The sequence below is a fragment of the Dermochelys coriacea genome, chromosome 7 (assembly GCF_009764565.3).
Source record: "Dermochelys coriacea isolate rDerCor1 chromosome 7, rDerCor1.pri.v4, whole genome shotgun sequence".
Lineage (NCBI taxonomy): Eukaryota > Metazoa > Chordata > Testudines > Dermochelyidae > Dermochelys > Dermochelys coriacea.
This window is the reverse complement of record NC_050074.1, coordinates 48,620,689-48,676,285: the sequence shown is the minus strand read 5'-3', so window position 1 is coordinate 48,676,285 and position 55,597 is coordinate 48,620,689. Positions and strand designations below refer to the sequence as shown.

At 54.4% G+C, this 55,597-nt stretch overlaps 2 protein-coding genes across 3 annotated transcripts; both read left to right on the top strand.

Moving 5' to 3' along the window:
• Positions 1–6,237: 6,237 nt before the first annotated feature.
• On the top strand, positions 6,238–33,022 carry LOC119858476. The gene is made up of 13 exons (XM_043518724.1): positions 6,238–6,447; positions 8,222–8,516; positions 8,740–8,915; positions 10,493–10,725; positions 11,627–11,771; positions 13,422–13,899; positions 14,793–14,923; positions 25,760–25,969; positions 27,743–28,037; positions 28,260–28,435; positions 30,013–30,245; positions 31,147–31,291; positions 31,881–33,022. Exons 1-13 carry the CDS (start codon positions 6,283–6,285, stop codon positions 32,364–32,366), a joined length of 3,168 nt encoding a protein of 1,055 aa, XP_043374659.1. The 5' UTR covers positions 6,238–6,282; the 3' UTR covers positions 32,367–33,022.
• A 4,593-nt stretch (positions 33,023–37,615) lies between these two features.
• On the top strand, positions 37,616–55,105 carry IFRD2 (interferon related developmental regulator 2). 2 transcript variants are annotated; one of them, XM_038410512.2, is made up of 12 exons: positions 37,616–37,768; positions 45,937–46,053; positions 46,508–46,592; positions 47,405–47,529; positions 48,192–48,349; positions 49,933–49,983; positions 51,132–51,313; positions 51,737–51,842; positions 52,362–52,499; positions 53,233–53,361; positions 53,577–53,672; positions 54,517–55,105. In XM_038410512.2, exons 1-12 carry the CDS (start codon positions 37,723–37,725, stop codon positions 54,595–54,597), a joined length of 1,314 nt encoding a protein of 437 aa, XP_038266440.1. In that variant the 5' UTR covers positions 37,616–37,722; the 3' UTR covers positions 54,598–55,105. The 2 variants fall into 2 exon arrangements, with proteins under 2 accessions (XP_038266440.1, XP_038266439.1); XM_038410511.2 differs by lacking the exon at positions 37,616–37,768 and adding an exon at positions 45,367–45,581.
• The last annotated feature ends 492 nt before the right edge of the window (positions 55,106–55,597 follow it).

Below are 55,597 nucleotides of genomic sequence, written 5' to 3'. Positions count from 1 at the left end.
GTGGTACCCACGAGTGGCTGGTCCCAGTGGCTCTAGCAGGCGCCGCTTTGACTGGTGATCCTCTCTAGATGTCTCCTCACAGGATAGGGTCATTGGAGTATGTGGTATGACGGGTCCCTCTCCAGGGCTGGGATCGCACCAGAGGAAAGGAGGGGGTCACCAGCTCCTCTGCCCATCAGCCTGGAGGGCTTTGGGGAGGCTGGAGGCACCCCTCATAGCTGCCCCATCTCATCCACCACATCCCTGTGGGGCTTCGCACGGTACCCCTCACAGCTGCCCCGTCTCCCTCCAATGCCCCTCACAGCTACCCTGTCTCCCCCCCACACCCCTCAGAGTCACCCCATCTCCCCCCAATACCCTTCATAGCTGCCCCGTCTCCCTCCCACATCCCTGTGGGGCTCCCACAGTACCCCTCACAGCTGCCCCATCTCTGGCCATTCCCCTCACAGTTGCTCTCTCTTGCTGTACCCCCACCTTCCCCCTACTGCCCCATCTCCTCCCCTCGCCCCTAGTCCAGTGCAGGTCCCCTAGCAGCACCCTGTCCATTTAGCCCCTCGCCCCAGCCTTTGCTGCCTGACCCTAATCTGGCCTGGGCTATTACCCACACAAAATTCTGTTACTTACACACTCAAGGGCACCCACCTTTACCCAGTTCCTAGGGCTCAAGGCATAACTCTTTTATTTTAGGCACCCCCACCCTTTCCGAGTTCATAGGGCTCCAGGCGAAAAGCACCTAACTTTACCCCTCTGTGGGCTCTGGGCAAATGCCCTTTCCCTGTGGAGTCAGGGCTTAATCTTTTGAGGGTTTACAGGGTCTTTTTACCAGTGAAAGAGCCTTACGCAGTAATATACTAACATAACCTACATTAACAATCACCAAAACCAGAATGCACACGCTACACATAGAGTGCTCACCACTCCTAATAAGACAGATGAACTTTTCTTGATGGCCAGTCAGGATCAGGTCCATCTGGGGGACTCCAGTTTCTGCACGGTGTCATTGGTAGAGTGTTGAGGTCTGGCAGCTCTGATCTTTGGGGCTGTGTCCTGGAGTTGGTTTCCAAAGAACTTCCTTTTGGACCCCAGTTTGTATAGTGAAATTTAAGTTCTGTTTAGCTGTACCTTAACCAATCATTTTACTGAAATCTATCTAACCAATCCTAACATATTGTAACAAAATTTTCTCACCAATTACATCCCACCACCTTAATTAATTTACACCTAGCAAAAATTAATTATGTAACAGACAGAAACAATTAAAGAACCAGACAGAGACCAGACAGGTTAAGAATAGGGAAGTGGGGACCATAATGACAAAACAATAAAGAAATGAGGCTTTCACAAACACAACTATTGAAAAGTGATTTCTTGACAGACAGGATACTATTAAAGTAAGTTTTCTTTAGCCATCTTAAAATCTGTTTCTTTATCTGGTGACAGTGGGTGCCATTAGGACGGGGTCTCCTTCTTAACAGCCCAATATCACATTGTTTTAATGTAATTTAGCTGGAATGTGAGGATGTGACTTCCTGCTTCTCAGCTAATGGCTGCTGCTGGGCTGCTCTTTTAATCTGGCTGCAGAGGAAGGTCTTGTCCTTACAGGGCCGGGTGCCTGCGTGGGGACCTTTGGGCAGAGGGTGGGGTGGTGACTCACAGGGCAGGGCACAGGCCCAGCCCGGCCCAGCCCAGGGCTGCACCTTGGGCTCTGTTCAGTTCCCCATTTGCCCAGGCAGGGCTGGGATGGCTGCGTGGCCTCAGCTCCCTCCCAGCAGGACTTGGGCAGGATTTGGGCGCCCACCCCCAGCTCACCTGGGGCACTGAGCGCTCTCCCCCGCCACCCCACCACCTGCTATCTGGGCCCTAGGATGCTACATGTCTGGCTGCTCCCCTGCTCCCTGGCTGTGAGACCTGGCAGCACCAAGGTCACCAGCTCCCAGCCACTAGAAGAGGGAGGAGCTGCCTATGGCACTCACTGGCCAGTGCTGAGCTCTGTGGCTGGAAGGCAGCCCAGGCCCCCTACCCTTCATAGAATCTCAGGGTTGGAAGGGACCTCAGGAGGTCATCTAGTCCAACTCCCTGCTCAAAGCAGGACCAATCCCCAACTAAATCATCCCAGCCAGGGCTTTGTCAAGCCTGACCTTAAAAACTTCTAAGGAAGGAGATTCCACCACCTCCCTAGGTAACGCATTCCTGTGTTTCACCACCCTCCTAGTGAAATAGTGTTTCCTAATATCCAACCTAGGCCTCCCCCACTGCAACTTGAGATCAGTGCTCCTTGTTCTGTCATCTGCCACTACTGAGAACAGCCAAGCTCCATCCTCTTTGGAACCCCCCTTCAGATAGTTGAAGGCTGCTATCAAATCCCCCCTCATTCTTCTCTTCCGCAGACTAAATAAGCCCAGTTCCCTCAGCCTCTCCTCATCAGTCATGTGTTCCAGTCCCCTAATCATTTGTGTTGCCCTCTGCTGGACACTTTCCAATTTTTCCACATCCTTGTAGTGTGGGTCCCAAAACTGGACACAGTACTCCAGATGAGGCCTCACTAATGCCGAATAGAGGGGAATGATCACATCCCTCGATCTGCTGGCAAAGCTCCTACTTATAGAGCCCAAAATGCTGTTAGCTTTATTGGCAACAAGGGCACACTGCTGACTCATATCCAGCTTCTCATCCACTGTAATTCCTAGGTCCTTTTCTGGAGCAGCCAGAGCTGTCGCACGCATGGGAGGGAACTGGGGTCAGGAGACACAAGGATTGAGTCTCCTTTGCACTACAGCCCTTTTCGGCCCCTCTGGCAGGACTAGGGGCTGTTATTGCTCACCCCCTACCAGGGCTCCCTGAGCTACTGGCACCTCCTAGCCCTGGGGCAAGCAGCTCGAACTGGCAGGGGGACAGGTCCTCAAATGGCCCCAGATGGAGGACAGTGCAATGGTGCTGTGAAGCCAGCTCCCCTCAGTCCTGTGTGCAGGGACTCAGAAGATGGGCCTGGGGGACTGGGGCCGGAACGGGAGTCTGAGCAGGGGATAGGAACCCAAGGGTCAAAGGGAAGCCCAAGGGCCCGTTGCAGGGGCAACACCTGGGAGCAGCAACCGGCCTGGGCTCGTGCTGCCTGGCGCCACCCAAGGCCTGACCGTCCGTGATGGCTTCCCATGCACTGATCTCCACGTGTCTATGTGCCAGGCCAGGGGCGATGCCAGTGCAGGTACATCAGTCCCGAGCAGCGCCCTGCACATTGTGGGGGGATTGTGGGAGCTCCATCACTGGCCAGTCTTACACTCAGATCAGTTGGTTTTCTACAAGCTCTGCCCTGAACGTCAGAGGGGGGCAGGGCTCTGGCCTGTGACAGGGGCTGGGGGTCAGACTAGCTGATAGCAATGGCTCCTTCTAGCCTTGCAGTTTTTGACTTGCCCCTCTAGGGCCCCCTGGGACATTGCGGGGGTGTGGAATCACCAAGGGGCAGGTTTGCCCCAATCTTCCCCCTCCCAACTTTTTCGCCCTGAGTGTTCGGAGCAGCTGTTGAATGAAACCACACAGGAGTGAGGGCATAGGCGCCGACTCAGTGGGTGTTCTGGGGCTCAAGTGAAAAAAATAGGGGGTGCTCAACACCCTCAGGGCCTGATTAATCTTTTGCAGGCCCTCGTGCTAGGACTGTGGCCCCGCCCACTGCTCCACCCCAAGGCCCCGCTCCCTGCTCGGCCTCTTCCCCCCCACCCCAAGGCCCGGCCACCGGCTTGGCCTCTTCTCCCCCAAGCCCCCTCATGAGAGGGGGAGGAGGCGGAGAGGAGCACCCACCAGCAAAACAAAAGTCAGCGCATGTGAGTGAAGGGGTTGGTGTGTGGATAGGGATGTGGTGCTAGGAACACTCCAGCTGTTCCCAGCCCAGAGAGAGATAAGCAGTGGAGGGGGAGATATGAGGATGTGGCGGGTGAAGGAGGGATGTGGGGGCCATGGGGGACATTCGTACACCCCTCTCCATGCCCCCCTTGATGCCCACTCAAAGGGTTAATTATATGGGAGAAATATCTCTGTCCAGCCTGGCTCCCAACACTTAGCAGAGAGGATGAGCACCCAGGATCAGCCAGCCGGGGGAGCCAAAGGGCAGCATCCAGCTTCCCTCCCGTGCCCGACTGCACACAGCAGCACTGTCTGCAGCAAGGGGGGTGGGGGCTCACTCTGCGATGTGGCCCCTCATGGAGCACGGCATGCTGGGATCTGCAGCCTCCCTGGGCCTGAGGAAGGGGAGGGCAGCAGTGAAGAAACTTATTTTCATTTGAAAAAAGAAAGCCGACGGTCTTTCGTAGTCATCTGCCTCCAGGAGCTGGGATTTAAGAAAAATACCAAATATCTCATGAGCCTCGCGCTAAAATCACAAGAACTGACAACACTGTCTATGGATAGCATCAGGAGGAAGGCTCCTAAGCTCTGATCCATTAAATTGAGAGATTTCAGAGCGGTGGCCGTGTTAGTCTGTGTCAGCAAAAACAACGAGGAGTCCTTGTGGCACTTTGGAGACTAACAAATGTATTTTTTTGGGCATAAGCGTTTGTGGGCTAAACCCACTTCATCAGATGCATGGAGTGGAAATTACAGTAAGCAGAATATACATTATAGCACATATTCTGGCCTGCTGTCTTTGACTTGCCCCTCTAGGGCCCCCCGGGACATTGCGGGGGGTGGGGAATCACCGAGGGGCAGGTTTGCCCAATCTTCCCCTCCCAACTCTTTGGCCCTTCACGCCCAATCGGCATCAGGCTGGTAAAGGTAGCCCCCTCCCCCCTCACGCGCTGGGGTGCTGAAAAGGGCCTTCGGCAGTGATGGCTGAGGCCGGGTATTTCTGACCCACTCTACATGCACATGAAATCCTCCAGGTTCGGCTTGGGCTCAGTGTCACCCGTTCTCCGGTGGGCAGCACTGCTGGGAGCTTTCTGCTGCTCCTTGCAGCTAGTAACGTAATCTGCACTGCTCAGTGTCCACTTCCAGCCAAAGCAGGCTGCTTCCTTGTCACCTGCTGGCACTAGCTTCGCTCCCCCACACTGCCCCAGGCCAGGCAGGCATGGGAACTTCCCATGCAGGGAAGAGATGGAAACCGAATCTCATGCCCCTGTCCCAGTGCCAAGGAGTAATTCCCAGCTTCCAGCAGTGGCCCACACGGCCCCTCCCTTGTCACCCAGCTGGGGCTTTGCAGTTTCCTTTCTCTAGCAAATGGAAAATGAAACTTAGCAGATCAAAACCTGGGAAACCCTTAGCTCCGCTGCTGCCAGTTAAGGTGGCCTTAGGGAGCAGCTCGAAAGTGCTCGCCCAGGTGCTCCTCTGCCCTGGCTCCCACACTGGGATGCGCTGCAGGTGCCCCCCTCCCCCAAATCCTGCTGTTCTTCCTTCAGCCAGGATTGAAAGTGCCCCTCAGCCAGGGGGCCGGTAGTCACTGTCCGGGACAGGGGGAACTCAGCACCACTTAACCAGCCCTTTCGTAAAGGAAGGGGCCGGCCTGGCAGGCTTGCTGCTGGAGACGAAGCGCAGCGGTGGGGAGGCTGCCGTGAGGTTTCAGGCAGCCGGCTCCAGGACCCTCCTGCCGCTCAGGCGTGTCCAGATAGCAGGTGGCAGAGTGACATTAACAAGACTCTGGGCTGGGGGCTCATGTCCCCCCCACTGCCCTTCACTTGCGTCTCGTTGATTCCTAGATTCCAGGGCCAGAATGGACTCTGCCCTCCTGTCCAGCACAGGCCAGCGACCCTGCCCCAAACTAACCCCGGGTGCAGCTCTGCCAGCAAAGCATCAGGTCTTGCTTTAAAAATGGCCAGGGATGGAGGACCCACCAGCTCCCTTGATAAGTTGTTCCAATGGTTAATTACTCTCCCTGGGGCAGTTACCAGAGAGTCCCTGTGTCCCAGGCTCGGAGCATGACACTGACACGGGATGAGGTCCGTGTCAGTCTCAGGCGGTGTCAGGGAGATAGACACTCGGGTTAGGGGCGGGCATGAAGGACAGCGCCCCCAAGCAGGGCCTAGGGGCAGCTCCCTCCCAGGAATCCCAGCCGCTGGGGATGGGGGAAGTGTGTTGGGCTGCCCCTGGAACTGGGGATGAGGACCAGCCCCCAGGCTTCTCTCCGGGCCCACGCCCAGCAGCTGTCTGGTGGACAGTTCAAGTCCTGTAGCCCAGGCCACCTTAACAAGCTCAGTCTGACGCCATCCACGGGGGAGGAGATCAGCAGGGTTGGGCTGTGCCCAAGATGCTTAAAAGCAGCAGCAGCAGAGAAAGGCAGGGACAGGGAGCAAAGCAGCAGAGATGGAGCTGTACCAGGTGCCCGCCGGCTCGCTGGATGCCTGGATCGCAGAACATCTCCAGCCCAGCGAGGAATTCCGGCTACAGGTGAAAGACACTGTCCGGAGGATCTGTGATTTCCTGAAGGAGACGTGCTTTGACGACATCAAGGTGTTCAAGACGGTGAAGGTGAGTGAGTCTGTTCTGGACCAGCTGCCGGTGTAAAAGAGCATGTCCGGGCCCCTTTGGTGCAGGCGAAAGTCTGGGTGCCTATGCTGTGATCAGGGCAAGCCAAAACCACCAGCCAAGGGATGCCCAACAGGGCTCCCACTTACCGCTGGCAGCAGGGGGCATTGTCCCAAATCCGCCCTGGCCTCCCAGTTGCCGGTGGGGTCAGCTAGGAACATAGGAGCTGCATTGTCAGGTCAGAGTAATTTTAGCCCAGTATCCTGTCTCTGACAGTGACTGACACCAGCTGCTTCAGAGGAAGGCACAAGAGCCCACCTCGTGGACAGATATAGAATTATTTGCCTATAGGGGAAGTTTCTTCCTGACCACAGGCTGTTAGTGGTCAGTTTATGCTCTGAAGCATGAGGGTTTGTCTCCCTTGGACATTTCCCTGCCTGCCGAAAACAAGTAAGGAAGTTCTAGTTCTCCTTCGACTGTCTAATCCTGCGGAGAGGGCTGAGAAGCTCATGGCCTCTTTGAGCGAGTTCCACAGGTTAACTATATGCTTTGTCACAAAAAATACCTTTGAGCTATTTTAAATGTGTTGCCTTTTAATCTAGCATTTTTAGACATCCAATTTACCTTCTCTGAATCAATGGCTCTTAACCTTTCCCCTGTTGGGTCACTTTCTTGTAATCAGCACTCCCTTTACCAAAAACAGGACAGGAAGTTTGCAAAACCTCTCCCCAGTCCCATTTATTACGTCCACAAAAATTACACTAAAGGAGAGTTATTGAGATTGCAACTCAAACATTAGGAAAAGCCGGAGGTAAGGTGGCCTGTTTAACCTTAATTCGTCCCCATTGTGCATAGTATTACAATACAGGCTTTAATTACATGATCACATATTATTTTTTCCATGGGACCCTGCCTCATTCAGTGCACAGGGTGGACTTGCTCTACGGGTGAATCAGGGCCAGGTAGTGATGGAGAAGTGTTGTCTGTAGAACCCCTACAGACTTTGCAACACATGGAAGATGTGCAATGAATGGGGCAGGGGGTTGCAGAAAGAGAAAGGAAGGTCTCCTGGGTAAGACAGTTGAACGCTTCCCTGGAGAACTGGATTCTCTCCCTGCCTCTGCTACTGCATTCCTGTGTGATGCTGGGCAAGTCACTTAACCCAAACTGTTCCCAAAGTGTGCATTCTTCATTTTTGGGGTGCCCAACTCAAGGCCCGGGCTCTGATTTGCAGAAGTGCTGAGTGCTCACAGCGGTGACTGAAGCCAACGGGAGCTGGGCTTTGACCGTACAATGTGCTGTATAAATGCTACGTTATCTGTGGGGTTGGCCAAACTCTGACACATCTGTACTGCACATGTGCAAAGGGAGATATTTCAAAGGTTCTTAGCTTGGGCAAAGTTGGGTGGATTTTCATGGGCATGGTGAAAGGCGAAAGGCAAAAGGCTTATCCCTGAGACGCAGGCCACCCTGCTGCCAAATGTCAAGTCTCTGCCCCAAAGCATAAGTGGGGGGCGTTAGACCATCTTCGGTGATCAGAATGGGATGCGGGGGGAGGGCGCCTCAGCAGTGTACACTACAACACTGGATTCATCTCAGGAATATTTTCTATCCCATCCTAACACTTTGGGTTTGTTTCTGGCTGCCCAGCAGGGGGCGCTGTGCCTGAGGGGTGACCTGGCTGAGTGGGTGCAGGGACGCGGGCCCCCGTGCGGCTCAGCACCCTGGGGTTGTTGAGAGGGCAGCGCAGTGAGTAAATGCTTCTGTTCCATGGCAGGGCGGCTCCGCGGGGAAGGGGACAGCCCTGAAGAACAATTCGGATGCAGATCTGGTCCTTTTCCTCAGCTGCTTCTGCAGCTACCGGGACCAGCTGGAGAACCGGGCGTCTGTGCTCGACACCATCAGGCAGAAGCTGAACCGGTGCCGACAGACCATCGCCTTCAGCATTGACGTGGAGGTTTCCCAGCCGAAGGAGAAGGGCACCTGCCCGCGCTCGCTCTCCATCATCATCCAGTCGAAGAGGAGGCGGGAATCCATCGAGGTGGACGTGCTCCCGGCCTATGATGCCTTAGGTAAGGACTGTATCCCTAGCCCCTCAGCTCGGCCTCCAGGGATCCAGCAGGTTTGGGGGTACCCACTCCCCTCCATGTCCTCACGGGCCCCAGGGCTTATCCTGACCGAGCTCATGGGAATGAAGGTGCAGCCTGTGTAGGGGACATGGGAATAGCCCAAGGCCCATTGGGACAGGACTCCCCTCAGATCTGTGTGGTGACCCTCCCTCCCCTCTCTCCACAGGGCAGGTGACTCCTGGCATCAAACCTTCCCCCCAGGTCTACGAGGATCTGATTCGGACCAGAGCCAAGCCCGGTGAGTTCTGCACCTCCTTCACCGAGCTGCAGAGGGACTTCGTGAAGCGTCGCCCGGCCAAGCTCAAGAACCTGCTGCGGCTGGTCAAGCACTGGTACAAAGAGGTGAGGTGCCCTGCCCTGCCCCAGTCAGTGATACCCCCCTTGCTCCTTCTCACGCACCAACAGCCCTGGGGGTTACCATTGTTAATGTTAATGTTAATGTTAATGCAGGTTCAGCTGGAGAGCTCTCCCAGCTGACAAAAAACCTCCCCCACCTTAAAAACCCCTGGAATAAAGCTACTCACAGGAGCCCCTCCACCTGCCAGGGCTGCTCAAGTCTTTCCAGAAGATCACTTTGCTTCCCAGCATTTTGCTCCCTGGAGATGATGGTCGTCTCGGCTTAGGCTGGTCTTTCTTAGCTCGCTGCTCTCCTGGATGCTCTTGGGTTGGGCTGTAGCAGCTGGGTTCAGTCACCCAGTCAAAGGGCCCCAGGTGTCGCTGGAGGCAGATGGGACACTGGACTAAATGGATCTTGCCTCTGATCCAGCCTCGCAAGTTTGCTGAGTCCCTCTCTAGCAGTCCCAGAATATCTGTCCAGATCACTGGTCCCCAAACTGTGGGGTACACCCCACTCGGGGTACACAGAGGAACATTCACTGGGGACATGGCAGGGCCTGGGACAGCCTCCACAGAGGGCATGGAGGGGGCGCCACCCAGCCCCGCTCTGCCTCCAGCTCTGCCCCCAACTCCATGGCCACGCTCCTGGCCGCAGCGCCAGCCACAGCTCCGGCCATGGGCTTGGCCCCTGGCTCCCAGTTCCCATATGCGTGCAGACAGATTACGTTACGGTTAAGCGGGGAGCGACATGAAAAGTTTGGGGAGCACTGGTTTCGATGGCTTAGGTCACTTTCAGGCAAGCGCTCACAAGATCTTCTGATCATGAACTGGACCAGAGGTTAAACTACAGAATCGTTGACCATCTTGAACAGGCTGACTGGGAAACAGATTCCATGAAAAATAATTCAAAAACAAAATGACAATTAATAGATAGATATAGATAGATATAAATTCCTCAGTGGAACTAAATTGTGTAGCTTCATAACAAACACACACTCAAACATCCAATCTCACATCTCTCGTCCTCTAATCTCAGGGCAAGCAACTGCACAAAGAGCAAATTTCAGATAATGATTTCACGACCTATTTGCTGCTCACTTGAGTGGAAATTACACTAGCCTGTCAAATGACACTTTACGGGGTCGGGGGAGAAGGATTTTCTTTATCCTAATAAACACCTGAAATGATTCAGTGCCTGATGCCACAGCCTGTGGGGACTTCACACCGGCAGTGGGAATAAAATGTGGAGCCTTCTGTTTCAGAAGCACGGACCTCTGCCACCTGAGCTAAAGGAGAATCCCCACTAGATGTTAGCAATATAGGGCCTTAACACAACAAAGCAGGTCTGACTACACACTCTCTCTCTCTAACTCTCTCTCTCTCTCTCTAGCTAGTCCATTACACCCCGGCTCCCCTTCTCTGGCCACTGCTAAGTAGTTGAGTGTTGTGGTGAGCACAGGATGTGGGCAGGGGAGAGGTCGCGGGAAGTCACCCACCTGACCATGCAGCAAGAGGGATTTGAGGGCCCTGTACCCCCACCCCAATCCGTGTCTCAGGCTGGCTTCCCCCCATCTCCTTAACAGCTTTCCAAGACGATGTCGGGCTTGCCCACCAAGTACGCCCTGGAGCTGCTGACCATCTATGCCTGGGAGAGCGGCACCAAGGGGGCGGAGAACTTCAGCACGGCCGAGGGGTTCCGCACGGTGATGGAGCTGCTGTGCCGGTACCAAGAGCTCTGCGTCTACTGGACCGAGTTCTACGATCTCCAGTCCTCAGTGATAGGGCCCCATGTCAAACGGCTGCTGCAGGAGCCACGGTGAGACCCCTGCATCTGCTCCTCTCATCTCTGCGCGGCTCGCTCACGTCCAGCTGCAGCTCGGCCTTTCTTCCTGCATGAGAGGGAGGCTCTGTCATACCCTGGGACACCCGTGCTGAGAACTGGCAGCTCTGCTCAGCATCTCTCAGCCCTGCCACCCCAGAGGCCCCTGCGGTTACACTCAGCACCAGCCAAGCAACATGGCCAGCCCAGCACGCGCTGTGCCACGTGCAGCCAGGTTGCCTCTGGGGGTGTTCACCCAAGGGGAGCCCTGGCCCCATGGAGCTCACTGGCCAAACTCCATTAACTGAAGGGGGCAGGATTCCACCCGGCAGCACCAGTATGAGCAAGAAAGGGTGGGGGGCTCACAGCCTGGCACAGGTCTGTCCCCACTCCTCCACTGTTACCCTGTGCCTCAGTTTCCCCCAGGGGCATGGTGGGGATGACGACATTGACAGGGTGAGGGCTCGCGAATGAGTGTGTGTGGTACCCAGCAACACCCCTGGTTCGGCATTAGAGTGCAATAGTACCACAGGGACCAGGGCAGCAGCTGTCTTCAGCCCCTCAGCTGCCTCGACACTGACTCTTCCAGGGTGAGTGATCCCGGACCATACTCACCCTCCACCATTGCCCCATCCCCGAGCCCCTGGGACTCCAGCTCCAGCCAGCCAAGCCTGAGACTCCCTCCTCCAGCTCCCCTCTGCACCCCAGTGTCCTGCCTGAGCCGGGGCAGGCACCGTGAGCAGCAGGCAGCTGGGACGTGTCAGCAGCCTGGACGCAGAGCAGGGCCTGGCTCACGGGGGAGAGGGAGCGGGCTGGGGCAGACAGCAGAGTCACTGGCCACATGGGCACGTGGCTCAGCCCAAGAGCCATCGACAGAGAGAATCCGTTGTGTTCACAGCCCCGTGATCCTGGATCCAGCCGACCCGACGGGAACCTTGGGGCAGGGAAAAAGCTGGGACCTGCTGGCGAGAGAAGCCGCCATCTGCCGGGACCAGCTGTGCTGTAGGAACGGCCTCGGCCCCATCCGCTGCTGGGACGTGCAGGTACTGACGCCTCTCGGGGTCCCTTCCCACCCCCGCCTGTGATGAGCTCGTCACTGCTCAGAGCCTCCCGAGCATGGAGTAGCCGGGTAGCTCCCCTCATGGCCCCTGCACCTGCCCCACTCCCTACAGCTCCCCCTGCTGGGAGGGGCTGGGGCTGGCCTAACTGGGAGCTCCCCGCAACAGCCAGCGCCCCCCTCCACTCCCCACAGCGCCCCCTGCTGGGAGATCTAATCCTTTTCCTGACACAGCCAGCACTCCTGCCCCCTCCCAGGATTGTCGGGTTCAACGGGTAGTGATCAATGGCTCCTTGTCTAGTTGGCAGCCGGTGTCAAGTGGAGTGCCCCAGGGGTCGGTCCTGGGGCCCGTTTTGTTCAATATCTTCATAAATGATCTGGAGGATGGTGTGGATTGCACTCTCAGCAAATTTGCGGATGATACTAAACTGGGAGGAGTGCTAGATACGCTGGAGGGGAGGGATAGGATACAGAAGGACCTAGACAAATTGGAAGATTGGGCCAAAAGAAATCTAATGAGGTTCAATAAGGATAAGTGCAGGGTCCTGCACTTAGGATGGAAGAATCCAATGCACCGCTACAGACTAGGGACCGAATGGCTCGGCAGCAGTTCTGCGGAAAAGGACCTAGGGGTGACAGTGGACGAGAAGCTGGATATGAGTCAGCAGTGTGCCCTTGTTGCCAAGAAGGCCAATGGCATTTTGGGATGTATAAGTAGGGGCATAGCGAGCAGATCGAGGGACGTGATCGTTCCCCTCTATTCGACACTGGTGAGGCCTCATCTGGAGTACTGTGTCCAGTTTTGGGCCCCACACTACAAGAAGGATGTGGATAAATTGGAAAGAGTACAGCGAAGGGCAACAAAAATGATTAGGGGTCTAGAGCACATGACTTATGAGGAGAGGCTGAGGGAGCTGGGATTGTTTAGTCTGCAGAAGAGAAGAATGAGGGGGGATTTGATAGCTGCTTTCAACTACCTGAAAGGGGGTTTCAAAGAGGATGGCTCTAGACTGTTCTCAATGGTAGCAGATGACAGAACGAGGAGTAATGGTCTCAAGTTGCAATGGGGGAGGTTTAGATTGGATATTAGGAAAAACTTTTTCACTAAGAGGGTGGTGAAACACTGGAATGCGTTACCTAGGGAGGTGGTAGAATCTCCTTCCTTAGAGATTTTTAAGGTCAGGCTTGACAAAGCCCTGGCTAGGATGATTTAACTGGGACTTGGTCCTGCTTTGAGCAGGGGGTTGGACTAGATGACCCTCTGGGGTCCCTTCCAACCCTGATATTCTATGATTCTATGATTCTATGATTCCCCACAGCACCCCTGCTGGGGAGGCTTTGGCTGGCGTAGCCGGGAGCTCCCGCACAGCCAGCAATTCTGCCCCTCCGCACAGCAGCCCCTGCTGGGAGAGGCTGGGGCTGGAGTAGCTGGGAAATCCCCCTCCCCCCCCACAGCCAGCGCTTCTGCCCAGCTCCCTGCTACAGAATCTGATGGGCCCAGAGCTGCGGGAAACGATCCTGTTGAGACTCCACTCCCCAGCAGAGGTTCCTATGCCGCGCGCCATTAGATGTTCCCCGCTGCCCCACCTGGGGTGTCCGACCCACACCCATCCCCGTCTCCTTGTCTCTCTTCCAGCCAGCCAGACCCATGCAGGTGATGGTGAAGCAGCTCTCACGGGTTGGCCTAGACCTGCGGCTGAGCCCCTACACTACCATCTGGGAGATTAAGGAGGAGCTCGAGCGTGCCTGGGACATCTCTCCCTACACGCAGCACCTGGCCCTGCAGGAGCCTGGCCTGGGAAACCAGCTGCTGCTGGACGATCAGACCCTGGCATCACACGGCATCTTCTACGACACCACGGTTCTGATGCTCACGACCGAGCCCCAGGGGATGGAGATCTTCGTGAAGGACCATAACAGCAGAACCATCCCCTATGACGTCCGCGCCAGTGACACCGTCCTGGGCCTGAAGAAGAAGATCGAGGATCGCACAGGTGTCTCCGCCAGCCAACAGCGCCTGACGTTCAACAGCAAAGAGCTGCAAGACGACTACACCCTCGCCCATTACAGGATCCGGAGCAAGAGCACGGTCTACCTGCTTTTGCGCCTCAGGGGTGGGTAAGATGCTCACTGGGTCGCCGGGACCTGCACCTCCATGGGCAAGCATCTGCTGTGCCCCCGGCAGAGAGAGTAGCACAGCGGGCTAGGTTTCCGAAGAGCCGTTGCACGATAATTCAGGGCTTTGCTAATGTGCCCCTGTGACCTTATCAGATGAATATTAATATTTATGATGACACTTGAGTGAAATAGTATTATTTTCTATATGTCTCTTTGAAGGCTGTAATGAACCGTTATATAAACTGTGGCATATATGAACCGTATATGTAAACTGTATATGAACCATTTAATGGATGAATTACACTATGCTAATTGCCAGGATGGTTGGGAGACAGAAGATTAAGCTTATTCTCTCAGGCCAAGAAGCTGGTGGAAAATGTATAAAAACCCTGGGACACCATCCTGTTTTAACCCAGATCTGCTTTGGGTTTCAAGAAGGGGATACCCTGAGCCATAAGGATTGAGATCCCCAGTCACTGACTGGAGTCACCCCAAATATGGACATTGGACTATAACCTAAAAGGACTTTTGGCAACTACAAACTATAATCTCTGATATGTATGTGAACCTCAAGAATTGAATTCAAGTCTGTATGCATATCGATCTTTTAACCAACACACTCTCTCTTTTCTTTTTAAATAAATTTTAGTTTAGTTAACAAGAATTAACTGTAGCATGTATTTTGGGTAAGATCTAAGTTATAACTGGACATGGGTATGTGGCTGATCCTTTGGGGTTGGAAGCATAGGTGCTGACTCCCATGGGTGCTCCGGACCCCCCAGCAGCTCCCCAACCCGCCTCCTGCCCCAGTTTACCTCCTCCTCAGTTCCGCCTCCGCCTCCTCCCTTGAGCATGCCACCGCATCCTACTTCTCCCCCCTCACTCCTAGCGCTTGCGCCGCGAAACAGCTCTTTTGTGCAGCAAGCGCCGGGAGGGAGAGGAGAGGAGGAGAAACGCGGCGTGCTGGGGGAAGAGCTGGGGCGCAGATTTGGGGAGGAATACAATAGAGGCAGGGAGGAGGTGAAGTTGGGGTGGGGCCGGGGGGGGATGAGCACCCACCAGTGCCAACAAAAGTCGGTGCCTGTGGTTGGAAGAACCTGTTCTTTTTTATGATGAGATAAGATTTTCAATAATCATCATCATATCACACCTGTGTGTCCGGACAGAGGCCTGAGGCTGGACACTTTAAGGGAACTGCATTGTTTGGACTTTTGAGTAACCAGTGAGGAAATACAGAAGCTGTTTTGTCCTAAGTATTGGAATATCCACCAGCTTTAATGGGCTTTTAGCCCACAAAAGCTTATGCTCAAATAAATGTGTTAGTCTCTAAGACGCCACAAGTCCTCCTTGTTCTTTTTGCACCTTTTGGGGGTTGTTTGCCCTGTTCTGTTTGCAGTTCACCCTGAGTGAGTGACCTCAGCTGGCTCCCACAGGCACCATCGTTACATCCCCATGTTCCAGAATCAGCACCACGTCCTTCTGTAGCACAGGCTGTCCCCACACCTCCTGCTGCAGCTCTTGGGAGCTGTTTCCCCCCCTGCTCTGCGGCCCCTTTCGGGATGTACTGCCCCCCAGGGCAGAGCTGGGTGCTGGGCGCCCACCAGACATTGTTCTTTAGTCCTGTTGTTGTAGTCCCGACTCCAGTGTCCCGACTCCACTGCTGTGTGTCACCATCTCTGTTGTTGTGTCATGTCAAATCCCAAGTAGCGTGTGCCGCTTGGAATCCGAAATAAACAGTTTCTGCTAATCCCACCTCCTGGGTGTTGTGTCCATGGGATATGGGTCCCGCTTGCCCTATGCATACAGCCGGGGGTCATGGATTCAGAGATTCATTCACTGAGATCATCCGCTCTGACCTCCTGTGCCACACAGGCCGGAGACCTGCCCCACAATAATTCTTGCAGCAGATCCAGCAGCAGTTCTGTAACCGGGTCGTGGCCCCAGCTACAACAAACTTGGCTGAGTTGTCTCCCGCAGCAGCTTTGTTCAATGCACACAACCCCGCCGGCAGCCTCAGCAGGGCAGTGCATTGTGGGAGAATCTGGGCTGCACTCCTATAGTGCATCGGTGGAGACAGCGTGCCTGGCAGATGGGGGCATATAGCGGCACCAGCAGCATGTGGGCCAGTGCACGCAGGGATATCTCTGGCACAGTGAGTTGGGGGGAGGCTCATTTACATGCCCAGCTAAGCTGTAATCAACCTGCTGGCTTGTCATCGAGTGCCCACCTCCAGGCTGAGCTGGAAAAGCACAATCTAGGAGGAGTAACGTCCCATATCGAGCCAGGAGGGGGTGCTGTATGGAGGGCAGGGGCTGTGGGCTCACTGAGGGAACCAGAGGGCTGGAGGGTGGGGGACTGTGCCCAAGATAAGAGGGACGCTGGCCCAGCCCAGTGCAGCCGGCACGGAGGTCTGAAAGAGGGATTTGCACACCGTGTTTCAGCTCAGCCGGCTCTTGGGACAGCCAAGGCCACAGGATGCCCAGATGATGTGGGACAGGACAGGCCATTGCTTACAGGACCAGGGCGGAGTTAGCGAGTTGAGCACAGTGGATGGGCGACATTCCCTCTGGTCAAAAAGCACATCAGTCGTTGGGGCGGTGACCTGTCGCCTCTTAGGCTGAGTCTTAGAACCAGATCCCAAAATTCCACCCTCTGGGCTTGAGGCTGGCGACAGAGGATGTGGGGGAGGCTGCCTGTGAGGGGGAGAGTCCAGTGGGGCCCCATTGAGATTCTAGGCGTAAGGCCAATGGGGATAGGCTGGGAGAGCCACCTGGAACGTGGGGTCTCAGCAGCCACAGGGCAGGGTATCGAGCTACTGCCCCCAGAGGCTGGGGTAGGAACAGCTGCGTTGATCATTTAGCAGGACCCTGACGGCTCGCCCAAGACCCTTGTCCTGTTGCCAGGCCTCTGCCACTTACTGTGTGGGTGACTGGGCCCCATCGCGGGCTCCAGCCGGCAGTGCCCAGGGCTGCAGCACCTACTTCTGAGTACATGGGCACGCAGCGCTCCCAGCGGTATCCTGCCACAGGGAGGCGCCGTGTCCCCCTCCCTCAGCCTCGGTTTCCCCATCTGTACTTTGGGGATAGTGATGCCGCCCTGCCTTTGTACAGCACCTGGAGATCAACAGGTGGAGAGGGGTACATCAGGCCCGTGACTATTTATTACTCCTCCGGGGATCCTGCTGCCCCAACGGTGCCCCTCACTCCTGCCCCATCTTCCTGCCATCCCCACATCTACAGGGCCCTTCCCAGTCACCCCAGCATCACACTGCCCCCAAGGTTCCCCTCACAGCCACCCGACTCCATCCTGCCCCAGTCCCACGGGCCCGTCACAGGTGCTCCATCTCCCCACCCTCCCAATGCCCCTCACGCCCCACCTGTCTCTCCCTCGCTCCAGGAGACCCCTCACCACTGTCCCGTGTCTGCCCCCATCCTTCCTCCCAGCCACCCCATCTCCCTCCCTCCATCCCATCACAGCCTCCCATCTTGCCCTATCCCACTCCCGCTGCTTCCTTTCTTCCTCTACCTACCCCCATACTCTCACCAGCATGGTCCCCCCACCCCCTGCCTAGCCCCACCTCTCTCTCGGTAATAACCGCATGGGGTGGGGCACCATGATAGGGTCACCCAGTGGCCAGTTGAGTGAAGCCCAATGCCAGGCAAGTCACTGTCATGGCGCAGTGATCTTGGGACTGTACCTTTTCCTCTTCCAAGCTCATCTCTCACCCAGGCAGGCCCTCCATGACAGTGTGATCTTTGGTGGGGGAAACAGGCGCGGGGCTTTGGGAGGGGAGGTATTGCTGACCACCGCTCCAAAATAACCCCCAAGAGCAGATATTTCAGGCAAACAGCCAATCTGGATTTTAAAATTGAGGAGGTATCTTTGAGGAACACCCACAAATTGCTTATTAAAATTAATAATTAACCCCAGCAAAAAGGAAGCAAAGAAAATACAGTGACTTCAACACCAAAGAGGAGGTGAATGCATGTCACCGTATATAAAGTAAATAGACGAACGATGCAGGAATAGGTTGAGGATATGAAATAAGTCATTTAGAACGGAGTGTAAATTCTAAATCTATAGCAAGAGCCAAAGCGGCTTCAAATGACCTGATGTCACACAGCATGACACCTGGTATAAGTTCAACAAAAACCACGACTAAGAATCATTATTTAAGAGACAGCAGGGTCCAATGCACCTGTCACTGATTAGCTGCCTCCAAATGGGTTTAAGAGACGGCACCTGAACCATATAAATGGAAGAGAGACAGAGACAGGGTCCTTCGAGAAAAGGGTAGGGGAACTGGGTTCTTCTAATTGCGGTGCTTCTTCACAGGTGATGCCAGTGCATTCAATATGGTCACCGTCTTCTGCCATGTCTTCCTCCCCAAGCAATTACAGGCTTGCTTAGCAGGTCTCCCATCTGCTATACCGTGTCTAGATCCCAAACGCAAAAGCCTTCTTTGTTGATGACATTTTCTAACCTGCCCTGCTCTGCAGCTCTCATCCTCTCGCGCTGGTCGTTTTGTCTTTCCATGAAATGTGTATTTGCAAATGCACCATTTGAATCATTCGGTCACGGCAAGGTCAGCACCATATACAATGTAATCATATAAAAAGGATTTCCATGAGCTGTTGGAACAGGTATGGGGGAACATGGGGCTACTTCTAGAGGCAGGAGCAAGTAAACCTAGAAGTGGTATCAACCCAGCAGCTCAGAAAAGGTGGAGAAGCAGCAGATCACTAGCGATGGGCTTATGATTATTTTGAGCTTTGGTGGCATTGGCTGGTGTGAATTGCTGGAGATCCCTGACTGGAAAAGAAACCAGTTGTTCCAGGTCGCTGGGAGCAAACCACCCATCTGTGCCATGGAGCAGTTTTGTTGTCTGGCGCCTGCTGGGCGCGTGAAAGACAGCCCACGAAGCACGAATTGCAGGTAGGGGAGAGGGACACCTGGCTCCTGAGCGTTCGGAGCAGCTGTTGAATGAAACCACACAGGAGTGAGGGCATAGGCGCCGACTCAGTGGGTGTTCTGGGGCTCAAGTGAAAAAAATAGGGGGTGCTCAACACCCTCAGGGCCTGATTAATCTTTTGCAGGCCCTCGTGCTAGGACTGTGGCCCCGCCCACTGCTCCACCCCAAGGCCCCGCTCCCTGCTCGGCCTCTTCCCCCCCACCCCAAGGCCCGGCCACCGGCTTGGCCTCTTCTCCCCCAAGCCCCCTCATGAGAGGGGGAGGAGGCGGAGAGGAGCACCCACCAGCAAAACAAAAGTCAGCGCATGTGAGTGAAGGGGTTGGTGTGTGGATAGGGATGTGGTGCTAGGAACACTCCAGCTGTTCCCAGCCCAGAGAGAGATAAGCAGTGGAGGGGGAGATATGAGGATGTGGCGGGTGAAGGAGGGATGTGGGGGCCATGGGGGACATTCGTACACCCCTCTCCATGCCCCCCTTGATGCCCACTCAAAGGGTTAATTATATGGGAGAAATATCTCTGTCCAGCCTGGCTCCCAACACTTAGCAGAGAGGATGAGCACCCAGGATCAGCCAGCCGGGGGAGCCAAAGGGCAGCATCCAGCTTCCCTCCCGTGCCCGACTGCACACAGCAGCACTGTCTGCAGCAAGGGGGGTGGGGGCTCACTCTGCGATGTGGCCCCCTCATGGAGCACGGCATGCTGGGATCTGCAGCCTCCCTGGGCCTGAGGGAAGGGGAGGGCAGCAGTGAAGAAACTTATTTTCATTTGAAAAAAGAATGCCGACGGTCTTTCGTAGTCATCTGCCTCCAGGAGCTGGGGATTTAAGAAAAATACCAAATATCTCATGAGCCTCGCGCTAAAATCACAAGAACTGACAACACTGTCTATGGATAGCATCAGGAGGAAGGCTCCTAAGCTCTGATCCATTAAATTGAGAGATTTCAGAGCGGTGGCCGTGTTAGTCTGTGTCAGCAAAAACAACGAGGAGTCCTTGTGGCACTTTGGAGACTAACAAATGTATTTGGGCATAAGCGTTTGTGGGCTAAAACCCACTTCATCAGATGCATGGAGTGGAAATTACAGTAAGCAGAATATACATTATAGCACATATTCTGGCCTTGCTGTCTTTGACTTGCCCCTCTAGGGCCCCCCGGGACATTGCGGGGGTGGGGAATCACCGAGGGGCAGGTTTGCCCCAATCTTCCCCCTCCCAACTCTTTGGCCCTTCACGCCCAATCGGCATCAGGCTGGTAAAGGTAGCCTCCTCCCCCCTCACGCGCTGGGGTGCTGAAAAGGGCCTTCGGCAGTGATGGCTGAGGCCGGGTATTTCTGACCCACTCTACATGCACATGAAATCCTCCAGGTTCGGCTTGGGCTCAGTGTCACCCGTTCTCCGGTGGGCAGCACTGCTGGGAGCTTTCTGCTGCTCCTTGCAGCTAGTAACGTAATCTGCACTGCTCAGTGTCCACTTCCAGCCAAAGCAGGCTGCTTCCTTGTCACCTGCTGGCACTGGCTTCGCTCCCCCACACTGCCCCAGGCCAGGCAGGCATGGGAACTTCCCATGCAGGGAAGAGATGGAAACCGAATCTCATGCCCCTGTCCCAGTGCCAAGGAGTAATTCCCAGCTTCCAGCAGTGGCCCACACGGCCCCTCCCTTGTCACCCAGCTGGGGCTTTGCAGTTTCCTTTCTCTAGCAAATGGAAAATGAAACTTAGCAGATCAAAACCTGGGAAACCCTTAGCTCCGCTGCTGCCAGTTAAGGTGGCCTTAGGGAGCAGCTCGAAAGTGCTCGCCCAGGTGCTCCTCTGCCCTGGCTCCCACACTGGGATGCGCTGCAGGTGCCCCCTCCCCCAAATCCTGCTGTTCTTCCTTCAGCCAGGATTGAAAGTGCCCCTCAGCCAGGGGGCCGGTAGTCATTGTCCGGGACAGGGGGAACTCAGCATCACTTAACCAGCCCTTTCGTAAAGGAAGGGGCCGGCCTGGCAGGCTTGCTGCTGGAGACGAAGCGCAGCGGTGGGGAGGCTGCCGTGAGGTTTCAGGCAGCCGGCTCCAGGACCCTCCTGCCGCTCAGGCGTGTCCAGATAGCAGGTGGCAGAGTGACATTAACAAGACTCTGGGCTGGGGGCTCATGTCCCCCCCACTGCCCTTCACTTGCGTCTCGTTGATTCCTAGATTCCAGGGCCAGAATGGACTCTGCCCTCCTGTCCAGCACAGGCCAGCGACCCTGCCCCAAACTAACCCCGGGTGCAGCTCTGCCAGCAAAGCATCAGGTCTTGCTTTAAAAATGGCCAGGGATGGAGGACCCACCAGCTCCCTTGATAAGTTGTTCCAATGGTTAATTACTCTCCCTCGGGCAGTTACCAGAGAGTCCCTGTGTCCCAGGCTCGGAGCATGAAACTGACACGGGATGAGAATCATAGAATCATAGAATATCAGGGTTGGAAGGGACCCCAGAAGGTCATCTAGTCCAACCCCCTGCTCAAAGCAGGACCAAGTCCCAGTTAAATCATCCTAGCCAGGGCTTTGTCAAGCCTGACCTTAAAAACCTCTAAGGAAGGAGATTCTACCACCTCCCTAGGTAACGCATTCCAGTGTTTCACCACCCTCTTAGTGAAAAAGTTTTTCCTAATATCCAATCTAAACCTCCCCCATTGCAACTTGAGACCATTACTCCTCATTCTGTCATCTGCTACCATTGAGAACAGTCTAGAGCCATCCTCTTTGAAACCCCCTTTCAGGTAGTTGAAAGCAGCTATCAAATCCCCCCTCATTCTTCTCTTCTGCAGACTAAACAATCCCAGCTCCCTCAGCCTCTCCTCATAAGTCATGTGCTCTAGACCCCTAATCATTTTTGTTGCCCTTCGCTGTACTCTTTCCAATTTATCCACATCCTTCTTGTAGTGTGGGGCCCAAAACTGGACACAGTACTCCAGATGAGGCCTCACCAGTGTCGAATAGAGGGGAACGATCACGTCCCTCGATCTGCTCGCTATGCCCCTACTTATACATCCCAAAATGCCATTGGCCTTCTTGGCAACAAGGGCACACTGCTGACTCATATCCAGCTTCTCGTCCACTGTCACCCCTAGGTCCTTTTCCGCAGAACTGCTGCCGAGCCATTCGGTCCCTAGTCTGTAGCGGTGCATTGGATTCTTCCATCCTAAGTGCAGGACCCTGCACTTATCCTTATTGAACCTCATTAGATTTCTTTTGGCCCAATCCTCCAATTTGTCTAGGTCCTTCTGTATCCTATCCCTCCCCTCCAGCGTATCTACCACTCCTCCCAGTTTAGTATCATCCGCAAATTTGCTGAGAGTGCAATCCACACCATCCTCCAGATCATTTATGAAGATATTGAACAAAACGGGCCCCAGGACCGACCCCTGGGGCACTCCACTTGACACCGGCTGCCAACTAGACATGGAGCCATTGATCACTACCCGTTGAGCCCGACAATCTAGCCAGCTTTCTACCCACCTTATAGTGCATTCATCCGGCCCATACTTCCTTAACTTGCTGACAAGAATGCTGTGGGAGACCGTGTCAAAAGCTTTGCTAAAGTCAAGAAACAATACATCCACTGCTTTCCCTTCATCCACAGAACCAGTAATCTCATCATAAAAGGCGATTAGATTAGTCAGGCATGACCTTCCCTTGGTGAATCCATGCTGACTGTTCCTGATCACTTTCCTCTCCTCTAAGTGCTTCAGGATTGATTCTTTGAGGACCTGCTCCATGATTTTTCCAGGGACTGAGGTGAGGCTGACTGGCCTGTAGTTCCCAGGATCCTCCTTCTTCCCTTTTTTAAAGATGGGCACTACATTAGCCTTTTTCCAGTCATCCGGGACTTCCCCCGTTCGCCACGAGTTTTCAAAGATAATGGCCAAGGGCTCTGCAATCACAGCCGCCAATTCCTTCAGCATTCTCGGATGCAATTCGTCCGGCCCCATGGACTTGTGCACGTCCAGCTTTTCTAAATAGTCCCTAACCACCTCTATCTCTACAGAGGGCTGGCCATCTCTTCCCCATTTTGTGATGCCCAGCACAGCAGTCTGGGAGCTGACCTTGTTAGTGAAAACAGAGGCAAAAAAAGCATTGAGTACATTAGCTTTTTCCACATCCTCTGTCACTAGCTTGCCTCCCTCATTCAGTAAGGGGCCCACACTTTCCTTGGCTTTCTTCTTGTTGCCAACATACCTGAAGAAACCCTTCTTGTTACTCTTGACATCTCTTGCTAGCTGCAGCTCCAGGTGCCATTTGGCCCTCCTGATATCTTTCCTACATGCCCGAGCAATATTTTTATACTCTTCCCTGGTCATATGTCCAACCTTCCACTTCTTGTAAGCTTCTTTTTTATGTTTAAGATCCGCTAGGATTTCACCATTAAGCCAAGCTGGTCGCCTGCCATATTTACTATTCTTTCGACTCATCGGGATGGTTTGTCCCTGTAACCTCAACAGGGATTCCTTGAAATACAGCCAGCTCTCCTGGACTCCCTTCCCTTTCATGTTAGTCCCCCAGGGGATCCTGGCCATCTGTTCCCTGAGGGAGTCAAAGTCTGCTTTCCTGAAGTCCAGGGTCCGTATCCTGCTGCTTACCTTTCTTCCCTGCGTCAGGATCCTGAACTCAACCAACTCATGGTCACTGCCTCCCAGATTCCCATCCACTTTTGCTTCCCCCACTAATTCTACCCGGTTTGTGAGCAGCAGGTCAAGAAAAGCGCTCCCCCTAGTTGGCTCCCCTAGCACTTGCACCAGGAAATTGTCCCCTACGCTTTCCAAAAACTTCCTGGATTGTCTATGCACCGCTGTATTGCTCTCCCAGCAGATATCAGGAAAATTAAAGTCACCCATGAGAATCAGGGCATGCGATCTAGTAGCTTCCGTGAGTTGCCGGAAGAAAGCCTCATCCACCTCATCCCCCTGGTCCGGTGGTCTATAGCAGACTCCCACCATGACATCACTCTTGTTGCACACACTTCTAAACTTAATCCAGAGACACTCAGGTTTTTCCACAGTTTCGTACCGGAGCTCTGAGCAGTCATACTGCTCCCTTACATACAGTGCTACTCCCCCACCTTTTCTGCCCTGCCTGTCCTTCCTGAACAGTTTATAACCATCCATGACTGTACTCCAGTCATGTGAGTTATCCCACCAAGTCTCTGTTATTCCAATCACGTCATAATTCCTTGACATCACCAGGACCTCCAGTTCTCCCTGCTTGTTTCCAAGGCTTTGTGCATTTGTATATAAGCACTTGAGATAACCTGTTGATCGCCCCTCATTCCCAGTATGAGGCAGGAGCCCTCCCCTCACAGACATTCCTGCCTGTGCTTCGTCCCGGTATCCCGCTTTCCCACTTACCTCAGGGCTTTGGTCTCCTTCCCCCGGTGAACCTAGTTTAAAGCCCTCCTCACTAGGTTAGCCAGCCTGCTGGCAAAGATGTTCTTCCCTCTCTTCGTAAGATGGAGCCCGTCTCTGCCCAGCACTCCTCCTTCATGGAACACCATCCCATGGTCAAAGAATCCAAAGCCTTCTCTCCGACACCACCTGCGTAGCCATTCGTTGACCTCCACGATTCGATGGTCCCTACCCAGGCCTTTTCCTTCCACGGGGAGGATGGACGAGAACACCACTTGCGCCTCCAACTCCTTTATCCTTCTTCCCAGAGCCACGTAGTCCGCAGTGATCCGCTCAAGGTCATTCTTGGCAGTATCATTGGTGCCCACGTGGAGAAGCAGGAAGGGGTAGCGATCCGAGGGCTTGATGAGTCTCGGCAGTCTCTCCGTCACATCACGAATCTTAGCCCCTGGCAAGCAGCAGACTTCTCGGTTTTCCCGGTCAGGGCGGCAGATAGATGACTCAGTCCCCCGGAGGAGAGAGTCCCCGACCACCACCACCCGCCTTCTCCTCTTGGGAGTGGTGGTCGTGGAACCCCCAACCTCAGGACATCGCATCTCATGCCTCCCAACCAGCGGAGTCTCCTTCTGCTTTCTCCCCCCAGACATATCATCTGGTCCACTCTCCGCAATGGTACCTGTGGAGAGAACATGAAAGCGGTTAGTTACCTGTGTCTGTGTTACTGGAACCCGGACATTCCGCTTACCTCTTCTGGAGGTCACATGTTGCCAAGCTTCTTCACTGGCCTCTTGGCTCCTCTGTGCAACCTGCTCTATATCTTTAGAGCTTTGTGCCCCTAGAAGCCTATCCTGAGCTTGGTCCAGAAAATCCTCAGTCTCTCGTATACAACGCAGGGTCGTTACCTGTTGCTCCAGACCTTCAATCTTCTCTTCCAATATGGAGACCAGCTTGCACTTTGTACAGACAAAGTCGCTTCTGTCCTGTGGAAGAAAGACAAACATGGCACATCCAGTGCAGGTCACAACAGCTGAACCCCCCCCTTCCATATCACCTACCTACTATGAGCTTCCTCAGAGACGTTGGCAAGATGTAAGCCTCACTGGGCTCACTCCAGGCGAACTCCCAGGCAAACTCCTGCTGTGAGCTGCTCTGCTGTCCCCGCTGCTCAGCTGGTTCGCTGCCGCTCAGCTGGTTCGCGAGGCTCTGGGTCCGTGTCAGTCTCAGGCGGTGTCAGGGAGATAGACACTCGGGTTAGGGGCGGGCATGAAGGACAGCGCCCCCAAGCAGGGCCTAGGGGCAGCTCCCTCCCAGGAATCCCAGCCGCTGGGGATGGGGGAAGTGTGTTGGGCTGCCCCTGGAACTGGGGATGAGGACCAGCCCCCAGGCTTCTCTCCGGGCCCACGCCCAGCAGCTGTCTGGTGGACAGTTCAAGTCCTGTAGCCCAGGCCACCTTAACAAGCTCAGTCTGACGCCATCCACGGGGGAGGAGATCAGCAGGGTTGGGCTGTGCCCAAGATGCTTAAAAGCAGCAGCAGCAGAGAAAGGCAGGGACAGGGAGCAAAGCAGCAGAGATGGAGCTGTACCAGGTGCCCGCCGGCTCGCTGGATGCCTGGATCGCAGAACATCTCCAGCCCAGCGAGGAATTCCGGCTACAGGTGAAAGACACTGTCCGGAGGATCTGTGATTTCCTGAAGGAGACGTGCTTTGACGACATCAAGGTGTTCAAGACGGTGAAGGTGAGTGAGTCTGTTCTGGACCAGCTGCCGGTGTAAAAGAGCATGTCCGGGCCCCTTTGGTGCAGGCGAAAGTCTGGGTGCCTATGCTGTGATCAGGGCAAGCCAAAACCACCAGCCAAGGGATGCCCAACAGGGCTCCCACTTACCGCTGGCAGCAGGGGGCATTGTCCCAAATCCGCCCTGGCCTCCCAGTTGCCGGTGGGGTCAGCTAGGAACATAGGAGCTGCATTGTCAGGTCAGAGTAATTTTAGCCCAGTATCCTGTCTCTGACAGTGACTGACACCAGCTGCTTCAGAGGAAGGCACAAGAGCCCACCTCGTGGACAGATATAGAATTATTTGCCTATAGGGGAAGTTTCTTCCTGACCACAGGCTGTTAGTGGTCAGTTTATGCTCTGAAGCATGAGGGTTTGTCTCCCTTGGACATTTCCCTGCCTGCCGAAAACAAGTAAGGAAGTTCTAGTTCTCCTTCGACTGTCTAATCCTGCGGAGAGGGCTGAGAAGCTCATGGCCTCTTTGAGCGAGTTCCACAGGTTAACTATATGCTTTGTCACAAAAAATACCTTTGAGCTATTTTAAATGTGTTGCCTTTTAATCTAGCATTTTTAGACATCCAATTTACCTTCTCTGAATCAATGGCTCTTAACCTTTCCCCTGTTGGGTCACTTTCTTGTAATCAGCACTCCCTTTACCAAAAACAGGACAGGAAGTTTGCAAAACCTCTCCCCAGTCCCATTTATTACGTCCACAAAAATTACACTAAAGGAGAGTTATTGAGATTGCAACTCAAACATTAGGAAAAGCCGGAGGTAAGGTGGCCTGTTTAACCTTAATTCGTCCCCATTGTGCATAGTATTACAATACAGGCTTTAATTACATGATCACATATTATTTTTTCCATGGGACCCTGCCTCATTCAGTGCACAGGGTGGACTTGCTCTACGGGTGAATCAGGGCCAGGTAGTGATGGAGAAGTGTTGTCTGTAGAACCCCTACAGACTTTGCAACACATGGAAGATGTGCAATGAATGGGGCAGGGGGTTGCAGAAAGAGAAAGGAAGGTCTCCTGGGTAAGACAGTTGAACGCTTCCCTGGAGAACTGGATTCTCTCCCTGCCTCTGCTACTGCATTCCTGTGTGATGCTGGGCAAGTCACTTAACCCAAACTGTTCCCAAAGTGTGCATTCTTCATTTTGGGGTGCCCAACTCAAGGCCCGGGCTCTGATTTGCAGAAGTGCTGAGTGCTCACAGCGGTGACTGAAGCCAACGGGAGCTGGGCTTTGACCGTACAATGTGCTGTATAAATGCTACGTTATCTGTGGGGTTGGCCAAACTCTGACACATCTGTACTGCGCATGTGCAAAGGGAGATATTTCAAAGGTTCTTAGCTTGGGCAAAGTTGGGTGGATTTTCATGGGCATGGCGAAAGGCGAAAGGCAAAAGGCTTATCCCTGAGACGCAGGCCACCCTGCTGCCAAATGTCAAGTCTCTGCCCCAAAGCATAAGTGGGGGGCGTTAGACCATCTTCGGTGATCAGAATGGGATGCGGGGGGAGGGCGCCTCAGCAGTGTACACTACAACACTGGATTCATCTCAGGAATATTTTCTATCCCATCCTAACACTTTGGGTTTGTTTCTGGCTGCCCAGCAGGGGGCGCTGTGCCTGAGGGGTGACCTGGCTGAGTGGGTGCAGGGGCGCGGGCCCCCGTGCGGCTCAGCACCCTGGGGTTGTTGAGAGGGCAGCGCAGTGAGTAAATGCTTCTGTTCCATGGCAGGGCAGCTCCGCGGGGAAGGGGACAGCCCTGAAGAACAATTCGGATGCAGATCTGGTCCTTTTCCTCAGCTGCTTCTGCAGCTACCGGGACCAGCTGGAGAACCGGGCGTCTGTGCTCGACACCATCAGGCAGAAGCTGAACCGGTGCCGACAGACCATCGCCTTCAGCATTGACGTGGAGGTTTCCCAGCCGAAGGAGAAGGGCACCTGCCCGCGCTCGCTCTCCATCATCATCCAGTCGAAGAGGAGGCGGGAATCCATCGAGGTGGACGTGCTCCCGGCCTATGATGCCTTAGGTAAGGACTGTATCCCTGCCCCTCAGCTCGGCCTCCAGGGATCCAGCAGGTTTGGGGGTACCCACTCCCCTCCATGTCCTCACGGGCCCCAGGGCTTATCCTGACAGAGCTCATGGGAATGAAGGTGCAGCCTGTGTAGGGGACATGGGAATAGCCCAAGGCCCATTGGGACAGGACTCCCCTCAGATCTGTGTGGTGACCCTCCCTCCCCTCTCTCCACAGGGCAGGTGACTCCTGGCATCAAACCTTCCCCCCAGGTCTACGAGGATCTGATTCGGACCAGAGCCAAGCCCGGTGAGTTCTGCACCTCCTTCACCGAGCTGCAGAGGGACTTCGTGAAGCGTTGCCCGGCCAAGCTCAAGAACCTGCTGCGGCTGGTCAAACACTGGTACAAAGAGGTGAGGTGCCCTGCCCTGCCCCAGTCAGTGATACCCCCCTTGCTCCTTCTCACGCACCAACAGCTCTGGGGGTTACCATTGTTAATGTTAATGTTAATGTTAATGCAGGTTCAGCTGGAGAGCTCTCCCAGCTGACAAAAAACCTCCCCCACCTTAAAAACCCCTGGAATAAAGCTACTCACAGGAGCCCCTCCACCTGCCAGGGCTGCTCAAGTCTTTCCAGAAGATCACTTTGCTTCCCAGCATTTTGCTCCCTGGAGATGATGGTCGTCTCGGCTTAGGCTGGTCTTTCTTAGCTCGCTGCTCTCCTGGATGCTCTTGGGTTGGACTGTAGCAGCTGGGTTCAGTCACCCAGTCAAAGGGCCCCAGGTGTCGCTGGAGGCAGATGGGACACTGGACTAAATGGATCTTGCCTCTGATCCAGCCTCGCAAGTTTGCTGAGTCCCTCTCTAGCAGTCCCAGAATATCTGTCCAGATCACTGGTCCCCAAACTGTGGGGTACACCCCACTCGGGGTACACAGAGGAACATTCACTGGGGACATGGCAGGGCCTGGGACAGCCTCCACAGAGGGCATGGAGGGGGCGCCACCCAGCCCCGCTCTGCCTCCAGCTCTGCCCCCAACTCCATGGCCACGCTCCTGGCCGCAGCGCCAGCCACAGCTCCGGCCATGGGCTTGGCCCCTGGCTCCCAGTTCCCATATGCGTGCAGACAGATTACGTTACGGTTAAGCGGGGAGCGACATGAAAAGTTTGGGGAGCACTGGTTTCGATGGCTTAGGTCACTTTCAGGCAAGCGCTCACAAGATCTTCTGATCATGAACTGGACCAGAGGTTAAACTACAGAATCGTTGACCATCTTGAACAGGCTGACTGGGAAACAGATTCCATGAAAAATAATTCAAAAACAAAATGACAATTAATAGATAGATATAGATAGATATAAATTCCTCAGTGGAACTAAATTGTGTAGCTTCATAACAAACACACACTCAAACATCCAATCTCACATCTCTCGTCCTCTAATCTCAGGGCAAGCAACTGCACAAAGAGCAAATTTCAGATAATGATTTCACGACCTATTTGCTGCTCACTTGAGTGGAAATTACACTAGCCTGTCAAATGACACTTTACGGGGTCGGGGGAGAAGGATTTTCTTTATCCTAATAAACACCTGAAATGATTCAGTGCCTGATGCCACAGCCTGTGGGGACTTCACACCGACAGTGGGAATAAAATGTGGAGCCTTCTGTTTCAGAAGCACGGACCTCTGCCACCTGAGCTAAAGGAGAATCCCCACTAGATGTTAGCAATATAGGGCCTTAACACAACAAAGCAGGTCTGACTACACACTCTCTCTCTCTAACTCTCTCTCTCTCTCTCTAGCTAGTCCATTACACCCCGGCTCCCCTTCTCTGGCCACTGCTAAGTAGTTGAGCGTTGTGGTGAGCACAGGATGTGGGCAGGGGAGAGGTAGCGGGAAGTCACCCACCTGACCATGCAGCAAGAGGGATTTGAGGGCCCTGTACCCCCACCCCAATCCGTGTCTCAGGCTGGCTTCCCCCCATCTCCTTAACAGCTTTCCAAGACGATGTCGGGCTTGCCCACCAAGTACGCCCTGGAGCTGCTGACCATCTATGCCTGGGAGAGCGGCACCAAGGGGGCGGAGAACTTCAGCACGGCCGAGGGGTTCCGCACGGTGATGGAGCTGCTGTGCCGGTACCAAGAGCTCTGCGTCTACTGGACCGAGTTCTACGATCTCCAGTCCTCAGTGATAGGGCCCCATGTCAAACGGCTGCTGCAGGAGCCACGGTGAGACCCCTGCATCTGCTCCTCTCATCTCTGCGCGGCTCGCTCACGTCCAGCTGCAGCTCGGCCTTTCTTCCTGCATGAGAGGGAGGCTCTGTCATACCCTGGGACACCCGTGCTGAGAACTGGCAGCTCTGCTCAGCATCTCTCAGCCCTACCACCCCAGAGGCCCCTGCAGTTACACTCAGCACCAGCCAAGCAACATGGCCAGCCCAGCACGCGCTGTGCCACGTGCAGCCAGGTTGCCTCTGGGGGTGTTCACCCAAGGGGAGCCCTGGCCCCATGGAGCTCACTGGCCAAACTCCATTAACTGAAGGGGGCAGGATTCCACCCGGCAGCACCAGTATGAGCAAGAAAGGGTGGGGGGCTCACAGCCTGGCACAGGTCTGTCCCCACTCCTCCACTGTTACCCTGTGCCTCAGTTTCCCCCAGGGGCATGGTGGGGATGACGACATTGACAGGGTGAGGGCTCGCGAATGAGTGTGTGTGGTACCCAGCAACACCCCTGGTTCGGCATTAGAGTGCAATAGTACCACAGGGACCAGGGCAGCAGCTGTCTTCAGCCCCTCAGCTGCCTCGACACTGACTCTTCCAGGGTGAGTGATCCCGGACCATACTCACCCTCCACCATTGCCCCATCCCCGAGCCCCTGGGACTCCAGTTCCAGCCAGCCAAGCCTGAGACTCCCTCCTCCAGCTCCCCTCTGCACCCCAGTGTCCTGCCTGAGCCGGGGCAGGCACTGTGAGCAGCAGGCAGCTGGGACGTGTCAGCAGCCTGGACGCAGAGCAGGGCCTGGCTCACGGGGGAGAGGGAGCGGGCTGGGGCAGACAGCAGAGTCACTGGCCACATGGGCACGTGGCTCAGCCCAAGAGCCATCGACAGAGAGAATCCGTTGTGTTCACAGCCCCGTGATCCTGGATCCAGCCGACCCGACGGGAACCTTGGGGCAGGGAAAAAGCTGGGACCTGCTGGCGAGAGAAGCCGCCATCTGCCGGGACCAGCTGTGCTGTAGGAACGGCCTCGGCCCCATCCGCTGCTGGGACGTGCAGGTACTGACGCCTCTCGGGGTCCCTTCCCACCCCCGCCTGTGATGAGCTCGTCACTGCTCAGAGCCTCCCGAGCATGGAGTAGCCGGGTAGCTCCCCTCATGGCCCCTGCACCTGCCCCACTCCCTACAGCTCCCCCTGCTGGGAGGGGCTGGGGCTGGCCTAACTGGGAGCTCCCCGCAACAGCCAGCGCCCCCCTCGACTCCCCACAGCGCCCCCTGCTGGGAGATCTAATCCTTTTCCTGACACAGCCAGCACTCCTGCCCCCTCCCCACAGCACCCCTGCTGGGGAGGCTTTGGCTGGCGTAGCCGGGAGCTCCCGCACAGCCAGCACTTCTGCCCCTCCGCACAGCAGCCCCTGCTGGGAGAGGCTGGGGCTGGAGTAGCTGGGAAATCCCCCTCCCCCCACAGCCAGCGCTTCTGCCCAGCTCCCTGCTACAGAATCTGATGGGCCCAGAGCTGCGGGAAACGATCCTGTTGAGACTCCACTCCCCAGCAGAGGTTCCTATGCCGCGCGCCATTAGATGTTCCCCGCTGCCCCACCTGGGGTGTCCGACCCCCACCCATCCCCGTCTCCTTGTCTCTCTTCCAGCCAGCCAGACCCATGCAGGTGATGGTGAAGCAGCTCTCAGGGGTTGGCCTGGACCTGCGGCTGAGCCCCTACACTACCATCTGGGAGATTAAGGAGGAACTCGAGCGTGCCTGGGACATCTCTCCCTACACGCAGCGCCTGGCCCTGCAGGAGCCTGGCCTGGGAAACCAGCTGCTGCTGGACGATCAGACCCTGGCATCACACGGCATCTTCTACGACACCACGGTTCTGATGCTCACGACCGAGCCCCAGGGGATGGAGATCTTCGTGAAGGACCATAACAGCAGAACCATCCCCTATGACGTCCGCGCCAGTGACACCGTCCTGGGCCTGAAGAAGAAGATCGAGGATCGCACAGGTGTCTCCGCCAGCCAACAGCGCCTGACGTTCAACAGCAAAGAGCTGCAAGACGACTACACCCTCGCCCATTACAGGATCCGGAGCAAGAGCACGGTCTACCTGCTTTTGCGCCTCAGGGGTGGGTAAGATGCTCACTGGGTCGCCGGGACCTGCACCTCCATGGGCAAGCATCTGCTGTGCCCCCGGCAGAGAGAGCAGCACAGCGGGCTAGGTTTCCCAAGAGCCTTTGCACGATAATTCAGGGCTTTGCTAATGTGCCCCTGTGACCTTATCAGAGGAATATTAATATTTATGATGACACTTGAGTGAAGCTAGTATTATTGTCTATATGTCTCTTTGAAGGCTGTAATGAACCATTATATAAACTGTGGCATATATGAACCGTATATGTAAACTGTATATGAACCGTTTAATGGATGAATTACACTATGCTAATTGCCAGGATGGTTGGGAGACAGAAGATTAAGCTTATTCTCTCAGGCCAAGAGGCTGGTGGAAAATGTATAAAAACCCTGGGACACCATCCTGTTTTAACCCAGATCTGCTTTGAGTTTCAAGAAGGGGATACCCTGAGCCATAAGGATTGGGATCCCCAGTCACTGACTGGAGTCACCCCAAATATGGACATTGGACTATAACCTAAAAGGACTTTTGGCAACTACAAACTCATCTCTGATATGTATGTGAACCTCAAGAATTGAATTCAAGTCTGTATGCATATCGATCTTTTAACCAACACACTCTCTCTTTTCTTTTTAAATAAATTTTAGTTTAGTTAACAAGAATTGACTGTAATGTGTATTTTGGGTAAGATCTAAGTTATAGTTGGACCTGGGTGTGTGGCTGATCCTTTGGGGTTGGAAGAACCTTTTCTTTTTTATGATGAGATAAGATTTTCAGTAATCATCGTCATATCTGACTTGTGTGTCTGTACAAAGACCTGAGGCTGGACACTTTAAGGGAACTGTGGTGTTTGGACTTCTGAGTAACCAGTGAGGTAATATAGAAGCTGTTTTGTGCTGGCTTGGTAAATCTAAGAATTGGAATATCCACCAGCTTTTTGGGGTTTGTTTGCTGTTCACCTCAGCGGGCTCCCACAGGCACCATAGTTACATCCCTACGTTCCAGAATTGGCACCATGTCCTTCTGTAGCGCACCTCCTGCTGCATCTCCTGGGAGCTGTTTTCCCTCTGCTCCACAGCCCCTTTCGGGATGTACTGCCCCCAGGGCAGAGCTGGGTGCTGGGCTCCCACCATACATTGTTGATTAATCGCATTGTTGTAGTCCCCTTCCTCCTCCCTGTCCCGACTCCACTGCTGTGTGTCACCATCTCTGTTGTTGTGTCGTGCCAAATCCTGACTGTGTGCCGCTTGGAATCTGAAAGAAATAGCTTTTGCTAATCCCGCCTCCTGGGTGTTGTGTCCATGGGATATAGGTCCCACCTGCCCTATGCATACAGCCAGGGGTCATGGATTCAGAGATTCATTCATTGAGATCATTTGGTCTGACCTCCTGTGCCACACAGGCCGGAGACCTGCCCCACAATAATTCCTGCAGCAGATCCAGCAGCAGTTCTGTGACTGGGTCATGGCCCCCTCATCTGACCTAGCTAAAGAAACTCGGCTGAATTGTCTCCCCCAGCAGCTTTGTTCAACGCACACAGCCCCGCCGGCTGCATAAGGCTCCCCCACATGCGCTATAATACATATTCTGCTTACTGTATTTTTCACTCTATGCATGTGATGAAGTGGGTTTTAGCCCACAAAAGCTTATGCTCAAATAAATTTGTTAGTCTCTAAGGTGCCACAAGGACTCCTCCTTGTGAGTGACTCTCAATCAGCGTTTGCATTGCAAACCAATTGCTGAGAACCCAGAAGAATAAGGTTAGGTCATTTTTGCTGGATTCCCTGAAATCAATTTATTCCTGGACTTGTTTGGGAACAATCGGAGCCTGGGTTTTTTCTTTTTTTCTAATAACAAGAAGTGTTCTGCGTTAGGCTCATTGGCTAATGACAGACAAGAGAAAGCTCGGCTAGAGGTCATATCTGTTGGATAATGTGGTATATTTGGGTGTTAACTGCTTTTGATTTAGAAAGGGAGGAATAAGGGAAACAGAGAGAGATCAGGCTGCGAAAGAGAGAATTAAACAGAACCAAGGAGTGTGATGGATTCTTTTTCACTGGCAATTTTTAAATCAAGAGTGGATATTTTTCTAAAGGATCTGCTCTAGTTCAAAGGAGAAAGAATTCAGGGAAGTTTTCTGGCAGGTGGTCAGACTAGATTATCACAGTGGTCCCCCTTGGCCTTGAAGTCAATGAAAAAGGGCAGAGGACTGTGTGTTAAAGGTCGAAAGAGTCAGAATGTGCCAGTGCCCCAACTCTCCGACCTCAGGCATGTCACATTGCCTCTCTGCACTCAGGTTTCCCTATGGATAATGCTGGCCTGTCTCGCAGAGGGGCAATGGGAATTCACGTCATGCTGCTGGTAATGTGGGCTAGCCAGGGGGGTGGCAGGATGGTCCTTTCCAGTCCATGGGTGGAAGGTCCCTGTGGGATTGTGTGACGTTATTGACAGAATCTGTAACTGTATAGATCATTGTTGCAACCACTGTTATATATTTGCAGCAAATATTGTCCAGTAAGGTGTCTATGAAAAGGTTAAGGTTTCCTGATTATGATTATGCTATCTGTACGCATGCATCATTTTTGTAGTTGAAGTTATGAATATTGGCTATGTACTTGTATATCTATGTGTTTTAATTATGGAGTAGCCTTAGTAAAGCATTTGGTCAGCTTCTTAAAAAAGGAATTTGCAAGTTAAGTGCCCAATCAAGAAGACTCCAATCTACATAAGAAGTCTTCCTGGAGATGTTCAAGATAGCATGTGGGCAATGGCGGCCGCCTGTAAAAACTGATTTCAGAGTAGCAACCATGTTAGTCTGTATTCGCAAAAAGAAAAGGAGTACTTGTGGCACCTTAGAGACTAAGCTACAGCTCACTTCATTGAACGCATCCGATGAAGTGAGCTGTAGCTCACGAAAGCTTATGCTCAAATAAATTTGTTAGTCTCTAAGGTGCCACAAGTACTCCTTTTCTTTTTGTAAAAAGTCATGCATGGACATTTGACTTGCCCGTGTGACTCCAAACTCCATTTTTGCTGTAATTTTCCACAGGAAGAACAAAGGAGTGTTCTTACACTGGAAGGAGACTATAAAAGGCTGATGCCTCATCTCCATCTTGTCTTCAATCCTGCTTCTAACCTCTGGAGGGACTTTGCTACACTGAAGCTTTGAACAAAGGACTGAATGACCCATCCCAGCTGTGGATGTACTCCAGAGACTTGATTTGAACCTGCAGTTTATTCTGTCACTGCTACAAGCCTGAACCAAGAACTTTGCCATTACTGTATGTAATTGATTCCATTTAATTCAAGTCAATTCAATTCTAGTGAGTTCAATTCTAACTCTCATCTTTATCTTTTTCCTTTTATGAATAAACCTTTATATTTTACATTCTAAAGGACTGGCCACAGCGTGATTTGTGGGTAAAATCTAATTTGTATATTGAGCTGGGTCTGGGGCTTGGTCCTTTGGGATCGAAAGAACCTTTTTTCTTTTACTGAGGTATTGGTTTCATAACCATTTGTCCCCATAATGAGTGGCACTGGTGGTGATACCGGGAAACTGGGGTGTCTAAGAGAAGTGCTTGTGGTTAGCCGGTGGAGTAGAACCAAAATCTTCTCTGTTTGGCTGGTTTGGTGTGCCTTAATAATAAAGAAACCTTGGGCTATAACTGCCCTGTTTTAAGCAATTTGTCCTAAATTGGCACTCTCAGTTGGGTCCCACCAAGGGCAGCATTGTTACAGATGGGAAGCTGGAGTTACCCCATGACTTGGGGCTAGCGGACGTAGCTATTCCTGATCATGCCCATGACCTGGCACAGCCTGACCAGAAAGACTTCCAGCAGTCTTTGGGTCTCGGAGCAGTGAGGGGCTGGCAGGTGTGTTTGCATGTGAGGGTATGGTACGCCTATGTTTTCTCAGTCCCGCAGGTACCTGCGGGGGGGGGGGAGGGCAGCACAGGAACCCTCTCTAGAGCCCAATTCTTCAGCTGCTGGCAGTTCTTCCCTATGAGTCCAAACCCACCTGGCGATCAGTGCCACCTGGGGTCAGGGCCAGATTTCAGGACTTTAGGGGCTGCAGCCCAGGGCCGGGCCTAAACCCCGCCGGACCATGGGCCAGATGTGGCCTCTGCTTCTTTTCATCCAGCTGGACACCGTCCCAGGCCCAGGCGCCACCCCCACCCCTCGGCGCTGGAATCACGAGCGCCACTTGCCAGCATCCCCTAGGCAAGGGCTTCAGGGAATCTCTGCATGCCGCCCCCATGCCAGCTCCACAGCTCCCACTGGGTGGGAACCGCAGCCAATGGGAGCTGCTGAAGCAGCACCTGCGGGCACGGGCAGTGTACACCGTGTAGACAGGCCTGCCTGGCCCATCCGCCAAGGAGCTGGACAAGCTGGCCACCTCAGGGAGCAGAGCAGTGTGGAGCCAGGGCTGGCAGGGATCCTGCCTTAGCCCCGCTGACCAGGAGCTGCCTGAGGTAAGCACCTCCAGGCCTGATCCTGCACCCCCTACCCCATCCCAGAGCCTCCTCCTTCACCCAAACTCCCTCCCAGACCCTGCACCTCCACCCCAACCCCGGTCCCAGCCCTGATCCCCCTCCTGCACCCAAACTCCCACCCAGAGCCTGCACCCCAACCCCCTAACCCATCCCTGGCCTCAGCTGGGGCTGCATCCCCTCCCACATCCCAATCGCCTGCCCCAGCCCCGAGCCCACTCCCGCACTCCAAACCCCCAGGAGCCCCACGAAATCTAATAGCCCCGGGCCCACAGGAGAATTAATCCAGCCTTCCCCGGGATGCTGGGGCGGGGCTTGGGGCTGCACATTTCGATGTTAGCCGGCCCCCCAGATCTGTCTCCCAAAGATCAGAGCACTTTCTCTGCTGCTGTCTCAGCTTTTCCCAGACCCGAGACCCCGGCCCACGCAGCCCCAGCCATGGGCATCTGCAGTTGGCTTCGCATCTCCCCAAGGGCTGCCACGTGAAACGCGCCCCAGGAGGGCCGCCCGGAGCGGAAGGGTTGTCACGGCTCCAGCCCGCGCGCGGCGTCTGCGGGGACTTGTAGTCCGTGCCCCAGGCAGCGGCTCTCCCAGGCGCGGAGCATCATGGGCCTCGTAGTCCCGGACGCCTGTCACAATGCGCGAGAGCCGCGGCGACTCCACCCCTCGCGGACTGCGCCTCCCAGGGGGCAGCGCGGCGGCGGCGGGCGGGGACTGCCCTGCCCTGCCCGCGAGCGAGGGAAGATGGTGGCGCCGGCAGCTGCCGCGTGGTTCCTCCCTCAGGCAGCGCCCGGCCCCGGCCGCCCCGAGCCCGCAGAGCGCGCCCGGCCCCGCCCCGCCCCCTAAGAGCGCCCGGCCCGGCCCGCCATGCCCCGCTCCCGCCGGGTGCACGCGACCCGGAGGGCCGGCCGCGGTGAGTCACGGTAGGGTGGGGGGGTTACCTTGTGGGGTGCTCGGGGGGTGGCTGTGAGGTGGCGGCGGCAGGAGAGGGGGTTGCCCGGGGGCGGAGCTGGCCGGCCGGGTTACCTTGTCGGGAGGGACGCGCTCAGGCTCTGCCAGCTCCTGCCTTAGGCCTTTCCAGGCAGGGCTGCATGGCCTTCTGTAAACTCCCCCTCCCCTCAAACAGATCTGCAGGCTGCTGCCCTCCCCCCCCGTGACCCGCTCCCGGCAGTCGTTCTGGCCTGGGCTGCACGTGGTCTTACTGAACTCACTGCTCAGACTGAGGGTGGGGTGGCTGGGAATGGGGGAAGCGCTGTGGGGCAGGGGCTATCATTTTGTCCTGTGTTTGTGCAGCACCTGTCGCAGTGAGGGCCTGGTTTGTACCTGGGACTTGTAGGTGCATCCACAATAATATGCTGTTATCCTCAATGCACAGAGACTGTGGTCTGGTTTACACCTAAAACTGAGGTCGATGTAGTTATGCTGCTCAGGGGTGTGAAAAATCCAGCTATGCCAACCTAAACCCCGCAGTGTAGACATGGGCTAGGTTAACAAAAGAATGCTTCCATCCCTCAGGGAGGTGGAGTTACTACAGCATACGGAAAACCCCCTTCTCTTCACTGCAATCTGCATTGACATTACTCATTCCTGTAGCGGTGATATGGCTTAAATGACTGACATGGAATCTGTGGAGGAACATCAACTTGAACCCAGGTCTCCCAAATCTCTCACTAGCACCCTATCTGCTAGACCCTGTCCATCCTTCCTTTCATTGTGGTTGACTGAACTCTCCTTAGCTGAACAAACCTTGCCTTTCCTAGTCATTTAGGGACCTGTGAATTGCAACAGCAGGTGCAAATACACTTAGTTCTCAGAGTAGCAGCCGTGTTAGTCTGTATTTGCAAAAAAGAAAAGGAGTACTTGTGGCACCTTGGAGACTAACAAATTTATTTGAGCATAAGCTTTCGTGACTACAGTTAAGTGAGCTGTAGCTCACGAAAGCTTATGCTCAAATAAATTTGTTAGTCTCTAAGGTGCCACAAGTACTCTCTCTCTTTTTTACACTTAGTTCTGGGTGCAGCTCTGTTTTGTGCATTGACTGTCCCCTTGTGGTGATACTTGGTCAGGTCATCTGTTTAAAAACGTTTAATTGAATGATACATTTACGGGGTGCTCAACTTTGACAAAGTACTAAAATATAAATCCAACAGCAAAATAATGCTTTTGGACTCTTAAGATTAAATTGGGGGTCATTGGGTATGCCTGCTAAATCAGGGTGGCTCAAGATCATCTTCAATATTGCTTTTCAGTCTGTGAAGACTACAGATTCCAGCGTGCATGTTCCGCCATAATCAAACCACCTAGAAGTGTAGTTGGCATACAGCACCTCATATTAAAGATGGGGGCAGCTGGGATCTGCTTCCTTCTCCCAAATTAGGTACATACTTCTTCTGCCAAAGGGAGCCCTCAATGTGTATTTAAAAAAAAAAAAAGTTTGGGAACTGAACCTAGTTTTAAAGGTGAACAACAAGGGGGAAAATTGAAGTAAGTGGAGATATGACCCATGTGTTCCCACTAACAAAGCTTGGGGGGGGAAGCTTTCAGCACAGGAGGAAAAAAAATTAGACTCCTATGGAAGTTCTGGATTCAGTAGAGAAGGCCCAGAATATATCCGTGGTTGTGTGGGATTTAAAGTGGTTCTTGCTTCATGCGTCTTAAACTGGGAAGAACAGGAAGATGTTCCAGATTTAACATTTAAGATTTAAAACATTTAAAGGATTATCTTGATTTTTGAAACTGACTAACTTAAATCTCAGTTTCTGATAGTCTCCTTTAGATAGTAATGCCTATGCTTTTGTCTAATTTCTTCTCTTTTAAAAATGGAAGGGTTTAATTTGCTCAGTTTTGCTGCTTCTGTTCAAAGACCTTTTCAGCAGGGGGAGAACTGATTATATATGGGAAACAGAAACTGACTAGTGCTGTCAAATTTGCAAAGTACACTGGGGTAAATAGAAAATTTATTCTTTCTCATTTCATTTTTAGTCATATTATTTGGGTTATGGTAGCGTCTTAGAGATCAGTCATAGACCAAGTCCCATTGCGCTAGGCATTTTCAGTAACACGAACAAAAAAAGCGTTTCTCTGCATCTTTTGTGTTTGTAACTATATAATAGGTTAACAAAAAAGTTGACAGGATGTGACTTTTTTTTTCAAGTTGACAGTGTCTTTTTAAATCTTATTTCTATGCTGAAATCCCTCTTTCCAAAGCACATTTCTGTTTTATCTATCTCCATTTTCACTTTCCAGTTCACTCTTAATCTTGTTCCTAAGCAGCATTCTTGCATGAAAGAATACTACAAGTAGGGTATGTTCTGTCAGCCTATGTCTGAACTAAAAGGAAGCAATGTGTCAGTTACCTAGCTTGTGCTTGCTAGCTATTGGAGTCTTCTGATACCTGGGTGCAAACAGGAAGAGCTTCCAGGTGGGAATTTGTCAGGGTTATTATACAAAGCTGTAGCTCTTTTGCAACCCACACTTGTTCTGCTATTTCTGTTTCAGAGTAGCAGCCGTGTTAGTCTGTATTCGCAAAAAGAAAAGGAGTACTTGTGGCTCCTTAGAGACTAAGAAATTTATTTGAGCATAAGCTTTCGTGAGCTACAGCTCACGGTGTCCCAGCCTGAAACTTTCTATTCTTCACAGCTGTAAGAGAGGCATGCCCAGCATGTCTCTTCTGCAGGTGTGTTGGATGAGTGCATGCTCACACGTACAGCTGTTTGCAGTACTCCAAATACACGCAGCTGCAATTGTGCCAGACTGCTGTTTGCTTACAGACTTGGAAGCCAGTGCTCTGCAAACACTTGTTTGGTGTCCTGGGCATTGTAGAATCACCTGGAAGGTCTGGCTGATGTGGATCTACCCCAAACCACGGGAAGCCCCTGCCTATGGTGCAGGTTATTCTTTAGGTTGCGGTAGCACTTGGATATGCATGCACTCTCCAAACAACCAGTTTAAGCAACTGTGCTCAACAGAGATGTGAGACACTCCCTTACCAAAGCTGGATTTGAATGTGGTATTCTCTAACATGGATATAACATGGTTTTAAATGTTTGCTATGTGTAAACAAAGGCTGTTAACCAGGGCTGGAGTAATTTTCTAGGCACTTTTTAGCCAAAGGGCTAAATCTAATAACCAGAGAGCAATGCAAAAGCTGAGGGTGCAGGATAAGATCTGGGGGTGTTTTGCTGAAATCCACAGCAGGGCGCCCTTTGCCTGTGCTGCTAGGAATGGGCTGTTTCTGGACTCTGCTCAGGCAGCCCCATCTTGGTTTGGCTGGTAGCCATTTTACAGAGACTTCCTTCTGAGGATCTCCGAATGCAAATCTGTTAGTAGTAGGTGGCTCCATGCACGCCTGGCTGTGGTGAAAGGGAGGGTTGGAAAGGGGGCTTCTGTCTTCCTCCCCTGCTTGGGAGGCGTGAGAGAGAGATGCTGAGAAGTGGGGTGAGCCTTACCATGTGTCAAGGTGTATCATTAGACAATACTGTCTTTATTGCTCGCTTGACAGAGCTCCCTGTTCCGCTACTTGGCATTGGCATACGGGGCAAATTGCAGGCACTTAACCACAAGAGCAGCTAGCTGACCATGTAAAAGTTCGCCCATGTGCTCCACAGAGTTCCTTGTAGAAGGTTGCATGGGGTGGGTTGTTCTCGGAGCGGATCTGAGCCCCATCCTGCTCCGCATGTCTCTCACCTGCCCAGGGGGCTTGGGACAGGTTTTGTATCAGAAAGGCCCATGACCTCCACGTGCCCTGTTGTGAGGGACTTGCTGACTCTGCTTCCCAAGGATCCCAACCTGCTGCCTTTCCCCCTGGCCACTGCATCGTGCAGCACCCTGCTGGCAAGCTCCAGGGGGAGGGATCTCTGAGAGGGCAGGCTGTGTGCTCAGCACTACGCTTTCATCTCTCTGCCAATCCGGCTCAGGCATTCAGTGCCACGTTGTTCTCACAGCATGCATGAAGCCCAAAGAACATTAACCCTTCAGTAACATGTCCCTGGCGCTCTGCTTGCTGTGATGAGTAGGATTCGATATACTAACTGCCTTCTGGTCTTAATCCTTGTGCCTTAGCAAGAGGCTAAAAATAAAACCCAAAGGTTTGTCCCAGTTCCCCTTCCTTAGCATCTTCTGCCTCAGCCCTGTGCCCCAATCCCTGTTCCCCTTCTCTCTCCTGCACCCCAATCCAGGCATCTTCTCTCCCTCCTCACCCCCCCTCTGAACTCCAGCACCCCTCTGCTCTACCTCTGACCTCTTTTGGCAGTGGCTGCCTGCTTAGTTGGGTCGCTGTAACTTAATGTGGTGCTGTTTTGTTCTGGTTATAGCAGCAGAGCCCTTGGCTCTCTTTCCACAAAGCTTGTCTGCTTCTGTGTGGGGTTATGTAAGGTGAGCGGGTCTCTATTTACCACTCAGCTCAGCATTTTTGTGTTGCATCAGCACACAGTTTCCAGGGCCTGTGTGCCTCTGGCCTTGCTGGGGGGTGCCCAATGCAGTCTGTGCATGTGCCGCACCCCCACTATGGGTACCTGCTTGGGTTAAAGGCTCACTCCATGCAGTTCTCCAGAAGGGCTCCTCCAAACTATCCTTTAATATGTGTATAGCTCTTCTTCTCCCAGTGATCCCAAAGTGCAGTCACGGGTACCACCACTGACCTGCGTATGGGGGGGTGGGGTGCAGGCAAACCCTTCACGCAGTGTTCTCTGCCTGGCTTCCTTCCAGCTTCTTCTGAAGTACTGGGCTTTAAAGAGTTGGCAGCTGTGTGCCAAGCTGGCACTGGCTGGCTTAACACTGAAAGTGGCATTAAGTTTTTTCTGTTTTGACAAAGTTCCCAGCTGTGAGCAATGTGCCCCCTCCCCAAAGCCAGGCCTCAAGTGGGGAGGGACAATGGGACAGTCTGAAGGGGGGTGGATCCAGATTGCCCTTGGGGAAATACTGAGGCTAGTTCAGTCTGCACTGGACTGGGCTTTCAGGGATCGCAGCTTTTTTGGGAAGAGATGCATTTGGAGGCTACCTGTGATGTCTCCAGCTGGTTTAGCCTCTGGAGCATCCTCGCTCTGATGTCCAGCTTTCTGTAGGGTCCGTGTCTTTGGGCAGCATGGCTTGCACTCTTCACCACTCCCTCGACCTGCACTGGTTTGCTCCGTGGAGGTGTGAAGGAGGACAGTTGGCTCTGTGAGCTTACATGATTAAGACACTTATCTCTCCACGGCAGCTGCTGGCTTCCTGTTGCTGCCCAGTGTGTCACTGAGTTCCCCCATCGAAGCTGTGCATGCACCACTTCTCCAAAGCACCGGGTCTCTGGTGCTGTCATGCTCCTGGGCCGGCTGCAACCCAAGCTGCCCAGCCAACTCCTCCAGGACACAACCCTGCGTGGGGAGCACTGATTCAATGGCTCCATGCCGCCTGGCAGGCAGAGAGGGAGGCCAGGCATGGGCACTTAATCCTGGACTTCCCTGGCCTTCAGCACCCGGCACCATCAACACTCCTGCTGCCTCTCCCACTGGCGTCCCTCCCCTCGCTTGCTGTCCATGTGCTCAAAGGCTGCTCTTGATCAGCTCAGCCATTCGTGATCCTGCTGGCCTGTTGCTTGTGCTTGGCATGCAGAGTAACTGGTGCTGCTTGTTGTTCATGAGCTAACTTCAGCGTGTAGTCAGTGTGCTTGGTGCTGCACAAACCATGAATGGGCCCTGCCCCAAAGAACTTGCAGTCAGAGCCAAAAAGGGGGAAGATGGATTGGACTGGGAAGATTGGGATGGACTGAACTCTTAATAGCCACATACAAAGGGACCTGATGGGCAGGATCCCCTGGGAGAATAACATGAGGGGGAAAGGAGTCCAGGGGAGCTGGCTGTATTTTAAATAATCCTTATTGCGGTTACAGGAACAAACCATCCTGATGTGTAGAAAGAATAGTAAATATGGCAGGCAACCAGCTTAGCTTAACAGTGAAATCCTCACTGATCTTAAACACAAAAGAGCAGCTTACAAGAAGTGGAAGATTGGACAAATGACCAGGGAGGAGTATAATAATATTGCACAGGCATGCAGGAGTGAAATGAGGAAGGTCAAATCACACTTGGAGTTGCAGCTAGCAAGAGTTGTTAAGAATAACAAGAAGGGTTTCTTCAGGTATGTTAGCAACAAGAAGAAAGTCAAGGGAAGTGTGGGCCCCTTACTGAATGAGGGAGGCAACCTAGTGACAGAGGATGTGGAAAAAGCTAATGTACTCAATGCTTTTTTTTTTTTTTTTTTTTTTTTTTTGCCTCTGTCTTCACGAATAAGGTCAGCTCCCAGACTACTGCACTGGGCAGCACAGTATGGGGAGGAGGTGACCAGCCCTCTGTAGAGAAAAGTGGTTCAGGACTACTTAGAAAAGCTGGATGAGCACGAGTCCATGGGGCCGTATGTATCCAAGAGTGCTAAAGGAGTTGGCGGATGTGATTGCAGAGCCATTGGCCATTATCTTTAAAAACTCGTGGCAATCGGGGGAGTTCCCGGACGACTGGAAAAAGGCTAATGTAGTGCCCATCTTTAAAAAAGGGAGAGAGGAGGATCCAGGGAACTACAGGCCAATCAGCTTCACCTCAGTCCCTAGAAAAATCATGGAGCAGATCCTCAAGGAATCAATTCTGAAGCACTTAGAGGAGAGGAAAGTGTTCAGGAACAGTCAGCATGGATTTACCAAGGGCAAGTCATACCTGACTAATCTAATTGCCTTCTATGATGAGATAACTGGCTCTGTGGGTGACGGGAAAGCAGTGGACGTGTTATTCCTTGACTTTAGCAAAGCTTTTGATACGGTCTCCCATAGTATTCTTGCCAGCAAGTTAAAGAAGTATGGACTGGATGAATGGACTATAAGATGGATAGAAAACTGGCTAGATCGTCGGGCTCAAGTGGGTAGTGATCAATGGCTCCATGTCTAGTTGGCAGCTGGTATCAAGCAGAGTGCCCCAAGGGTCAGTCCTGGGGCTGTTTTTGTTCAATATTTTCATTAATGATCTGGAGGATGGCGTGGACTTGCAACCTCAGCAAGTTGCAGATGACACTAAACTGACAGGAGTGGTAGATAAGCTGGAGGGTAGGGATAGGATACAGAGGCCCTAGACAAATTAGAGGAATTGGACCAAAAGAAATTTGAGGTTCAACAAGACAAGTGAATCTCCTTCCTTTGAGGTTTTTAAGGTCAGGCTTGACAAAGCCCCTGGCTGGGGTGATTTAGTTGGGGATTGGTCCTGCTTGAGATGACCCCTCCTGAGGTCCCTTCAAACCCTGAAATTCTATAATTCTATAAAGCTGTCTTGTGGCCAGTCTTGGCTCCCTTCTCTCTCATCTCCTGCGCCTTGTCTCCTTTCCATATGGTGCTGATTATCAGAGGCTCCAGGCCTCGCTTCTTTATCAGCAGGGCATGTCTAAACTGGGGTTGCTAATTTGCCAATATCCTCCCTTGCTATCTGCGTAGACACTTGCTGCTTCCTTATTTGCAGGCTACATATGGTGCAATCTGATATTCCTTTCCCCATCAGTGCTTGTGGCAATAGTAGCAAGGCGTGTGAGTCGCTGAACCCAGCCCTTGGGGCAGACTCATCACCAGTGGGGAATCTAGTTGGCACCCCGAGTCACAGTACAGCTGGCTACAGGCATGTGGCGCCCGCACAGCCTGTGGGGAAGTGTGGTGGTTTGCAGGCATACAGCTAGGTCCCTGCCTGGCGGAGCTGTCAGCCTGAGTTGGATGACTCGTGAGTGAGGCTTAATGGGCAGAGGATACGGGATATGGGAGATCCAGGGGAGTGGAGGGGGAATTGACTAGATCTCTCTTTGCAAGCTTCCCTGGCATGTTATGTGGGCAAGTTCAGTCTGCCTTTGCACACCTTAAGCCACTGGCAGCTACAGGAAGCTGGGCCAGCTAGCTCAGTGATGGCAGACACCGCAGGAGGAGGAGGAGGATTGTATTTCTTACAGTTGCTGGAGCAGGGTAGGAAGGTGATTAAAGGGGCAAGCGAGGCTCTCCAGGAGTGGAGTGTGGGGCGCTGCTCTCTCTGGGGGCTGCCCCTGTCAACCTAACCCCAGGTCCCTCCCCTTCTGGTTCCCCAGGAGCTCGGAGCAGCGCCAAGGCAGAGTCCCAGGCCAGCGATGATGAGGCAGCCAGTGAAGTCCTGAGTCACTACAGCAGCACCAGTGAGAGCACCAGCCTCGCTGAGGAGGGCACCGGTGAGTGAGAGGCTGGGGGCGTGACAAGTGGAGAAGGGCTGGCTAGAACCTGCAGCCAGGCAGGAGCAAACCAAGCGCATAGCAGCAGAGCACTCTGTGTCTCACCAGAACCGCCCTTCTCCCTGGCATCTTCCCTCCCCTGCCCCCCCCGCCCCGGCCCATAAAAGTCAGGGGCAGGCTAAGAAATTTCAGGCCTCGGTTGCGTAAAGGACTTTAATTGATGGCGCGCGAGGGCTTGTCGCAGGCCCAGTCACTCTCGCTGACCATGGAGCTCCTCCAGGCCGGCCCTGCAGAGTCAGTGGTTCTGATCAGGTATATGAAGCATAGGCGTGCCAGGTGGCACAGCTGCTACTCTCCTTCCTGGGACTGGATGTGGGGGTTGGCACTGGGGCCTGAGGTGGGAAGAACAGGTCCATCTGGCTGCTCGGCATTTGACTCTGGCTGTTGCTCGCAGGGAGCGATGCTGTGGACGAGCAGGCCCAGCAGGAGGAGGTGGAAGACAAACTGAAGGAGTGCATTGACAACGTGACAGACAAGAGGTGAGGTGGGGATGGCCCATGCCAAGGCTTCTTCCCACTCCTCCACACTGGCCCTTCCTCAGGGAAAGCATAGGCGCTCAGTGTGCTGCAGCTGTACTGGGAGCTCTCGCCTCCTCTCTCTCCCTTCTCTCCCGAATCCCTGCAATGGGTGTCCGTAGGTGCCAGGAGCCCTTTGCTCCTAGTAAGAGCAGCACATGCTAGTGGGCTCAGCCAAACAGGGAAGAGCTTTAAGAGTGTGTCTGGATTTCATCCCCAGCTTTGCTCTGTCCAGCCAGGAGAGGGGAAACTAGTCTGGGAGGCGTCTGCAACTTGATGGGAGCCATGGCAGATAGGGTACGAAGGCAGCTCCCCTGGGATCTCATCCTGCACAGCCCCAGGGAAAGTACTTCTGTTCCTGCTCCAGCTGCAGCGAGGCCAGACTGGACAGGACTCCCCTGGGGCTGCTGTAGAGCGACCCTTAGAAGCTTGTCATCACAGCTAACACCCCCTTTGCTCCGCAGCCCTGCTGAGCTGGGCACCTCCCTCAAGAGGGGTAAGTTGGCCTTGGAAGGGGTGTGCTCTGCACCCCCTGTTGAGAAGAAGCCATTGGGATGGTGACTTACCCTTTTCTCAGGGTTTCCCTGGCTTGGGAGGTTTGTCAGCCCTTTGGGACTAGCCCCAGAATGTCTTCCCTCTCTTTCCTCCCCTCCCCCTGCTGAGCCTGCCTGCCTACAAGGAAGCTCATCTAGGTGATGAGTGGCTGCGGTGGCCCTTGCCAGCCTTTTCAGGTCCCCACCTCCCCCTCAATGTCTAGCGCAGGATATCTTTTCCAGCACCAGGACCCGACAGGTAGCCCTGGAGAGCTTGCGGCTGGCTTTCTCCTCCAAGACACTCTTTGACTTCTTGCTGGAACGCAGGCTCACACTCACAGACTCCTTGGAGAAGTGCCTGAAGAAAGGTAAGGCTACCCCTGCCCTTCCAGTCCTGGGAAGGCCCTCCGTAGCGGGGCAGGGGGCCACTATCTTCCCTGCAGATCCGGCCCCTTGGTGTGAAACCAGTCTTTATCTGCAGCCTAGATCTTCTCCTGACCTCAGCAGATCATAGCAGGAACGCCCGCAGACCATCAGCTGCAGGGGGGCGGGGTAAGTAGCAGGAGCAGAGAGACCCAAGGGGGACAACCAGCAGAACATGCAGTGTCTTGAAACTAAACCTTTGCAAACCCCCTTTGCAAACCTTTTTCTTGGCCTGGCAGGGCCAGCCCCTAATGCAGTTTAGGGAATGCAGGAGCTAACTCTTCCTTCAGTTTCTTCAGTGGGAGCGCCGGTTTCTTCACTCTTCTCTGGGCAGGTTGAAAACCTCAACTCTATCAAATAAATCAGCTTGGCTGAGAGCCCCCCTCCAGTCTCAGGACACCAGCCCAAAGTGCTGAGCAAAGTTCTGCTCTGCCTGCATTGGACATTTGCCTCCATCCAGCAGCTGAGGGGTGTCGGTGCACCTCGCTGCATGTTCCTTGATTGCATGCACATGCCCTTTTCTGCTCTGGTGCTTGAGGCAGCCTCCCAGGTGGAGGAAGGGAGAAGATCTTGAGGCTGATGGAGGTTCTCTTCTCCTGCCATGCAGGTAAAGGGGAGGAGCAGTCTCTAGCTGCTAGCGTTCTCACACTACTGTGCCTTCAGATGGGCTCGGGCCCCGAGGGGGAGGAGGTTTTCCACAGCCTGAAGCCCCTCCTCATCAGCATCCTGACTGACTCCTCGGCCAGCCCCGTCTCTCGCCAGAGTGTAAGTAGCAAGTCTCCAAGACACAGGAGCCCAGCTGGGTTCCAGAGGCACAGAGCAGAGAGCAGCGCTGATGTGCTTTAAAGAGAGCTGTGTGGAGCTGGGTCTCCCTTGCACCTGGGTCTGTCTCGGGTTAGCTCTAGGCTTGTAGCAGGACTGTGGCTGGGTTATCACAGAATGTGTGATACTGACCAATGGCCGTGGAACTCAGCATTCACTTTCCAACAGTTCCAGCTTCTACAGGGAGGAATTCAGCTGTGGGTGTGATGGGGAGATGTGGCTCTGAGAGAGGCAGAGTGCCAGTCCTGGCTGAGCCAACCTGCTTTTGGACTTGCTCACGCTGAGCCTGCAGACCCAGCCCTTTGGAGAATGGACCAGACTCAATACTATGTCAGAGGACAGGCTGGGACAGGGTCCTCTCTCCCCTGAATCCTCGTTCTCTTCCCATCTCTGCTCTGTCATTGGTCTCACCTGTAAGGCTGGCTCCGTGATCCAGGGAGTGGGAGGGTACTCTCCAGAACTGAGAAGTGGAGGCCTGACCTTTCCCCTCTGTCCAACTCGCCTGGATCCATGGACAGGGACTAGAGGAATCAAAGCAGGTGGACCAGCCCCAGGGATGCAGAGACAGGAGACCTCCCTCCTGAGCCCTCGTATGCACAGTCCCTCAGGCCAGCAGGGCGGCACCCCGACCCCTGCTCTGCTAGGAATCAGACTGCAGCTTGCCCCGGTCACAGGCTGCCCAGGCTCCTGACCATGCTGGCAGCGCTGAATCCTTAGCTTCACATGCCACGGGGTGCGGCTTTGGAACATGCTAGTGTAACAGCCGCCCTCTTAGCCAGCACCAGGGAATGAACCAGGAGCTGCCACTGCTAAACAAAGTCTCTCAAGCTTGGACTGTGAATCCAGGGTTCCCTAGCTGGGCAGTAATACTCATAGCCTCTCCCCAACCCTTAGAGGGGGCATCCCCCACTTTGAGCAGTGCTGCTTGTGTGGTGTGCTCCCACAAGCAGAACAGCCTCGGCCTTACTGACTTAGAGCAGTTCAGTGTCAGCCCAGTTTCCTGGGCCCTATGGGATCACGCAACCCAACTGCCCTACTCGGCCTCCTCCCTGGCATGCTCAGAGGCCAGGGATTGACAGGGCTTGGGAGACTGTACCACTGTCTTGCCCACAGACAGGTCCCTGCAGGGCACAGGTGGCGTAACACTGGCAGGCAGCATGAGGGCAGCTTGCCCTGCCTTGTGCAGAGGGCTCCTAGGCTGGCCACCAGAAGGAAATCACCCTAACACAGTCTGCTTCTGCTCTGTGCCCCCTGCTTCCTGCCAGTGTGGGGCACACAAAGAGCCATGGAGGCCAGGAGTGGGCCAGATCAGCCAGCGCAATCCCCGGTGTGAACAGAGGGCTTCCTGGCCATTTCCCACAGGAGGGGAGGCGCCCAAGCATAGTCTTAGAGCAAAGGCACCTGTGTTAACTCATGGCGCTGGAGGGTTTTACTAGAGGGGTGGCTTGGAAGGAGTTAGGCACTGGGATCTAGGGGTAGGGATTGGCCCTGCATTACTTTCATAACCCACTCCTCTTCCTGTCTAGTGTGCCACGGCCATGGGCATGTGCTGCTACATTGCTGCTGCGGACGTGGAGGTAACTATGCCGCGGGCTAGCACCCAACGGGTGCTTTAAATGGAAAAGCCAGGGAAGGCTGCTCAGCCCCAGTAGGGTCTGGTGTCCCCTTCCTTTCCCACCCCAGAGCCAGATGCACCGAACCACCACTGCCACCATCTCGCGGGTTGCAGCAGTTGCTACTGCTCATCACATGGCTGCTTCAGGGAAGGTGGTCTTAACCCCCCTTGTCTGCAGTGCTATCATACCAGCCTGGGGGTCCTGCCTGGCTGCTGTCCCTGCCCTGGAACTGTCCAGTTCACTAGTCACTAGCTGTGCCCTTGGCTTGTTTGGTCCCACCTGGCTCTGCCTAGTTGGGTGATGGGATGTTCCCCTCCAGTGGGGGAGGGGCTGTGATCCTCACACTGTTACCAGAGCAGCTGTTCAGAGGAGAGCAGAGTCCTGTCCCCCGTGATCAGACCCACCCTCGGGAGAGACCCAGGGAACTGGCTGCCATGTCACGTAGGATCCAGGAGTCTTCAGCTCTCATCTTCAGGTCCCTGCACCTCCAGCTGCTGCCAGTATCCCCAGGCAGCCAGTCTCTGGGGCTGGTTCTTCATATATGACCAGGACAATGTGGAAGCAACAAAAGACACCCCCACCCCCAGCAGCTCATGACAGAGTTAGGCCTGTCCAAGGAGTTCCTCTGGCACAGAACCTGGAGCTTCTCTGGATAACAGGCTGCTTCTGGGCTGGGCAGTCAACACACAGTCAACCTGTGGAACTCCTTGGCAGAGGATGTTGTGAAGGCCAAGATCATAACCGGGTTCAAAAGAGAACTAGATAAAATCATGGAGGATAGGTTCTGCTATTAGCCAGGATGGGCAGAAATGGTGTCCCTAGCCTCTGTTTGCCAGAAGCTGGGAATGAGCAACAGGAGATGGATCACTTGACGATTACCTGTTCTGTTCATTCCCTGTGGGGCACCTGGCACTGACCACTATCGGAAGACGGGATACTGGGCTAGATGGACCTTTGGTCTAACCCAGTAGGGCCATTCTTATGGGCAGACCCCAAATGTGTTGACCTGGCTGAGGTGTTCTCATCAGAGACTGCTGGGGCTCATTCCTGCCCTCCGATTCCCCTGGCTGTGTAACTCCCTGGTGCGCTCACACTCTCTCCTGCCCTAGGATCTGGTTTCTTGTCTCACCTGCCTGGAGGGCATCTTTGGCACTTCCTGCCTGGAGGAGGGCAGCTCTGTCCCCACCCACCACAGCCCCCTGCTCCAGACTTTGCACTGCAACTCCCTCCAGTCCTGGTCCCTGCTCCTTACCATCTGCCCCAGCTCCCAGATCAAGAAGATCCTGGACAAGTGAGTCACTTGACAGTGCTAAGGAGCTAGATGTGGGCAGGGAGTGAGCTGCCATTTGACCCTTTCATGCCAAGGGTTCAGAGGGCAATGCATGTCCTGTTGTACCAGCTGGGTGACAGGGGGTTGGACTGTGGGGCTGACTGAATGGAGAAGTATCCCATCCATTGTATGGGGGGAGCTAGCCCAGACTCCAGCACTGGCCAGGCCAGTCTCCATTGTGGCTGGCAAGTAGCACAGGAGTGTGCTAGCCGCTCTCCATAGGAAGTGTGGCAGGCCGGCTCCCCTGCTCTGTCTCCACCCCCTACTGCCTGAGCAAGGCCCAGGAGGGTCTCCCCTGGCTGCCCATTGCCCTCTGAGATGCCCAGGCAAGCGCAGCATATCTGGTGCTGGCTCAGCCTTGATTCCCTGGCTCTCCTGCTGCAGTCACCTGCTTAAGCTGCCGCTGCTGCTGTCCAGCGACAACGTCAACCTGCGGATTGTGGCGGGCGAGACCATCGCGCTGCTCTTCGAGCTGGCCCACGAGCTGGAGGTACGTCTCAGGGTGCTGCTGGGGCTCAGGCAGGCTCAGTGCTGCGTGGGGCGCGAACCCTCAGCCATGGTGTCTGCCACGAGTTGGTGGCCAGCCCAGTGCTGCAATAGCGAGGAGCAGAGGAGGCTGGCTGTCTCGAGAAGCCTGACCAGGGCCCCTGCTGTAAGGGGGCTGGCTTCCTCTTGCTGTTTACTTTCCCTATGCTCCTGGCAGGGTACCTGTTCTGTCCCCTGCTGCCATGAACCACGTCACTGGCAGGGGATGCCCAGGGGCACAGGCTGGTTATGTGTTCGGTGGGTGGTGTCCATTGGGAAGACTGGCTGTAGGACCTACTCCCCCACTAGAGAGCCCTTCCAGCCCAGCTGCCCCTATCCAGAGAAACCCCAGCCAGGCTTCAGGTTAACCCCCTCCTAGCACTCCAGCCATGGCTAATCCCTGTTCTCAGCCAGGCTTCCAGCTGTCGGGCAAATTCCAAGCAGGCTGCTCATCACCTCCCCAACCTCGTTCCCTCCCGCACAGGAGGAGTTCTTCTATGAGGACATGGACCTGCTGTGCACCAAGCTCAAAGCCCTGGCCACCGACAGCAACAAGTACCGGGCCAAGACGGACAGACGCAAGCAGCGCTCCATCTTCCGCGATGTGCTGCACTTCATCGAGGTGCCCGCTAATCCCTGCCAGCCCTAGAGAAGCCTCACTGATGGGGAGGGGAGCGTGCGCGCTAGAACCAGGCATGCCCATGGCAAAGGCCAGCCCGGGTCCTGCTAGCAGGCTGCTTGGCTGGGTTCTCTGTTGGGATACAAAGCTCTAGGCCCATTCAGCCTGTTACTGCCCCAGCCCTGACTGCAAGTCCCAGCTGGCACCTTGCTGGGATCTCTCTGGGAGTGGGGTCATGCCATCCTGAGGTAGCTCCAGACCAGTTACCCTGCCCCAGTGGGGTTGGAGGTGTAGCCTGGCAAAGGGCTCAGTCACTAAGGACTTCGAGTGTCTCAGTCCAGCAGTGCCCAGTGTGTGACCCACTTGGGTAGCAGGGCTGTGTGTGTGTTAGAATGCCAAGGGGCTGGGGTGTCCGCCACCATCCAGTCTGCAGGGATTATGAAATAGTAAGTGGCTGGCAGCTATGTTGGCATCACAGCTGGCCTAAGGCGAGTGTCTTCTGCAGGGCACAAGGGCCTGCGCATCTGAGGAGAACTGCCAGCTGGCTTATGCCAGCGCACTGTGGGTGAGCCATTAAGCTGGGAGCTGCTGGGCTCATGGGCTCTGCTTTGTCCAGTGGCATCCCCTCGTGGGGGCGGCTCTTTCCCTGTGCTCCTTGGATGCGTGTCGGATGGGGTGGGGCTCGTGCTCTCCTGGGCTGCCTTGCAAAGCACTAATACCACCTCCCTGCCCCCAGAACGGTGAGTGCCATGAGGAGACCATCAAGTTTGGCCTGGAGTGCATGTACGTGGACAGCTGGGTCAGAAGGAGAACATACATTGCCTTCAAGGAGGTGCTGGGCTCCGGGGTCAGGCACCACCTACAGGTACTGGACTGGGGGCGGGGTGCTGAGAAGGTCTGGCTGGGGGGAGGTGAAATCAAAGACCCTCCCAGGTAAGGGGGAACATTTCCCAAACAGGTGCTTGGCTTGCCCCCGGTGGCCGTGTGTGGCGGGGGGCTCGTCGCTGGGGCTGGGTGTGGTGGGGGAGCCTATGGAGGCTGGGGGGCACACCAACAGGTCTCGTCTCATGTCGCCCTTAGAACAATGAGCTGCTGCGCGAGATCTTTGACCTGGGGCCTCCTCTGGTGCTGGATGCAGCAGCTATCAAAGCCAGTAAGATCTCCCGCTTCGAGAAGGTAGGTTGCTCGGCAACTCGAGCCAGGCCTGTGGTCCCTTTCTGCCTGGCTCCAGCGCCCCCTGCAGGGCTGCCTGTGTCCCAGGAGGTGCTGGGCAGGGCAGAGCCCTGGTTTCCTTCCCTTCTACCCTGCCCATAGCCCTCCTTGAGGGGGTCACTGAGTCTAGTGGGGAGGCGCTGGAGAAGGCTGCAGGTTGCTGTGGTGGCTGGGAGGACTCTTCCGGCCTTGCTAACGCCCATCTCTGGCTCCTGCGGCCAGGCTGGGGAGAGCAGAGGGGTTAGTTCCCCGTTCCAAGCAGAGCTCTCTCCACGAGCCTTGGGGGTCCAGAACCAGGAGTTCCCTTACCACTTGGGGCCAGGATCCCAGGGCTTGTTGGGATGGTGGGTCCAGTCCCAGGAGCTCAGTTAACAAGGGAGTAGGCCCGGACACCTCCAGGCTGGTGGCCAAGGCACTGGGTTCTCCCAGCGAGTGAGACAGAATCCCACTTGGCTCAAGCAGCTGTTTTCTTCTCTGGTGAGGGGCTGGCCCCCCTCTGACTTCACCGGCTGGAAGGGGGAGGATCTGGTGCAGTGCCCCATGCAGGGATGTAGAGGGATAATAGTGGAATACCAGGAAGAAGCCCCCAGCGTTGGCTGAGTAATCTCCCCAGGGAAAGTCTGGGAGCCCCATGGCTGGGGATGTGGTGGGTATCAGCAGAGCTGCCCGTGAGCAACACTGCTTTGTGCTCTGGGGCCAGCCAGGGTGGGTAGATGGGCCCTAATGGCACAACCCGGTAGTCCTGTCCCTCTCTTTCCCTCCCCCGCCCCTCCCCCCAACTGATTGTTCCCTCTCCTCTCACCCCCAGCACCTGTATAACTCGGCCGCCTTCAAAGCCCGGACAAAAGCCAGGAGCCGCGTGCGCGATAAGCGAGCCGATGTCCTGTGATGGAGGCCACTCCCTCCACCGTCTCCTGTACAACCCACAGACTGCAGACCCTGACCACTGTGATACAGGGGAGGAGCTGCGGGGTGGGGCACTCAGCCCTCCCAGTTCATCAGCTCCTGTCATGCCCCTCACCCCCAGCCGCGGGGGCTTTTAGATATGTACAGACTTGTATTTAAATGGCGTGGCTGGTGGATCCCAGCGAGACAGCCATGGGGCAGTTTTATTTTTTTAACCAAAAAAATGTAAGCGAGGTTTTGGGGGGGGAAAGCCCCCCACTTTTAGCTGGTGATTTTAGCCTCCTCTGGCCACCCCTCGCTCCTGCGAGCGCGTTCGGCCATCCAGGTGCTGTCCCATGGAAATGCTGTGAATCGGTGCGCAGGCTGGAGGCAGCGGGGAAGGGGGCAGGCGGATTTTCAGCTGGATGTCTTGTTCTCTCCCCTGCTGTGGGAGCTGTTTGGCTTGGCTGAGTGAAGTGGGAATTGACAATTGAAGTGGCTGGTGAAATGCTGAGGGTGTGGCATTACTGCAGGGGCTGTTCCCCCTCCACTGTGTTCCCCAGTTACCTGCACATAGCATCCATGTTCATGCCCTGCCCTCCCCAATACATACATGCTTCCACTGGGCCCCTCCTCTGTGCGCAGGCCAACCAGCTCTTCCCCTGCCCTTCCAGGAGTCATGAGCATGGCTCAGGATATGCCCAAGGGGCCGTGGTCCATCAGCAGCCACTGGTTTGAGAGAAATCCCCAACCAGTGTCAGGGTGGAACTAACAGGGCCCCATGGGGGTAGGGTCACTGCTGCTCCCCTCAGGTGCTTGTGTTTTGTGGGGTGGGGTCTTGAGATTCATCTCCCATAGCAGGATGCAGGGAAGGGCAGAGTGTGAAGTGGGGATCGCTTGCCAAGAGGGGTTGATGCAGTCCCTAGCATGACCAGTGAGGGGAGATGAGATCCCCCATCCCCTCCAGGGAGAAGCCGGAGATCTTGGAGTGAGCAGCAGCCTGC

Bases quoted from the DNA above. Each gene is read 5' to 3' on its own strand.
- LOC119858476 (XM_043518724.1), top strand. From the start codon at position 6,283: ATGGAGCTGTACCAGGTGCCCGCCGGCTCGCTGGATGCCTGGATCGCA. The intron at 10,726-11,626 runs GTGAGACCCCTG...TTGTGTTCACAG, and splicing joins CGGCTGCTGCAGGAGCCACG to CCCCGTGATCCTGGATCCAG. The intron at 11,772-13,421 runs GTACTGACGCCT...TCTCTCTTCCAG, and splicing joins TCCGCTGCTGGGACGTGCAG to CCAGCCAGACCCATGCAGGT.
- IFRD2 (XM_038410511.2), top strand. From the start codon at position 45,485: ATGTGGCGCCCGCACAGCCTGTGGGGAAGTGTGGTGGTTTGCAGGCAT. The intron at 45,582-45,936 runs GTGAGTGAGGCT...CTGGTTCCCCAG, and splicing joins CAGCCTGAGTTGGATGACTC to GAGCTCGGAGCAGCGCCAAG. The intron at 51,843-52,361 runs GTACGTCTCAGG...CCTCCCGCACAG, and splicing joins AGCTGGCCCACGAGCTGGAG to GAGGAGTTCTTCTATGAGGA.